Source organism: Ascaphus truei, chromosome 3 (genome assembly GCF_040206685.1).
Source record: "Ascaphus truei isolate aAscTru1 chromosome 3, aAscTru1.hap1, whole genome shotgun sequence".
In the NCBI taxonomy this organism is placed as follows: domain Eukaryota; kingdom Metazoa; phylum Chordata; class Amphibia; order Anura; family Ascaphidae; genus Ascaphus; species Ascaphus truei.
In genome coordinates, this window is record NC_134485.1 from 413904742 (window position 1) to 413976830 (window position 72089).

Sequence of the window (72089 nt, forward strand, 5' to 3'; positions counted from 1 at the left end):
TGCATCCAGATACCAGCATCTTGAGGGAGGACGTCCAATTCCCGGTGCCTGTATCCCGTTATGCCTGCCGAGTGGTAACATGTCCCTAACATGTCTTGCTATTAACCCTTCTTTTTGATGTACGTGCAATACTCACCTTTATTTTTTATAAAACTATTTAAATATACTACACTATGGTTTTTTTGCACAAGTGAACCGTGCCTCACTCGTTTTCCCCTCCCACATAACTTACACATCACAACACCCGGGGGGGAGAGCCCACCTGACAACAAGAGAGTCCTGTGTCAATCCGGAACCCGAGGACAGCCCCCATTGTGCTGACCACCAGATGTGGATGGGTTAATGTTAACCTAAAAAGAAACCTAATCCCTGCAACTGCTCACACTGGGCCGTGTGAGTACAGTATTATACACATATATATATATTTGTATCCCCTTTCACCACATCAATTATCCAATACTGCTGGGAGAGAGACATTTCGCCCTGTGAAAGTTACCAATCATTGTGTTTACTTACACATGGCCGTGTAAGTATTTATGTGTATCTAATTAATCCACCACTGCATGTAACTAATCAAGACTTCTAACAACTTTTCAAAGTCATTTTATATGCCTATCTAATCCCTTGCTCCCCCATTGCCTGTTTGTTTTTAGACCGCTACCTCCGCCATACCGCCACCAGCTACCCCTGAACATCCTACCCCGGGGTTGGATGTGGAGGATATAGTGGACTCCCTCGTGGAAACACCGAAGAGGGGACCCACTCTAAGGCTGAGAAAGGCCCCCGCAGGGAAGGGCAGGGGTCTTGAGTTTTTCAGTCAAAGGAGCTCGGGGAGTTGGGGCTCAGTGAGGAGTCCTCTGGCACCGCGGAGGCGGTGGACTCTTTGACCCCCGTTATCCCTGCTCAGGAGCTAGATGGTTTCCTGGAGGATACCCTCTGCAAACACGGAACCACGAAGGTGCAGTTGGCCCTTGGAAGGTGGAAGGATGCCTCGGTCATTCTCCACTCTCTCTTAGCATACATCAGGGCTAACCACAAGGCCAAAATCTCTGGGCCTATCCATCTTCGTGTCCTGAAATTTCATAAATTGATGCGAGACCACATAAAGGCTTCTCGGGGTGTAGCACCCTGAGCGCCTGTGGAAAGCACAAGAAAAACTCCTGATTACCAATGGCTTTGAGTATCGGTACACTTAATGTGAATGGCTGTAAGGACGGGTTTCGCAGGTTCCAGGTACTCTCCTTTTTACAGAAGGGAAAGTATTCTGTGGGTTTCCTGCAGGAAACCCATACCACTCCAGAGGCTGAAGCCAGCTGGCATCTGGAGTGGCGAGGCAGTGTCTTCTTCAGCCACCTCACTTCATCATCTAGTGGGGTGGTGGCCCTGTTCTCTGAGTCCTTTCAACCAGAGCTACTGCTTGCCAAAACCGTTGTTCCAGGTCACCTGTTACATCTCAGGGTCCGGCACGAGGATTACACGTTTAATTTTTTGAATGTGTATGCTCTTGCCACCGGACCCCTGAGAAGGCAGGGCTTCGTCAGAATGTCTGAATACCTGGAGACAGTCGACGCGGACGAACACGTGGTGCTCGGGGGTGATTTTAACTACACCCTCGAGGCTCTGAAAGACCGGAATGGTCCGGAGCCACACCCGTGTTCTGCGTCGGCCTTGCGGGAGGTCATCACCCGCTACTCCTTGGTAGACGTCTGGCGAGAACAACATCCCGAGGCATCCACTGAGTTCACCCATGTTAGGGTGTTTAGGGGTGAACGTATGTCCTGGTCCCGGATCGACAGGCTGTATATATCCAGCCACAGCCTGTCGCGAGCCCAGTCCAGTACCATTAGGCTGGCGCCGTTTTCGGACCACAATTATGCGTCCGTGACGGTGGCGCTACTACCAGCAGCGCCCTCGGCCGCCTATTGGCACTTCAACAATACGTTGTTGGAGGATAAGGGGTTTGCGACGTCGGTCCGAGACTTTTGGATGGCCTGGAGAGGTTGCAGATCAGACTTTGCCACGTTAGAGCAGTGGTGGGACGTGGGCAAGGTTCATCTGCGCCTCGTTTGTCAGGAGTACACCAAAGGTGCCAGCAGGCGGCGTGATGCTGAGATCGAGGCCCTTAGGGAAGAGGTGCTCGATCTCGAGAAGCGGCTGTCTGTGGCAGGAGACCAATACCTGCAGTGTGCGTACGTGGAGAGGAAGTGCGCTCTCCGGGACTTGGAAAATCGGAGAGCTCGGGGGGCGTATGTGCGATCCCGCATCCACTTCCTTCGGGAGATGGGTCGCGGGTCGCGCCTCTTCTACACGCTGGAGAAAAAGAGGGGAAACCGTAAACATATCACCTGCTTGCTAGCAGAAGACGGTACCCCTCTGACTGACCCGGAGAGCATCCGGGACAGAACCCGGAGGTTCTACGTAGATCTTTTCTCTCCGGAGTCCATCCAGCCAGACGCATGTAGGGTCTTATGGGAGGGGCTTCCCACGGTCGGCGAGGGTGGAAGGGAGCAGCTTGAGTTACCTTTGACTCTGGCCGAGCTCTCTGAAGCCCTCAGTCTCATGTCCCGCGGAAAAACGCCGGGGCTAGACGGGCTGACTGTGGAGTTCTTCCGGTTTTTCTGGGAGATGCTGGGACCTGATTTCACCGAGGTCCTGGCCGAAGCCCTGGAGACCGGTGAGATGCCCCTTTCGTGTCGGCGGGCAATACTGTCTTTGCTGCCGAAGAAGGGGGATCTCCGCCAGATCTCTAACTGGTGACCGGTCTCATTGCTCAACACGGACTATAAGATCGTAGCCAAAGCGCTCTCGCTGAGGCTCAAGTCCGTGTTGGCAGAGGTGATTCACCCCGACAAGTCCTATACTATCCCGGGCCGGAGCATTCACGATAACATCTTTCTGGTCCGGGACCTGCTACATCACGCGCAGAGGACTGGTCTGTCACTCGCCCTCCTGTCCCTAGATCAGGAGAAGGCGTTTGACAGGGTGGATCACCGTTACCTCATGCAGACCCTGCGGGAGTTTGGCTTTGGCCCACAATTTGTGGGCTTTCTCCAGATGCTGTACGCCTCTGCAGAGTGTCTGGTAAAAATTAATTGGTCCCTGACGGCACCTTTTGTGTTTGGTCGGGGAGTACGTCAAGGGTGCCCCCTGTCTGGGCAACTGTACGCGCTAGCCATTGAGCCCTTCCTCTTCCTACTGAGGAGGAGGCTCACTGGGCTGGTGCTGCGGAGCCCGACATGCGGGTAGTCCTGTCGGCCTATGCCGATGACGTGCTCCTCGTGGCCCAGGACCTAGATGATCTAGAGCGGGCGCAAGCGTGCCAAGAGGTCTACACAGCGGCCTCTTCTGCTCGGATCAACTGGTCCAAGTGCTCAGGCATTTTGGTGGGTCCCTTACAGGTGGACTCTTTGCCCCCCATGTTTCGTAATATCTTGTGGGGGAGCGATACTCTCAAATATCTGGGAGTCTACCTGTCTGCTGCGGAGAACCCGGCCCCAGAAAACTTCAGTGATCTTGAAGAACGAGTCATTGCTCGTCTGGGGTCGTGGGTGTATCTGTCGTGAATGCTTTCCCTCAGGGGAAGGACCTTGGTGATAAATCAGCTAGTGGCCAGCCAGCTATGGCACCGGCTGTTAGCCATGGGTCCGACCCCTGAATTTCTCAACAAGATCCAGAGGAAGTTGATGGATTTTCTCTGGATGGGGAAGCATTGGGTCTCTGCGGGAGTTGCGTGCCTCCCTTTGGAGGAGGGTGGACAGGGAGTGGTGTGTGTCCGCTCTCAGATTCACACTTTCCGCCTCCAATACCTGCAGAGATACCTATTCGCAGATCCGTCTCCGCAGTGGTGCCAGTTGGCGACCAGTTTCTTTCGCCAGCTGCGCAATATGAGGTATGACCGGCAACTGTTTATCATCAGGCCCGAGGGGTTAGGTAGAAACCTCTCGGTGCTGCCGGCATACTACCGGGACTTAATAAAGGCCTGGAAACTGGTCTCCGCGACCAGGAAAGGACAGGCGGTGGGGGTTGATTTCCTCGCCGAGCCCCTGCTGTATAATCCGGCAGTGGGGGCTCGGATGTTGGATTCACCCTTTATTTGCCGCCGGCTAATCCTGGCGCAGGTGACCAGAGTCGGGGATCTCCTGGACTACGAGCAGCGGGACTGGGTAAGGGCAGAGGCGCTCGCGCCCCGTATGGGTCTGCTTACTGCCCGCGTCCCTCTTCGTTTGATCCGGGAGATTAAAGATGCCATCCACCCCGACTCACGCACCTTCATCGAGGGGGTATTGCAGACCGGAGAGCCTTGTCAACCTATCAACCTAAGCTCTCCGGATCTTTGCGTGGAACCAAATGTCAGGAATCGGCATTCTCCTCGCTCCCCACACAGAGCACTCCCTCCCCGCAGGGAGCCCCTGGACACACAAAACAATCCTGCCTTACCGGCCTCCACGGCTCCTCGCCCCTGCCGCCGTCGCGGGATCACTCCCCTCGGCGATTCCTCTGCTCAGCGCCGGGCGCGCCCACGCCTTCCTGCACACACACCTGCACCATCCACTGGCTCGGTTCACACGCGTACGCGAGTTACGGAGCACGCTCAGTCTGCAAACTCTTATTCCCGTCCCCCGGACCTCAGGCTCCGCCCCCGCACACTGCACGGGCATACTCAGGTTACTAACAAGACTCACCTGGCCTGTTATGCCTGCACCAATCTACAGTGTCTCCCTGTAGCTCTTCCTGTCCCGCCTCCGTTCCTAATTGGACCTTCCTGCTTTATCTAGCTCCTCTCTGCTCTCAGTCTTTGCTCGACATAGTCTCTGTATGGAAGTACTTCTGGATTCTCTCAGTGTTTTCACAGGTTCTGACGCAGCTCGTACGACTACCCCCTCTGGCTCTCAATCTCGACACTCCTTGGACAACGCTCACTCTGGTAACCCCTTGAACACGGCTTGGACTACGACCTATCTCCACTCTCCACTCCGACTAGGCATCATTCACTCTATCTCTACAACCGGTACCGGCAAGTATTGTCTACCTTACTACACCTGGCCTGGCAACGCTTCATACCACACTCCGGACACGCTCCCTTTGCTGCAGGTGCGTGTATTACCACTTCCCCCTTTAGCTCAGGGGACGGGTCTGGTCTGCGGGCAGCACCGGCGTAACATTAAAGCCACGGCAACCCCCTCGGGCTCCTCTCCCCCAACCTCAGCAGGTTGGGGGACATGTCCCCGGCATGTTTTCGCGGCATGCCGAGGAAAGCCCTGTACTCTCTCGTGCTCCATATAGTGAACTACCTTGCCCTTGTCGCCCGCCCCGATACCATTTGGAGGCGGGTATTTCCTGCGAACGAGGGTGATCTGGTTCCCCGCCCCGCCGGAGATTTGAGCTGGAAAATCCTCCATGGTGCACTGAGCACGAGAGAATACTTGGCAAACTTCACGGACTCCCCCGCCACCTGTCCCTTCTGTGGCGAGCGGGAGTCCGTGTATCATATTTATTTAAGCTGCGCCAGACTGCAGCCTCTCTTATCCATCTTGAGGAGCCTTATCCTGCGGTTCTGGCTGCACTTTTCCCCCCATCTCTTTATTTTTGGGTGCCCAGTGTCCCGGGACAATAAACCTAGGGATCTCCTCGTCAACCTGCTCCTGGCATTGGCTAAGGTAGCCATTTGTAAAACCAGGAAGTAGTGTTTGGAGGGGGGGGTCCGAACGAACATCGTGGTCATGTTCCGGGCGCTAGTGCACTCCCGTATTCGAGCAGAGTACACGTACGCCGAGTCCACTGGGACGGTTTCAGAGTTTGCCTCCCGGTGGGCGTCAGGCGGGGTGCTCTGCTCGGTATCCCCCATCATGGGTTCTTTTGAATTAACCCTTCTGTTTTAAGTGCACTTTTTACAGTGCACTTGTTGGTTTCATTTATATATTTGTTTGGCTGGTTTTTCTTTGTTCTACTTGGCAACAAGTAGAATAGCTGTTCAACTGAATTGGCCGGCTTCGCCGGCCAATCAGTTTTAAACCAGATCAAAATAGACCCACTTCTCGCTCTACTCCTCCCCTCTCTGTCATTGGTGCACCTTCCTTTATAATCCCTGTCTGTCCACCTCTTCCTCGCTCTGCATAGTTCCTGTTTCCCTGTGTGTAGCTGACCTATGCTGTGCTCCCTCTGTGCTCCTGTGATTACCTGCTCCTGTGTTACTTTGGATTTCCCTGGCTTTGACCCCTGCTTAACCTGGACTACTCTGCTCTCTGGTATCCCTTTGAACCCTGCTAAGCATACGACTCCGCTGACCTCTGGCTTCCTAGGACCTGGCTTGCCCTCTGACGACTCTACCCTCTGGATCCCTGAACATTGGCAAACGGACACGACTACTCTCATGGACATTCCCCAAGCGTTGCAAGTATACTCTAACAACTCTTCCAACAGGCCCAGCAACATTATACCACACTCCGGGCTTGCTCCCACTGCTGTGGGTGTGTGGTATCATACCGTTCCCACCTCATTACTGGGGTCTAGCTTGGTCTGCGGGCATACAGGCGTGACACATAGGGACTGCATATAGTGCCGAGTGACTTGGGGACTACATACAGTGCAGAGTTACTTAGGGACTGCATATAGCGCAGAGTTACTTAGGGACTGAATATAGCGCAGAGTGACTCAGGGACTGCATATAGCGCAGAGTTACTTAAGGACTGCATATAGCAGAGTGACTTGGTGACTGCATATAGTGCAGAGTGACTTTTTGGATAGAGGATATAGCAAAAGGTGTATAAAAAAAGCTTTTCTAAAATCTAAAGCTGCAAATGTGACGAATTGCTAATCACACCAGTGAATAGAGGGGCTAGTGAATCTAATCTGAATGTCCACCTACCACCTACAGTGGAATCAAGTCCGCTCTATTTTACAGAAACATTGGTCTGCATTGCAAATAGATGAGGATCTCCCGAAATCAATTGGACCTAAAGTAAATATGACTGCGAGATGGTCATTAAATTTGCATGACAAATTGGCACAAAGCCATTTCAAGTAAAAGTAAGATTAAGATGACAAAAAATGTTGGATCTTATCCCTGTGGTGCATGCAAGGGTTGTAGATGCATCAAAGCTAGTGAATCGTTCTGGGATAGCTCCCTCAATAACGAATGCAGCCCCTGGCTATGTATATATATTTCTGACCTAGTATTGTAAATCCTGGTAATGGCAGGAAGTGCTAGGGTTAATCCCGTCACATGGTATAGCATGTGAGTTGTCTCCTAGGAGAGACACTTTGTTTCTGTTGTAGTCCCTGTCTGCCTGGGAGGATACTAGCTGGGTCACATGTATAGTGTGTGATGACTTCGATGTTAGCTAAGCCTGCCCAGATATTGGGATAGAGGGATTCACCCCTCCCCAGGTATAAAAGTTAGGGTTCCTCTCTTGTGAGTCTGTTCCAGTCCTAGCTTTGGGCTAGTGAAGTCGGCCTTGCCCCTTAAGGACTCGGACATGGTCAGCGCACCGTGCTGAGGCGCGCTGCTGCTCGGCAGTGAGCCCCTGCAGCCGCAATGACAGCGGCTTTAGCAGGGGCTCGCTTACGCTTACGCAAGCGTGCGGAAGCGTAAGTCTTATCAAAATTTTAAATTCAAGCTCTCAAGGGAGCGCAGGGCCGGTCACGTGAGCGGTACACCCAATGAGGGCGAACCAGCTCCGTGACGTCACAGCCCCCGCCCCCCCAACGGCGCGCGGTCTAAGGCCAGGGAAAGCACCTGCTTTCCCTCAGCCTCAGCTCGCCTCCGTCCGGCTCCATTCACCCTGGACGCAGCCTAAGGGGTGAGGCTGTTTAGACTAGCCTAGGGGCCTTAAGCCCCTGGGATGCGTAGTTCTGTCCTGCCCAGGGAGGCTGGTTCGCCTTCATTGGCTAAACCGCCGCCGTGACGTGGCAAACGGCGAGCCAAAAAGCTTGTCTTTTGGCAAAGTTGGTCGCGCATCGCGCTTTGTAGATGAGAAAAATAACCTGGCGCTGGTGAATAAGTGACATGAATATAAACAACAAAAATAGTGCAGCTCTAACCCAATATGACAGAACAACCTCGGTGACCTAGTGGTCAAATGTGATAAGAAAAGGGAGCGCAGAGTAAATGAAGTGATACATGTATGGATAAATAAACCAAAAGGATTTTATTGCCTTAAACTTTACGTATATTGTATGTTGTTCCCCTTCCTTTTGTTGTTTTTTAGTATTTCATCTCCCTTGTTCCCTTTCCTCCCCTCCTCTCCCTCTGTACTGTTTTTCTCCACGAGATGTACTCTCCAGACCCTATGCCAGGGCTGATCATGTAGCTGCTATTACATTCAACACATTGATTCTCTTGTTGACAGATTTTGTCTGTGTTCCTTTATTGTGTGCTGGGGACCCCTGTATATATTACTGACCTGCTTGGGGGTTAGAGGTTACCCCTTGTTCCCGTGCACCATACCATTTACTTTTCATACGGATTTGGTTGTGGAGTGCTACCTAGCACACATACTTTTGTCAACAGGATTTGATGTTTTGATAGTTCAGTTCTTCTTGTATGGCAGTCACGGATCTCACTTCAGGGTCTCCCAAGATGAAAAAGAAGAGAGGAAACTCCAATGGTGTAGAAAGTATGAACAGATTTACGTACCATGTGAAAAAAGAACAATTTCACTTACATTTTGTACATAAGTTAACAGGCAGGGGTCTTGTCAGGAGGCCCTGGTCCCAGCCGCAATAGTAAGAGTCTTTTTTCCTTCCTCGTGCATGTCAGGAAGCCGGGGAGTGCCGGCACACTCATCCGGTATTGTGACAGGCTCCAAACACAGCGCATTTCGCCCCATAGGCAGCAGTGACTGTGGCCGGCCCCATAGAGGGACGTATCTTGCGCGCGCAGCGGGGATGAGGCCTTAGGCCGAGCTCACACTGCTTGCTACGACCGTTCGCTTCTGTGCACGCCTCCTCCGCCGCACACTCCTGCAGCCCAGCGATCCATGCGCTAGCTGCAGGAGTCGGGGCCGATTGGGAGCGTGGCCACAGCGTCACGGAGCTGGTTCGCCCTTATTGGCTGAACCAGTTCACGTGATGCGACTGCAGCCCGAAATGTTAATTTGGGTTGTGGCGGCAAAATGTCGCAGCGCCAACGCTGTACTTTGCCACCACAAGTCGTTTCTAGTGTGAAAACCTTCATACACTAGCATCACAGAGTGCCGAACGTGCGTGCGCACGTCACTTAGCAGGCACAGTGAGTGGGGCCTTAGAATTTGTCCATAGTAGGATGCGCTAGCTTTCGCGCTCCTCCTCCTCCCCGGTGTCGTGCTTGCAAAACAAACCTGTTTGTATTGCGAAGCGCCACTCTCCCTGTAGAGCATGTGCGCGCGCACTATGCACTACTACATTGCCGTCCTAGTGTGTTTCGGCGCGAGCTACGTAGCTCGCAGCATAGCTTGTACTATGGACGAAGCCTAATAGTTGCTGATGCTAAAGATCAGGGAGACTGACTTCAAATCAGTGACACGTCTCCTGGTAACTTCACCCTTTTTGTAGTTATTTGTTATTTATATGATTGTTGCGTGTATTACTACTGTGAAGCGTAATGTACATTAATGGCGCTATATAAATAAAGACATACATACCCTAGATCAGTGGTTCTCAACTCTAATCCTCAAGAACCCCCATAACACAGGAACTGTTTCGGGGGTTCTTGAGGATTGGAGTTGAGAACCACTGCCCTAGATCATGCATGCCAAAATCTCACTCATTCATTCAGGGTTGTTGGGAACAGGTGACGCCCTGTGAAAGAGGTGAGAATAAGTACATCTGAATTGTTCCCCCTTTCCTAATAACCAATACATACACTTCTCCCTCACTGCTTCTTATATACAGTAAAGCCAGGTCCATAGTGCCTTCGTCCGTGCGGAGGCGTGCGTGGCCGTGATGTCACACGCTTGAAGCGGGTGCGTTTTGCGGCCATGGTACGCCCGCCGTCCGTGGGCGTGTCTAGGGGGCATGCTAGTGACGTCCCAGAGCTGGTCATTGGGCGAACCGCTCACGTGATAGGCCTGTTGCGCCAAGAAATCAATTTGAACTGATTTGTTGCGCAACGCTCGCCCTCCCCCATGCGCCGGCATGGACGCGAAGACTGCCTTAAGGCAGATTGTTCGCTCAGCGTGCGGACACGTCCGCACAGTCTGTGGTACCATGGCCCCAGCCTAAGAAGTGATAAAGATATAAAAGTTGTTACCAGGGAGACTGAGAGAGAATGAGGAAGACCTCCTTATCTCCCACAGCCATGCATTGATAAGAGGTATCCACATTGCATATGTATGTGTGATACACACACACTCCCCTCACCAGGGGAACATGTCAGCATTCACCCCTGAACTCAGCCACATGCAGCTGCTGCTGTATCTCTTCTACCCTCACCACGTGCATCTCTATGGTTGTAATGCTGCATCAACGCTTCAGAGAACCATAGAGTTGGTAGTTGGGACAGAGCGGCGCCCACCGCGCTGCGGCGATTCCTCCCGCGGCGCATTGTGGGCGGCAGGCGCTGACTCCTCCGGGCCACGCACAGCAGTGTGGAGCCGCCGCGGCCTCTCTGTCCCCCGGGTTCCTTGCTCTGCCTCTCGGTGCCACCCCCCCACCCCCCTGTGTGGGGAGGAGGGGAGAGATCAGCCCGTGTCCCGGTACCCGTACCCCCCCCCCCCCCCCCACCTCTCACCGGTTATTGGAGGCGAAAGATGCCGAACTTCTGTGCGGCCCCGAACTGCACCCGAAAGAGCACGCAGTCCGACCTGGCCTTCTTCAGGTTCCCCCGGGACCCGGGCAGGTGAGGGGGTGCGGTGTATGGGGGTGCTGTGTATGTGGGCCGGTAAGGGGGTGCGGTGTATGCGGGCAGGCGAGGGGGCGCTGTGTATGCGGGAGGACCCGGGCAGGTGAGGGGGTGCGGTGTATGCATGACCCTGGTAGGTGGGGGGGGTGTGTGTGTGGTGTGTGCATGACCCTGGCAGGTGAGGGGGTGCGGGGTATGCAGGACCCGGGCAGGTGAGGGGGTGCGGTATATGCGGGACCCGGGCAGGTGAGGGTGCGTGGGGTATGCGGGCAGGTGAGGGTGCATGGGGTATGCGGGCAGGTGCGGGGTATGCGGGCAGATGAGGGGGCGCTGTGTATGCGGGACCCTGGCAGGTGAGGGGGCGCGGTGTATGCGGGACCCTGGCAGGTGAGGGGGCGCGGTTTATGCGGGACCCTGGCAGGTGAGGGGGCGCTGTGTATGCGGGACCCGGGCAGGTGAGGGGGCGCTGTGTATGCGGGACCCTGGCAGGTGAGGGGGCGCTGTGTATGCGGGACCCTGGCAGGTGAGGGGGCGCTGTGTATGCGGGACCCTGGCAGGTGAGGGGGCGCTGTGTATGCGGGACCCGGGCAGGTGAGGGGGCGCTGTGTATGCGGGACCCGGGCAGGTGAGGGGGCGCTGTGTATGCGGGACCCGGGCAGGTGAGGGGGCGCTGTGTATGCGGGACCCGGGCAGGTGAGGGGGCGCTGTGTATGCGGGACCCGGGCAGGTGAGGGGGCGCTGTGTATGCGGGACTCGGGCAGGTGAGAGGGCGCTGTGTATGCGGGACCCGGGCAGGTGAGGGGGCGCTGTGTATGCGGGACCCGGGCAGGTGAGGGGGCGCTGTGTATGCGGGACCCGGGCAGGTGAGGGGGTGCGGTATATGCGGGACCCGGGCAGGTGAGGGTGCGTGGGGTATGCGGGCAGGTGAGGGTGCATGGGGTATGCGGGCAGGTGCGGGGTATGCGGGCAGATGAGGGGGCGCTGTGTATGCGGGACCCTGGCAGGTGAGGGGGCGCGGTGTATGCGGGACCCTGGCAGGTGAGGGGGCGCGGTTTATGCGGGACCCTGGCAGGTGAGGGGGCGCTGTGTATGCGGGACCCGGGCAGGTGAGGGGGCGCTGTGTATGCGGGACCCTGGCAGGTGAGGGGGCGCTGTGTATGCGGGACCCTGGCAGGTGAGGGGGCGCTGTGTATGCGGGACCCTGGCAGGTGAGGGGGCGCTGTGTATGCGGGACCCGGGCAGGTGAGGGGGCGCTGTGTATGCGGGACCCGGGCAGGTGAGGGGGCGCTGTGTATGCGGGACCCGGGCAGGTGAGGGGGCGCTGTGTATGCGGGACCCGGGCAGGTGAGGGGGCGCTGTGTATGTGGGACCCGGGCAGGTGAGGGGGCGCTGTGTATGCGGGACTCGGGCAGGTGAGAGGGCGCTGTGTATGCGGGACCCGGGCAGGTGAGGGGGCGCTGTGTATGCGGGACCCGGGCAGGTGAGGGGGCGCTGTGTATGCGGGACCCGGGCAGGTGAGGGGGCGCTGTGTATGCGGGACCCGGGCAGGTGAGGGGGCATGGGGTATTCGGGCAGGTGAGGGGGCGCGGGGTATTCGGGCAGGTGAGGGGGCGCGGGGTACTCGGGCAGGTGAGGGGGCGCGGGGTATTCGGGCAGGTGAGGGGACGCGGGGTATTCGGGCAGGTGAGAGGGCGCGGGGTGAGGGGGCGCGGGGGGAGGCGGGCAGGTGAGGGGGCGCGGGGTATGCGGGAGGCGGGCAGGTGAGGTGGCGCGGGGTATGCGGGAGGCGGGCAGGTGAGGGGGCGTGGGGTGTGAGGGTACCAGGAATTCAGGAGAACTTTAGACCATGTTCACAAATGAGTGTCGTTTAGTGAATATGGGCCGGTGTGTGCTGTGTAAGGGAGCCTGAGAGTTAATGTACCTGGGTATAGGGGAAACCTGGTGCTTTAATGTTGTTATGGTTTTGTAGATGGGTGTACGGTACCCAGGTATGGATGCCATGGTACCTAGGTAGAGTGTGGCTGTGGGAAGCCATGGTACCTGGGTAGAGTGTGGCCGTGGCCTCCCTGGTACCTGGGTAGAGTGTGGCCGTGACCTCCCTGGTACCTGGGTAGAGTGTGGCCGTGGCCTCCCTGGTACCTGGGTAGAGTGTGGCCGTGGCCTCCCTGGTACCTGGGTAGAGTGTGGCCATGGCCTCCCTGGTACCTGGGTAGAGTGTGGCCGTGGCCTCCCTGGTACCTGGGTAGAGTGTGGCCGTGGCCTCCCTGGTACCTGGGTAGAGTGTGGCCGTGGCCTCCCTGGTACCTGGGTAGAGTGTGGCCTCCCTGGTACCTGGGTAGAGTGTGGCAGTGGCCTCCCTGGTACCTGGGTAGTGTGGCCGTGGCCTCCCTGGTACCTGGGTAGAGTGTGGCCGTGGCCTCCCTGGTACCTGGGTAGAGTGTGGCTGTGGCCTCCCTGGTACCTGGGTAGAGTGTGGCCGTGGCCTCCCTGGTACCTGGGTAGAGTGTGGCCGTGGCCTCCCTGGTACCTGGGTAGAGTGTGGCAGTGGCCTCCCTGGTACCTGGGTAGAGTGTGGCAGTGGCCTCCCTGGTACTTGGGTAGAGTGTGGCCGTGGCCTCCCTGGTACTTGGGTAGAGTGTGGCTGTGGCCTCCCTGGTACTTGGGTAGAGTGTGGCTGTGGCCTCCCTGGTACCTGGGTAGAGCGTGGCTGTGGCCTCCCTGGTACCTGGGTAGAACGTGGCTGGTGCCTCCCTGGTACCTGGGTAGAGTGTGGCCGTGGCCTCCCTGGTACCTGGGTAGAGTGTGGCCGTGGCCTCCCTGGTACCTGGGTAGAGTGTGGCCGTGGCCTCCCTGGTACCTGGGTAGAGTGTGGCAGTGGCCTCCCTGGTACCTGGGTAGAGTGTGGCAGTGGCCTCCCTGGTACTTGGGTAGAGTGTGGCTGTGGCCTCTCTGGTACTTGGGTAGAGTGTGGCTGTGGCCTCCCTGGTACCTGGGTAGAGCGTGGCTGTGGCCTCCCTGGTACCTGGGTAGAACGTGGCTGGTGCCTCCCTGGTACCTGGGTAAAGTGTGGCTGGTGCCTCCCTGGTACCTGGGTAGAGCGTGGCTGGTGCCTCCCTGGTACCTGGGTAGAGCGTGGCTGGTGCCTCCCTGGTACCTGGGTAGAGCGTGGCTGGTGCCTCCCTGGTACCTGGGTAGAGCGTGGCTGGTGCCTCCCTGGTACCTGGGTAGAGCGTGGCTGGTGCCTCCCTGGTACCTGGGTAGAGCGTGGCTGTGGCCTCCCTGGTACCTGGGTAGAGCGTGGCTGTGGCCTCCCTGGTACCTGGGTAGAGCGTGGCTGTGGCCTCCCTGGTACCTGGGCAGAGCGTGGCTGTGGCCTCCCTGGTACCTGGGTAGAGCGCGGCAGTGGAAGCTTAGAAGTGTGTGGTGCTGATGGATAGGAAGACTACAATGAGCACAAAATTGGGTGGTCCTGGTAAAAGTATCAAACAATGCTAAAATGTTACAGGATTTGAAACACTAATACTTGTATTACTTTGCTTATAAGCATTAAAAAATAACTTTTAGCCATGTCTTGGCAGATCTAGCCAACACATTAGATATTGTTTATGAGACAAACATTGAAGTTGTATATATTTGGAATTCATGTACAGAACTTTTATAACTTCACAGGTTTCATTCTTCATACTCAGCGTGGTTTTACAAGCCCCCTCCCCTCATAGTTGGAGACCTGTTTTTTTTTTTTTTTTTAATTTTTATTATTTGAAGAGAATATAACTAATATTTATCAATTCCTAATGTTGGTCTCCACCAATATCACTAGTAGAATTTTGATCTACATTATTTTTCATAATCTAGGCCGAAATAGTACAGTATCAAAATATGCAATATACAGGCATACCCCGCATTAACGTACGCAATGGGACCGGGGCATGTATGTAAAGCGAAAATGTACTTAAAGTGAAGCACCACCTTTTTCCCACTTATCGATGCATGTTCTGTACTGCTATCGTCATATACGTGCATAACTGATGTAAATAACACATTTGTAACAGGCTCTATAGTCTCCCCGCTTGCGCACAGCTTCGGTACAGGTAGGGAGCCGGTATTGCTGTTCAGGACGTGCTGACAGGCGCATGCGTGAGCTGCCGTTTGCCTATTGAGCGAGATGATGTACTTACTCGCGAGTGTACTTAAAGTGAGTGTCCTTAAACCGGGGTATGCCTGTACTGCTTTTGTTAAGAGATTACTAAGGGGCTTTTATGTAACAGAGGACAATATACAGGATCAGCTTTAAAGATGTGGTGATCATGACCGTTTAAAAGGTGGCAGTATATACGCTTCCAATAACGATCTTCTGGCCTTCTTCCTGAACTGCCCCCACCAAAAAACAATCGCATCAATGCAAAAACATGAATATGGCAATGCATTACAATTATTTTTGTTCAATCTTCAGTTACCAAAAAGCGAACAATTAAACTAAACATAGCAGAGGTAAAAGCCAGCATACCTGCTCCAGACATGTCAGAATGTTTAAGACTTTAAAAATAGATATTACAATGTAAGAGGACCTGCAAAAATATAAATCACAATTTCTCAAGCTGAAGTACTACAAGTTTTATAAAGGAATTGATGATAACTTTTTGTAACTTAACAGTATCTGGTGTTTAACAATACAATGCTGATATTGATTTGAACCACTACAGCCTTTCAGCTCCTCTACATAGGACCTTCCGATAATAACCAATACATTGGCATGTGGCAGGTCAGTAGTCCATACCAAGCACTCGTCCCCCCACAGTTACATATGTATTCTTTAATACATCTTTGCACAAATTGCATTTGTAAAGATTTGTTGTTTTGGTCTCCATATACTACTACTACTGATGATCATGGGACTTGTAGCAAGCTGATTTTAAGTTTTCACACTCTATTTGGGCTGTACATATGATTGCCAGGTAGCTTCTCCAAAAATACTGGATACAATGGTGAAAGGTGAGACACGCTCGAGAGACCCCCCCCCCCACACACACAGACACGTACTGTACACACCTCTCTGCTTCATGCCCTTTCCGTCACTCCTTGGTCCCACCCCCAGGCTCCTGACACATCATGATTGGCTGCTGCCGAGTAATGCAGCCAATCAGGGTGGAGGAAACTGCCCAGCCGCCTAACAGCAGCCATGCTGCCCCCTCCCACACCCCAAGTTGGTCAGGTCACTATGTCCAGAGAGGTAATATCGGACACATACATGTCCAGTCTTACCTCTCATTTTTTTGCTGGACAGTGTCCAAATACAGGTTCAAAACAGGACACCTGACACCCCTAGCTGTACACTTACTAGATTAGGTCTGAGCACCACAAGTTGATGACCCCAGATATAGATCGATGTTTCTCAACCCTCTCCTTAGTGCCACAGACAAAGAAGATTTTAAGGATAACCAATAAGCTTACAGATACTTTATTTAAACGTGGATGTGTGTGGGTGGCTGGTTATTCCCAAGAGGTGGCCTGGCTAGAGTTAAGAGGCGTGGGTTGAGAAATACTGGTATTAATGGTCTCTCTCTACACTGCTGCTCACTGTTTTTTTTATAGCACAAAAACCACATATGGAAAAATAAACATAGCTAGCACACAACCTAACTAGCTGTCTGCTGTGTCCCTGCTACCAACATTCAATTAATAATGTAGTTAAAAAATAAAAAAAATAAAGAACTACAAATGAAAAATATTTTGGTTTCACGGGTTTGTGTTGTAGCTTTGGGCCTGATTCGGAATTTTTTTTTTTAATGTATTTATTTTTACACTAGATGTCAGAAGTGGGTTGAGAACTGTCGACGGTCTGATTTAGAGGATAAAACCCCAGATCAGCTGAACAAGCACTACAGGTTATGTGCCCAACACTTTGAGGATTCCATGATCTGTAGAAGTGTAAGTACCTTCTCCTTCCTTTTTTCTTTCTTTATTGCACATACTAGTAACAGATACCAGGTCTAATAATAATATTCTTGTCCGAGACCTTTCCATGTACTCACAAATGCTCTTTAAAATTACGGTTATCACTCGCCATAACTTAATTGTGTACCCGGTATGTTGCCACGACTAGCTTCACAATGCAAGGCCAGCAACCAACCTCAAACTAACACAAGGTGGAAACACAAAGGTGGAAACAGCTCTGGCCATGCACTTCTTTTCCTCGGGCTTTGCTGTTTTAATAAGCTTAATGTGGGTCCATGTTCAAGTGGCTAAGCAAAAAGAGGCACGCCGTGGCCGCTAACAGGTGCTAAGCTTTAGCATGTCTTTTTTGAATGGGCGATGTGGTGTTCTAATGCATAGCACCCTTAAGTGAATATTGGCCGGTGAGTGCTCATTTGCATGTCATTACCCAGAGTCCCTGGCTTCTTTGGAAGCAGTGTATGCTTTGTGATTATGGGGAAAAGTCGGTTTGGGGACCTGTCTTAGGCTGCGTCCATAGAGGGGGGAGCAGTACTGAACCGCGCTGACGCCAGCGGGCGTGATCGGGAGGCGGGGCAGTGACGTCGCTGGGCCAATAGCCCGCGACGCACTTACGTCAACGTCACGTGACGTCACGTGACGTTGACGCTGCTTCGCTCTGATTGGATGTTTTCAGCCGACAGCACGCTGAAAAACAGCCTGACTGTCCGCTGAAAAATCCAACTCCTCAGCACGCCTGCGAACGCTCGCGTGAGCCCCCTCTCAAGACATCCTCATTGAGGATGCCGGAGCTCAGCGCGGTGCGTCCGCACGGCTCAGCGCGGCCTGTCCTTCTATGGACGCAGCCTTGGATATGAATGTGCTTACAATTGTTACACCTCTGTGAATAAAGACTACAGTAATGATGAACAATTTCACTAAGCAGAATGATCATGGCAGGTTTAATTTTAACCGGAGAGCAGCTCGCTCATAACAAAAATCGAATGGGACAGGTGTCTGTTTAGTCAGTTGCTCATATAGCGGCTCAAGTACATTTTAAACAAAAATAGAACTAACACAACCCTGACCTTGGGTATGATTGTCCAATGGAATTGTTTAAATGCAGATTTTACAATTAATGCTAATATAATTTAGTATCTCCTTCCACTCTGTGTCTCCTTCCACTCTGTGTTAACTTGTATCCAAGTAGTGAATACCTTGTGTATATGACAATGTCTTCATTATTTTATTGATATAGCCACAGCTGGTGTTTTCTTTTATTTTTTCCATGTAACATCAAATTGTAGGCCTTGAGACTTCCTCTGTCCCGTCCGGTCTTTTAAAGAACTTCAGCAGTTGTTTTTGCACTGTGCTCAAGAATATTTCATTAGTGTTAGCTTGAGTGGCATATGTTTGAGCCACTATAGGTTTTAATCCTGGTGTGTTCAATTTTCAAAATCCCAGGTATTGGAATTGTAGCTGTCGGCTTATATTTGTTGACCAGCATGGCTAAAACGCGAATTCGGAGAGAAAATTTAACTGGACTGACATGATGACAAATTATGGCAGATTTAGTTCCAACACTTATAACTGAGTCGGTGACGTGTTTTTCCATTCAAGTAGTGGTGTAATTAACGTAGGACCACAACTCAACCCAACTTGATGTTACGTAGCTCTTCGTTTGATTAGAGACCTAAGACCATGCATCCAAGAACAATACTATGACATATAAATGATCCACCTTTTTATTTATTTGGCCATTTTATTCACCTGCCTAATTGTTTTTGCGGGGCATTTTACTACAGATTTTTATTTTTTAAATTAGTCCTTTAAAACATTACAAATTGTAAGCAAGTGTTTGATGCCTTGGCCAAAGTCAAGTGATACAAAACATGCAACCCAACTTTATCATGGGTACTTAAGTTTGTTTGTAAACAACCTACTGTATTTTACAATGAAGGAATGTGTTGTATAGTGCTCTAAGAAACAACTGTAATAGCAAAGTAGAATATTGCTTGGAGTAAGGCAACCCTTGTATGAATAATGTCTATAAGGATGTAACCTGGTTTTGGAAATGATCCCACTCAGCACAGTAGTAAGGATAAATCATTTGCACATGCCGGTGACCAGTAGAATAAACATCCTATTTGCTTGAAGATATAAGGGGTTAAACTGGAACAGACTCACTTGAATATAGTGCAGTAATCGTCCTGGTTGTAGATCCAGTAGCCCAGGGTTGAATGTGCCTCCGTCGGTGAGTAGACATCAGAGGGAAAAATGGAGCACCATGTCCAGCAATAAAAGAAAAACAGCCAACAGGAAGCGTTCCCATATACAAGCTAATTTAATGGATACAGGTTAAATACAACACACACCAACGCGTTTCGGACTATAGATAGTCCTTTATCAAGGTTATCACCTGTTGGCTGTTTTTCTTTTATTGCTGGACATGGTGCTCCGTTTTTCCCATTTTTCCCGTTTTTCCCTCTACTGTATTTTACATACAAAAAAAATGTGATCTGGGATACTTATTCAGTTACAGCAATAATGACTTTTGTACATGTGACACTGTATATTTTTTATTGAAGTGAAACTTCCTTAGTGGCACCTCATTCGTGATGGGGCAAAAAAGAATTGTGGAGACAGAAATGAAACGGATGTGACGTCAGTGCTGGCAGTTGAGGCCGGGCTGTGTTCTGGCTCAGCCCGACCCCAACACTGACATCAAACCCGCTCCACAAATCAGATGCGGCGGCGGCGCCGCTCCTAATCACCCCCCCCCGAGCCCCACACCCCGTGACATATGCGGCGGCGATAGCCGCCGCTCCTAACGGCCGCTGCCATGCCGCGCAGCCTCTCTCCTCCCTACCTCCGCTTTCCTGCGTCCCGCAGACTGAGCGCCGCCGGGGTCGAGGAGAGGAGCCCAGGGATCATGGAGGGTAACCGCCGCCGCAGCTCCTAACGAGCTCTGCTCCCCTCACCCGCTGACATGCGGCGGCGGCGGCAGCCCTCAAAATTTAATTGCCGCCACTCCTGCTGACCTCCCCCGGCCGAGGCATGGAACGGGGGGGGAGGGGGGGTAGAGTGAGCTGCGTTCTCCACAGCACCATCAGAAGGGGATCGCTGCAGCGCTCCCCTCGAAGCCAGCTCCCGCTGACGATGACGCGCTGCCCCCCTTCCCCGCCGACACTGCCTCTGCCCACGCAGCACTTCCGGAGGGGGGGGCCTTTATTAAGGTGTGTGCCCGGTGCGGCCGCGTCTCGCTGGGGGGTGGGGGGGGGGAGGAGAGACTCAGGCAGAGCCGCCGCGGGTCCGCAGCTCTGCCTGTCTGTGAGAGGGGGGGGGGGGAGGAGAGACTAAGGCAGAGCCGCTGCGGGTCCGCAGCTCTGCCTGTCTGTGAGGGGAGTAGGAGACTCAGGCAGAGCCGCCGCGGGTCCGCAGCTCTGCCTGACTGTGAGGGGGGGGGGTGTGAGGGGAGGAGGAGAGTCTCAGGCAGAGCCGCCGCGGGTCCGCAGCTCTGCCTGCCTTTGAGGGGGGGGGAGTCAGGAGAGAGGGGGCAGGACACAGAAAGAGAGACACACATACAGTGACAGACACACACACATACATATATACACACACACACACACACACACTGACTGACACACATACACACACACACACACACACACACACTGACTGACACACACACACACACACACACACACACACACACACACACACTGACTGACACATACACACACACACTGACTGTGAATAGGTTAGGGGGATGTGTGAGGTGCAGGGGGGCTGCGCATACGTCACACGGTCACACACACATGGCCACGCACAGTCACACACGCACACAGTCAGTCGCGCGCACAGTCAGTCGCGCGCACAGTCAGTCGCGCGCACAGTCAGTCGCGCGCACAGTCAGTCGCGCGCACAGTCAGTCGCGCGCACAGTCAGTCGCGCGCACAGTCAGTCGCACGCACTGTCGGTCGCGCGCACGCACTGTCGGTCGCGCGCACGCACTGTCGGTCGCGCGCACGCACTGTCGGACGCGCGCACGCACTGTCGGACGCGCGCACGCACTGTCGGTCGCGCGCACGCACTGTCGGACGCGCGCACGCACTGTCGGACGCGCGCACGCACTGTCGGTCGCGCACACGCACTGTCACACGCGCAGTCACACGCACTGTCAGACGCGCAGTCACACGCACTGTCAGACGCGCAGTCACACGCACTGTCAGACGCACAGTCAGACGCACAGTCAGACGCACAGTCAGACGCACAGTCAGACGCACAGTCACACGCACTGTCACACGCACAGTCACACGCACTGTCAGACGCACAGTCACACGCACTGTCACACGCACTGTCAGACGCACTGTCACACGCACTGTCAGACGCACAGTCACACGCACAGTCACACGCACTGTCAGACGCACTGTCAGACGCACAGTCACACGCACAGTCACACGCACAGTCACACGCACAGTCACACGCACAGTCACACAGTCACACGCACAGTCACACAGTCACACGCACAGTCACACGCACAGTCACACGCACAGTCACACGCACAGTCACACGCACAGTCACACAGTCACACGCACAGTCACACGCACAGTCACACAGTCACACGCACAGTCACACAGTCACACGCACAGTCACACAGTCACACGCACAGTCACACAGTCACACGCACAGTCACACAGTCACACGCACAGTCACACAGTCACACGCACAGTCACACAGTCACACGCACAGTCACACAGTCACACGCACAGTCACACAGTCACACGCACAGTCACACAGTCACACGCACAGTCACACGCACAGTCACACAGTCACACAGTTACACGCACAGTCACACAGTCACACGCACAGTCACACAGTCACACGCACAGTCACACAGTCACACGCACAGTCACACAGTCACACGCAGTCACACAGTCACACGCACAGTCACGCGCACACACACACAGTCACGCACACACACACACACACACACACACACACACGAGGAATTCACGCTTAGTGCAAATACAAGGGATGTGTACGCATGTTCTAAGTCAAATTTATTTGCGTTTTGTCAATGAAATTGTATTTTGATTTTTAATTAAAACATCACCAATACAAATACAATTTCTGTGACATAAGTCAAAGACGTTTCACTTACTATGCGCGTGCACAGCACACACAGCTTTTTTTTATAAAACACAACACTGTTTAAATAATGAGCATTTCTACAGATCTTCATAGCAATGTATCTAATGGAAAATAAGTTATTTGGTAAAAAAAAGCTGCAGTTCAAGCTGTCGTTAAAAAAAACAAAACAAAAAAAACCCCTTCAATATGTGCATCAATACAATCTGCACACTGACAAGTGATTAGCTAAGTTGCCGGTCGATCCGTTCTCCTGTAATCGATCGCTGAATGCATCATGGGTCCTCTTCTGCTGCACTAACAGACAAAGTTCTGTGAGGAAGATCATGTGACCAGGCAGGCACTAGATTCAATTGGTTCACTGCTAGAGAGGGCAGGGCTCAAAAAGGTGATGCTGTTTCAGAAGGGGATATGACTTTGTGAATGGTTGCTACAAAAATGCTTGTTACATTAGGCCACGATTATAGTAGGGGCGCGCGCCCCTGTCACCCGAGCGATGGGTGCACTGCGATGGGGAGGCATGGCGGACACGTCACCAGGCTGGTTCGCCCTCACTGGCTGAACCGCTCGTGATGCAGCCGCCACGAGAAAAAAAAAAGCAATCATTTGTCGTTTGAAAAATCTGCCGCGCAGTCGCTCTGCATCACGCCCGTGCGCACTATGGCCGGCCCGATACGGCTGCTGCAATTTGTTTGCGCAGGGTGCAAAATCACATGCGCTGTCGCGCCCACTATAATCGCAGACTTAGAATACATTAAAAAGTCTTTTACATTTAAAATTTTTATTTTTTTTGAAATGCTACAAGTATTTTCTCATAGTATAGAACTGATTAATTAACAAAAAAACACATGTGGGATATTGCTTGAACTGCAGCTTTAAGCAACCAGAAGTTGTTGTGTTTGTTGTTTGTTTTTAGTTGTTTTGATTCTCTCCACAGGCTTGCGACTGCTACCCAATATACACAGTATTAAAAACGGAGATGCACTGTACTTGGGAATATATAAAAAGCCTGTGACCTGTATTAATGTGTACGTGTATCATTCTTTTTAGAGCCCGTATAGGACAGTCCTGAGAGAAAATGCCATCCCAACTATATTTGACCTCACAAGTCATCTGGGCAACCCCGGCAGGCGTAGGAAGAGGATAAAAGAACTGGTATGTTTTTATGTTTCCTTTTATATAACGGTAACAAAGAACATAATCTTACTGCTTTGCACCTGCAGAAAATGTCATGCCAAAATGTCTTTAGTTAACTGGCTTTATTAACTTGCTGGAACAGATTTAACAGACGCTTCAAATCAAAAGAGCATGGACTTTACGTTAACGCTTTGTGTAGTTTTGGAGCTAGTAGCTGCTTATACAGGACAGTATATATTATCGTCCGTTCCTCTAGAACAGGGGTGGCAAAAGCCAGTCTTCAAGGGGGCACCAACAGGTCAGGTTTTCAGGATACCCCTACTTCAGCACAGGTGGCTCAATCTTCCACTGAGCCACTGATAGAGACTTGCTGAAGCAAGGATAGCCTGAAAACCTGACCTGTTGGTGGCCCTTGAGGAGTGGAGTTGGCCACCCTGAACTAGCAGTTAGGGGTGCCAATGTGGCTGGTGTGGTATCTCGACGCTTTGCCGCTGAAATGGTTATTGTCGGAAGGAGAGAGAAATTCTATCTGATATTCCGATTAAAAGTAATGACATATTATGACAATGAGAACTTGGGCCAAAGTTGTCCAGACATTGTAATGTTTGTCTTCATACTTGACTCATGGCTGTATTTTTTCCCCCTTTCCTGTTCTTTTGCAGGAAGCAATATTTGGAAGCAAAGCTTGATTAAACATATTTTATTTATATCATTGTACATACGAAAGAAGGTTGACTTTTTGTTGCCTTTTATTTTTCAATGCCTCTGTTCAGCTATCTTGTCATTTAAGCTCGACCTCTGTTCCACCACCCATGTTTGCAGTCACTGTTTTTTCTTCTAGGCAATGTACTTACATTTCCATACGCCACAATTAACAACCTTTAATGAAGAATTTAATAATGTAATTGAGTTCCTTAAATCTACTTGTGCTGAAAGCAAATAGCTACTTTTATTTCTGTAAATTAATTACAAATTGCAATTCTTAGGGACCTCTGAATTGGAGTGTTTTGTTAAATAGTTTTTCTTTACCATAGCCCACCTTGTTTTTCTTATATAAGGAGTCAATAAAGATAAGGAGGGTCATCTGTGGCATCAGACAAGAGTATATCGAGAGGAAAGCAACCCCCCTAACCAGCTCTGTTAGTATACATGGTGATCTAACTTACACAATAATAATGTTAAATTATTTGTGGGTGTTGGTTAAGAAGAAGAAAAATAAAAGGCATAAAACATTTCAGATTTAGCCCCTTAAACATATAATTTCCTTTCTGTCCATCTGGCAGTACCATGGGTAGTAATCTCCACCTCCTGAGGTACGACAGGATGAAACTTGCCCTATAAAGGGCACCTCCTCTTTTTACCTGTGCAGTGTTTTTTGTCCTGTCCTACCTGGGGGTAGGAGCTTGCACAGAGATTATTATAATTTTTATGCGGCTCCCTAAGGCCAGTTCCCCAGTGGCCGCTACGGAGCGTGCTATGGCGTGCACGCCACACAGCACAGCCCTCTATGGGGCATGCCCCAGTGGGAGTGTGTGGGCACACAAAGTGCTGTGACACGTACGCTGGCAGGGAATACAAGAATTTTGTCTTCCCGTGCCACGGTCATGTGTTCGGCACGCACCAATGGAAGGCCAGATATGCCCCACCATGGCCCCGCCCCCCGCGCTCCCTTAGAGCTCACCTACAAACCATTGATCACGGCTGTAGTCTGTGCACGTGCCGCCAGGTGCGCAGGGAGCACTGGGGCAGTAGTCTTAGCGGGGCCTCCTGCTTCAGGTCAAGCCAAGGTGAGGCTGGTTCTCCTTTACAGGGCGACAGATGTTACTTGCCTCTCTGGGGGCTGGTGCCATCTTTCAGCAAGGACCCACTGCAACACTGCGTGTTGTAGCCAACCAACTGGGGGGGGCGTGGGGGCGTGGGGGGAGGCAAAGCATCGCGTCAGATGCTGGTAATGCCTTGCGAGTCTGCAGAGCCCTCCTGGACCAAGATGCCCCCTGTGTGCTGTCAGAAGGGAGGACGGGCAGGAAGATGTCACTTCTGGTTGTCGACTTCACTTTCTCAAGTCAAGTTGCATTTGAGAAAGGCCAGTATGCCGAAATGTTGTGTGTTCCAATAGCACAATAAATATTCTAATTGAATGAAAAATCCACAGTGCCCTTGTCCATCTATTACATTAGATACATTGGTTTATTCGCCGGTCTTTTCTGTGACTAGGGGCACCGGTAACTGTATCACAATGTTTTTTTTTTTTTTTTTTGTGCAGCAAACATCCTGAATTTTTACTTCTGGTTGTAGTACACCACATGACCAGCAGAATTTTATAAACACAGGCAGACAAGTGATGATAGAGGAGACATGCTGGAGACACAGAAATGCAGAAAAATAGATTCTGAGCATATTAACCTATAACTACTGTGATGGCAAGTAATGGAAGGGAGATGATTCAGAGGGAAAAAATCTTCTGAATCGGGTAAGACTGGGGGAGGGGGATTACTGTTTCTTATGGTATATTATGTATCCTACAGATGTCGGCTCTTCACAATGCAGCACCTGAAAGCCCATCAGGAACCCGGTGCATGGGGATGTTAGACCCAAGAAAGTGACTGCAAAGTCCAAACATTTAATTTTTGCAGGATGTGGATAACCTCTACCTGACAAGTATAAGAAAAAAACAATGCAATGCCTGTGTAAAGAAACTTACAATGGAAGAAAATCCCATCCAGATCCAGGGCTTTCTGGAATAGTTTCAGTCAGCAATGCAGGAAACATTTGATAGTTTTAAAACCACAAATATACAAATAGCATCAGAAACTTTGATGCAAAGAGAAGAACCTATGACATCTTATGAACCGAGAGATTATCAGAGGCGTTACTCAGCCTCCTCCCTGGAATTAAACTGGGAAGCCTCCGCAGGTACAGAATTTCCAGTGTATTCTTCTGAAGGTGAAGTAAGCTTAAAACTTGCAAACTTTGCAACAGAAAATATTGACCATCTGGTTAAAGCAGTAATGGAAATAGAAGTAGAAGAGCCAATGAGATAACAAGACAGTATACAGTACACATGGGTTCACAAAGAAAGTGTAGAATGTTTCCAGCATATACAGCAATCAAAAAGCTCATGAATGGAAGTATCCGGCAAGGAACCATCCTTGTCAAGAAAATATAACCAGATGTATCCCTTTGACTCGGGGGATTCCAAGACTCTGGATAATCCTACAAAAGTAGATATACCTGTAGCAAGGCTATCCAGAAGATCGGCCATTCCTTTAGATGACGGTTCAAGCCTACGAAATCCTATAGATGAGTGGAGGGTGCGTTAAGAAGAATTTTTGGAACAGCTTATGTGCTCTATGCAAACCAAATGTAGAATCGTCATTCATTACAAGATGATTAAGAGCCTGGATTACACAAGTAGGAGGCGGCTTAACAACCAAGGTCTCGAGATCAAATCCTCAAGCTATTCCCTTTGATTCATCTGGTCATAGACTACTTATGCGATGCATTTATGGGACCCAACCACTTAACAGCTGTGAGTGGCCCTAGAGGCAGTGCCATGGACAAGATTGCGCATGCGTCCACTTCAGGCAGAAGTCTTAAGGGAGTGGGACTGAGATGCAAGATCACTAGAGAAGCACTTCTTGCTGGCTACAGACCAGGACTTCACTGAGGTGGAGGCAACAGAGAAGCAATCTGCTAGCAGGATGTCCTCCCTTGGAAAATCCAGCATGGACAGTGCTCACCACAGGCACCAGTCAATTCGGATGGGGAGCAAACTGGCAGAAGCACATGAGTCAAGGGCAATGGCATCATGCATCATTCAAGATTTAGTCAAGATGCATTCAAGCAATGAGGATACTGTCAAGGGCAGAAAGCAACTCGCTATATCAGCAGTGCTCATCAGTAAAGAAAATATCTTGGCAAACTTCCTCAGCCATCAGGAAAATTTGCAAGGCAAGTAGTCTCTCCATCAGGAAGTTGTGGTTTTTTTTTTTTTTCTGACGTAGTTCGCAAATCGAGGTGACCCGAAATCGATCTGATGGCAAGGAGGAGAAATCCAAAAGTAAACAGATCCTGTTCCCTCTACTGGAAAGACTGCTCAGAACATCCAGACGCAATGAAGCTGAAGTGGGATTTCGGGCTGGCTGATATATATTTCCTCCAGTTCCGCTTTTATTCAGAGACCGCAAAAAGATTTAGCAGGACCATGCGATGGTGGTGATCATTTCATATTGGCCCAGAAGGGCTTGGTTCACAGACATGTTAGATCTATCAGCAGAGCCATGCTGGATATTACCAAACAGGAAGGACATTCTTTTTCAAAGTCCAGTACACCACCCCAACATAGAAAAACTGAGTGACATCCTGGAAGCTGAAAGGTGAGTAATGAAGTGTAGACGGACGTTCACAGAGGTACACAATTGGAGGCTTTTATAAGGTGAAATTATAATAAGGCTTTATTGTGCCTTTCCTTTTCATCAGGAAATCATCCAAACACAGGGGGGGGGGAACAAGGCTTCTATTCACTTGGGAGTATTTCTAGTGAAATCCTATGCAATTAATTCACATCTCCCTTAGTAAAGCATGTCTCGCAGCCCCAAAACATATAGCATGAAATAAGCAGATATAAGCAGTCTCTTAATAATGAAAGTCTTATCTGTTAGCTGCTGTAGAGTAAACTTCTCTGCTCTCCTGGAACCGCACCCGTGCGTGCACAGAAAATCAGCATCCAGGTTTAGAAGTCTTATTTGGTGTCTTGCAATCAGCTATGCTGGGCAGAGCTCAAGACCGGTCAGCTCCAGAGATGTGTTCTCTTGGTCAGTCTCTCCTGGGAGACTCAAGAACACTGCTCTGTCTCTCCAAAGGTCAGCTCTCATTCAGAGCTAAGGAGTCACTTCCTGTCTCAACAGACAGGCTTTTGTAAGCAATCAGGCAGGTGGTGTTTATTAATTGACTACCAGCAGTTAACCACCACACTGCTAGATTAAAGGCACATTACTTGAACAGGGATTACTCCCCTGTTACAAGAAGCAACAGGGATTCTTCACCACTGATGGAGACCTTGTTACTGTCCTGTAAAAATGTGACCTCCAAAATGTACACAACTTTGTAAAAAGTTCTGTAAATGGTACAGAACAAAAGGCGGCAGTACAGAAAGTGCCCATTAACGTGATTCTAGATATATATTTTTTTTACAGGAGGGTTTCCAGAAAGGTCTAAAACCGACCACCCTTTAAACGTTCAGATCTCAGCAATCCGGATGCGCACAGGTCTCTGATAAAGATGTCGGAGCCATTCAGAACGTTAGGCCTAGAATCGGATCTAATTCCAGCATGTGATTTGAATCTGGTACCAAAAGTTCTGTGATACACCATGTGAACCCTTACAGGAAGCAGGCATGAGTAACTTGTCTTTAAAGATGTTTTTAATCACAGTGACGTCTGCTTGACGAGTCGGTTTGATACAAACTCTTTCAATAAAGGAGCCTTATATGGTAATTCATGAAGACAAAATAGTGCTGAGGACCATACTTTAGTTTCGTCCAAAGGTGTCATCTTTTTCACACAGCAGGAAATAATTTTACCTTCACTGTCTGCATACAAAAAATGTGAAGGAAAGGAACCTATATTCACTGGATGTGAGAATGTCTGAAATAACTGTAGGGAATTCAGGAAGTCAGAAAATCTGCTCATTTCGTTTTCATGGAAAACAAAGGAGCGAAGGCTCCCAAAAGAACTATTGCAAGATGGATTATACAGATACGCTAAGCGTATCAAAAATCCAACATGCAGATACTAACAGGCCTAAAAGCTCACTCTCTACAAGAGCAGTAGCAACATCCTGGGCAGAAAATACACAGATGTGTCAGCAGAACAGATCTGCAAAGGGGTTATATGGAAAAATATCCATGCTGTTACTAAACATACGTTGAATGTACAAGCATCCCAAGAAGCAGCCTTTGGTGGAAACGTTTTACAGGCTGTAATAAATTAATTAATTGCTTGTTTGGTTTCTCTCCCTCGCTATTGCTGTAATACAGGTGTGCGCAATCTTTCCCTGCTGCGCCCCCCTGTCTGCTTCCCTCCCTGCTCGCGCCCCCCCTCCCATACATTGTCTCCGGCTTTCGGCGTTATTTGACGCTGCGTTGCCATGGCGATGCGTCGCCGAAGACCAGGTAAGTAAAGTTGCAGAGGCCTCACGCGATCCCCCGGTATTCATTTAAAGGTTTAGGGGAAGAGCGCAGGGCCTCTGTAACCACCGCACGGAAAGGAAAGATAAAATGCACGGAAAGGAAAGATAAAATTACCTGCAATTTAATTTCCTTCAATTCCTTCCTTCCGTCCCTCAGGCAGCCAACGGCTTTCCTTTCCCTCCGTCCCTCGGGCAGCCTACAGTTTCCCTCAGATTATGGTTTATATTGTACAGCATGTTGAAGGGATCCTGTGCCTGAAAAATCTATTTACCTAAGCATGTATTACTGATACAAACAACAAATGACTTCTGGCGCCCCAATGTTAATTAAATGTCCAGAAAACAAGGATAGGCAAATATGGATCAAACCATGTATTGGAGTTCAGTCAGGTAGATCCGGATAAGCTATAAAACACAGAATAACACGTCGCTCACCAAACACAAACAGACAACTACTTGGTGCATAGGGGAAGGGATAGCACAAAAACACATATAAATGATTTTTTTCACAAAAAGCCCCTAATAGCTGCACTCAAAATAGGTCACACTAGGAGTGGTAGTGTAGACACATTGAAAGCTAATTATAGCCTAATCCATAGGTAGGGTCAACCGCTAAGGTCACACAAGAGTGCACAAAAATAATAGTTTTATTAAACCAATTAAAACCCGACGAAAAACACTTATAAAATTCATAAAACCCCATACGTTAGGTGGAGGCAGTTGTGGGGTACTTATCTTTTTATAGTGCCCCTGTGGTATAACCATCTAGTGTACTGTAGTAATCCCACATGTACTATACACAAGGCTGTGCAAATAGTAAATCACAGTGTAGAGTCTATGGCAGGTGATATCAGCCAAAACACTTATAACCACAAATTCGGGTAAAGACTGTGAGACAAGGTGAGTATACAACCTGATCGCATCCGTGATGTGGACCGCTGCTGCCCAGAAAGGTAACCGGAGCGAACTCTGCCTGCCTCCAAACCCCACAGCGTGACCGTCAACGTAATGACGTCACGTGACCGGATACGGATAAGCCTCTGATCTCGCACTTAAATTTTAGCTAAAAAAAAAAAAAAACTTAAAACGGGCAAGGTGACGTCTCGTCTGTATTTTCGTATAAGGTGCCACGGGAGTGTTCATTTTTCTCTTATGTTAATGAAAAGGGTTACTTTTTTCCATGGACATATATATTTTTGTTTAGAAAAGCGACAGTGTGTTCACAGGCACCTGACCTCAGCTTATGGTTTGACAGATCTGCTGTACTAGCTTTTTTTTCTTGTTTTACCCCCATTTGTAACATCCTTTTTATAAAACTTTTTACGCAAGCGTGTAATCTGTACACATTTAGTGGCCATTACAATATTTGGCTATGCCTCTATCAGGGTAAAGAGCGGCGAAGCAAGCTGTCCACCAGCCAGGCCAGAACAATGTGCGGTGCGCAGAACTATTAACACAGGTTTGAAGCATAAAGGTTCCAACATAAAGTGCCCTCGAAGTATCCTTCATATATAATGCTTGTATAGGTAGGTAAAAAACACTAGTCTAGAAAACTTCACAATCCACATCAGTAGAGGTAAACGCATCTAGTGTCCAGAAATAACCGTGTATAAATTAACCATACCTTTCTTCAGCCACCTGGGGGAAAGAGTTATGGCAGGTCCATACTGCCGCGGAGCGCTATCACCTTGCCTTAAGGCATTGATCGCGCCCATAGACCGTGCTGCCGCAAGCAGGAGGGGGCGCACATTGCGCAAGAAATCAGTTGAAACTGATTTCTTGGCGCGACAGGCAGGTCACGTGAGCGGTTCGCCCAATGAGGACGGAAACCGCACCCATTTCACGCGGATGATGTCACAGTCTTCACATGCCTCTGCGCGGCGAAGGCCTTAGCCTTATGCTGTGTAATCACAGGAGGACTCACTGGAATGGTGCAGCGTCCAAACTTCAATCCATGGGTTCTGGTGTACTGCGTGTGCAATCTGATTGAGATAGAACTACAGTAGATAATATGAGATGAAAAAAAGCACAGCTCTACAAAAATGGTTACTGGAGAATAAAAAATGGTTACTGGAGAATAAAAAAATGTATTTATTGGATCACATTAAAAACGGAGGCATGGAGCTCGCCACCGTCGCGTTTTAATCCCGAAGGCGCTTTATCAAGGTTTTGATAAAGCGCTACGGCGTGAAACATGTTGGTGGCGGGCTGCATGCCCCCGTTTTTAATGTGATCCAATAAATTTAATTTCTTGTCCACTAGCCAGGCTGGAAGGTTAAAATGGCTCGTGCCTCAGGGGTGGACAATTCCAGTCTTCAAGGGGCCACCTAATGGTCCGGTTTTAATAATATCCCTGCGTCGGCACAGGTGGCTCAGTCATAGTCAGCCACTTGTGCTGAAGTGGGGATATCCTAAAAACCTGACTTGTTGGTGGCCCTTGAGGACTGGAGTAGCTCACCCCTGCTCTCGCATCAGGGCTTGCTATGGTGGTCAGTTGAAAAGCTGCCATCATCACTTTTTATATGTAAGCTGTAAATTGACCCACATTCCTTTTGTTGCAGAGGATGAGCAGATTTTTTTGTAGACTGATATGTATAGTTGTCTTTGTTTTGTGTAGAGTGAAGAGGAAATAAGAACGCTCAAAGAAAGAAAACGTAAGTAGTTTGCAAAATGTTACATTGGTCTTATGAGTACTCCACACGTTGGATGATTCAAAGTGGTAATATTGGCAGCTATACAATGTTTTAGTCAAGTCATTCAAACACCTTTTGATAAGATGGTACTGTATTTCCATTGATGTTAGTAGCTCACAATGTACACTCGTAGAACCACTCCTGTCCCATATCCATTCAACTTGTGTGAGAGAACTTTGATCCATAAATACAACCAGCAGAGAACTTGTATTTTCTATTAAACTAACAAGTGGTTGTACAGTATCAAGATTATGCCATTATTGGTCAGCGTAATACTGTTCCTGACCATTCTCTTACTTGCTTTATTATTTGACAACTGAATAAACACAAGGTTAAATTATGTAGAAATAAGAACTGGAATTATATTTTGCAATGATATCTAAAAGTGCTGTGTAAAATGTGAATACAACTTGGGTAGCCCCCTCAGTGTTTTGAAATTTCTAAGTTATGTGATTAAATCCTACAAGAGCTGGTGGGGATCTGTTTTCATATTAATTTGTCAGAAGAACGAATACATTTATTTATATAGCTATAGAGACACATAGACACACATATTTCACTGACCACTCATCAGTGTTGTACTTATACTTATTTTTAAAATGGATGCATAAAAATGCTTCATCTTACATTTTTGTACAGTATTTCTAATAAACCTTACTGTATGGAACTTGATAAACCACCAATTAGCTATGGCACGCCTGTTCTTTAAATGCTAACTTTTTTTTAACTCTTTTTTAGTTGATACTGCGGTACAAGAACAAGCCAACCACAAAACTAATAACAGTGACGTTCAAACACAAGAACCCGAAGAGGAACAAGTTGACGAAAACTCACATCTAACACCAGAGGAGAAGGAAAACCAAGACTATTTAAAATCCTTGTTTGAAATTTTGATCTTGATGGGGAAGCAAAACATTCCTTTGGAAGGTCACAAAGAGGAATTACCGGAAGGGATTTTTACCCCTGATAACTTCCAAGCCTTGCTTGAATACAGGATCAATTCCGGTGACGAGGTCCTAAGAAAACGTTTCGAGATGACGGCAGTGAACGTGGAATACTGTTCCAGAACGCAACAGAAACAAATGCTAGACATTTGCGAGAGCTGCATAAGGGAGGAGATGGTTCGCGAAGTACGTGAAGCTCAGTTTTTCTCCATAATCACGGATGATGCCGTCGATTTAGCTGGCGAGGAACACATGCCTGTTTTTGTTAGGTTTATCGATGAAACCAACAATCTTCGAGAAGAGTTTCTGGGATTTCTGCCATGTGAAGCTGATGCTGAAATGTTGGCAGTCAATTTTCACGCAACTATTACAGAGAAATGGGGCCTAAATATGGAATACTGTCGCGGCCAAGCTTATGTCACGTCAGGCGGGCTGTCTTCAAAAATGAAGGTTGTAGCGTCACGATTGCTAGAAAAATACCCACAAGCGGTATATACTCTCTCTTCATCATGTGCCTTGAATATATGGTTGGCAAAATCAACCCCCGTCACTGGAGTTTCTGTTCTGTTGGGTACACTGGAAGATACTTATTTGTTTTTTAAGACATTGCCACAATTGCAAATTGAGTTTGAAGATACCATCTCTCTCCTGTTTCATGATAATGAGGAAAAGGGCATTGAATTTAAGGAAGCAATCCGATCTGAGTGGATAAACCGGCATGATACTTTTGAGATTATAGTGAACCTTCTTGAGTCATTCGTTCTCTCCTTGGATAAAATAGCCAGCGACACCTCTTTTAGGTGCAACACAGAGATAAGCAGCCATGCATTTGTACTCTCCAGTGCCTTGACTGATTTTGACTTCATTGTTACCGTTGTGATATTGAAAAATGCTCTCTCATTCACTAGAGCTTTTGGGAAGAATTTACAAGGCCTGACATCCGATCTCTTCTCTGCAGCCAATAGCTTGACGGCAGTGCTCCACACTTTGAATGAGGTTATGGAAAACATTGAAGTTTACCACGAGTTTTGGTTTGAAGAAGCTACAAATCTGGCCGCCAAACTTGATGTCCCAATTAAACTTCCAGGAAGATTCCGTAGAATGCAGCACGCCAATCTGCAACCTGATTTAACGTCAGAAAGTTTTTACAAAGAAGCCCTTAGCATACCAACTATTCAACATATAATTCAAGGGCTGAAGGATATACTTTCAGAACAGCACTTGAAAGCCCTTAAATGCTTATCCTTGGTTCCCTCTGTGATGGGCCAGCTGAAATTCGGTACCAGTGAAGAACGTCACACTGACCTGTACAAATCTGATCTTCCTAATCCAGATACTCTCTCTGCAGAACTTCATTGTTGGCGTGTCAAATGGAAGCACAGAAGTAAAGATGTGGAGCTTCCATCAAACATATATGAGGCTCTCCATTTGTCTGACATAAAGTTCTTCCCCAATGTTTATGCACTTCTGAAAATTTTGTGCATACTACCCATGATTAAAGTTGAGAACGAAAAATTTGAACTTGGCCGAAAGCGGGTGAAGGCGTACTTGGGGAATACATCCAAGGTACAGCGGTCAAATCAGCTGGCATTGTTAAACATAAGTTATGACTCAAAACATGACTTGGACTTAATGGTGGACACGTACATTAAAATGTATGCAGATAAGGTTGAACTCCAAGAAGTTGCTCCCAATCCCGAACTAGCTGAAGAAGCTTGATCTTTAGCATTCTATTATTGCCCATTCATTTGTACTAAAATGAAAGTGTTCAGCTAGTTTATTTTGTATCTGCAATTAAGACTTAAGTCTTCAATACATGGAATCCATTTTAATATGCAATATTATAAGGAATTCTTGCATCCAGTATTTACTGTAGATTAAGTTCAATGCAGTATGTCTCCTGAATCTGTAGGTCTACATTTACACCGTTGCTTTCAATCTGGTTGTTTTTGGAAGAAACAAATCCTTACTATGAATATATACTTGGCAATAGTTGACCCTTCAGTACCAAAGCGTCCTCCCACCTCCGTAGCCATGGTCTCTAGCACTTGCGACCACGTGATTCCTCCCCTGAGAAGTCACACAGTTGCTTCTGTTAATGTAACTGGAAAGGGAAGGTCCTCACCTTCTGCTTGATACAAGGTCCGATTTTATTGCAAACGCCTCCGTAGAGCAAGCAAATCCCAATAATGTACAATATACGTCATAAAGACCCCTGTGGGGCCACCCTTCATGACGTAGGTTGTACGTCTATAAGGCACTGAAAGGGTTGGCATTATTTATAAGAAAGTATGCTTGTCTATTTTGTACATGGGAATTAATTGAAATATGCTAGGGAAAATGTGTACATAACTTTTACGAAGTGAACATGGGAGTTCGTTCATCAAACTGTCGGGACACTCACGCAACGACCAATCAAATCAATGGGTGTTTATAGTGCGACTTCAATGTATGTTTAGTCCCGACCGACACTGTCGCAGTTTAATGAGTAACCCCCATGGAGTTCATTACCTGTTGAAAAACCACTTGTTTACTAATAGTGTTTATATTCTTATAGTTTAGTCAGATAGTTACTAATATCTTAACGGTGTGATTTTTCTGTTTCTTGATTGACTGGAGTTAAATTTGCAGTGCCGGTTGCAACTAGTATAAGATGTATAAAAGTAATTTTTTTTTTGGTTTGTATTTTTATACTGAAATTGAGATTTTTTTGTATAATTTAAAAAAAAATAAAGTATGCATTTTTGTAATAGTTGGATTATTTTATTAAGACAAAAATAATTTCTTATCACATTGCCTTGAATTCGGCATCAGATGACAAATCTTGATAGATAGGAGTGACTGTTAAAACAATTGTAAACAATGATGGGATTGTGAGGACTGTCATAAGTGTTGTCTTGAAATTGTTTAAGTAAATTAAACTATGAAATATGACCAAAGGACCATACTTGAAGTAGCTGCTGGCTCTGTATTTTATTTGACTGCTGTATATTATGTTTTACATGTTTGTTATTTTTTAAATGGGTGACCCACATTCTTACTAATCAATGCATCATTTTCTGCAGCATCCGTGTAACACAAATAGTGTTGACCTTACAACTTCTAAGGCAGGCCTGCCCAACTCGTAAAGTGAGAAGGGCCGAACTGCTCCAAGGAAAAAAAAATTGGGCCGCACGGGTTAAATCATCATCATCTCTCCGCCAGCACCTCTCATCATTATCATCCTCATATCTCCCCCAGAACCCCTCAATATCAACCTTTACGATACTCCCCATCTATCTCTCATACCCCCATCTCTCCCCCTCACCCACACAATACCCCCCTCCACATCAAACACACAATACCCCCCTCCACATCAAACCCACAATACACCCTCCACATCCCCCAGCCTATTCCATGTCAGCAGCCCCCCCCCAAGTTAGCATCCCATATCAGCATCCCCCCATGTCTCTTCCCTCAATATGACACACTCTCCCCCCCCTGCAACTCGCATCACACCCTCCCCCTGCAACTCACATCACTCTCCCCCCCCTGCAACTCACATCACTCCCCCCCTGCACCTCACGTCAGCAGCCCCCGCCCTCACATGTCAGCAGCCCACCCCCCCTCACATGTCAGCAGCCCACCCCCCCACCAGCCCGTTTTTCACACCCACCCCCCCACCAGCCCGTTTTTCACACCCACCCCCCACCAGCCCATTTTTCACACCCACCCCCCCACCAGCCCGTTTTTCACACCCACCCCCCACCAGCCCATTTTTCACACCCACCAGCCCGTTTTTCACACCCACCCCCCCACCAGCCCGTTTTTCACACCCACCCCCCCACCAGCCCGTTTTTCTCACACACACACACACACACCTCTCTGAGATCAGCACATCCTCTCCTCCCCGGTAATAAGCCCCGCCCCCGGCATGCTCTGACCTCCAACCCGCCCCCCGGCATCCTGCTATTGAAAAAGAAATACTCACGGCTGCCGCATCCTCCTCATCCTCCTCATCCTCCTCATCCTCCTCATGCTGCTGCTGCCCCGCGCACCCCCGGGCCATATGTTGTGCAGGCCTGTTCTAAGGCCTCGGGCATGGTTAGCGCTTATGCGCTGACCCGTGCGGAGGCGCGCTCTCACTTACCAGTAAGCCCCTGCAGCTGCAATGAGAGCGCCTTTAGTAGGGGCTCGCGCACGCTTTCGCAAGCGTGCGAAAGCGTAGGTCTTATCCAAATTTTAGATTTTGCGCTCATGGGAGCGCAGGGCCGGTCACGTGAGAGCTTCGCCCAATGAGGGCGAACCAGCTCCGTGACGTTACTGGCCCGCCCCCCGACATGCTCCCGGACGGCGCGCTAACCAAGGCCAGGGAAAGCACCCGCTTTCCCTCAGCCTCAGTGCGCCTCCGCACGGGCTGAGTCACCATGGACTCAGCCTAAAGCTGCAAGAATGTTTAGACAGGTTTTTTTTTTTTTTTTTTAAACGGAAGATATTCTGGGTACGTGTGAAAAATATGGAAATGAACCAAAGTGTTTTTTTCCCCCCTTGGATTTTCAATATTGCACAATGCATATATTACAGATGTGCACATTTTGTCAGATTCTAGGTACAGACATGCAAATAAACAGAGTCTTTGCTATGCATCCTTTTTGTTTTTCTTAACTTCTATATTTGTCATCTTAAGCATTATCCGTTTCCTAATCTACTGGTTAGAGTTGAAACTGGTGAATTGAGCAATGTTTTTCTCCCTGTTTAATATTTGTAGCATAAGTGTTTTGTTTTTTTAAGGAAAGTACTGTGTTGATGGACCACTTCTGTTGCAGAATAATTTAGATTTTTCAGACACGGGTATGATACATTAGATCAATCCATAAAGTATAATTTATCTAGTGTGCACTGATCACAAGTGGCAAAAGAAACTGTCAATTTCACAAACAATTCTCTAAGAATATATTTGATTGCCACGCGTTATGGAGCTAATGTGTATGCGGGTAACTGGCACTAATGGAGATCTGCTGTAGTCATTATCGTCCTGCCCACCGTTATCGATAAAAACTTTCATGTATATCAATGTTTTTCAACAGGGGTTCCTAGGAATACTTGGGTTCACCAAATACACAAGAGTTTACACTGCATCTGATCTCAGACGCGAGTCTGGGGTTCCTTACAATGCATCTGATCTCAGTCGCGCTAGTAGAGAGAGTTGGAGTTCCTTAGAATTCCACAATCTAATTCTAGAGTTCCTTAACCAAAAAAAGTGTATAAAAAAAACAAATTCTCACTGCTAGAAATAATTGCTACAATAGGATAATTTAATAATTACAGTGTCCTTTGACAACAGCGATTTTTACTTCTTGGATTAAGGAGGGTATATCCATGCATTGCAGTTGGATGTCTTGCAGGCTCCAGTGGCACCAAAGGGGTAAGCTGTAAATACAACCCTAACATCAATAAATATATTTAAGATTATAAAGTCTATATTTTAATGTCACCTTCGTTGCCCAATTAGCCAGCTAGGTATGATCAACCCAGTGCTTTCTCGCTCCTGAGGGATTAATGTAGTACTCGCACTCCAAGAGCACTCTACTGTATGCATCCTTTTCATACCAGAGAGGCTAATTGCATGGCATTGCCTTACAACTTTATTTACATATAAGAGGGCCCTTAATCTAGTATTATACACGGGGAATGCAAATTTAATTCTCTCTCCAGAAAAAGCTGGGATTTTAGGGTATGACTGGAAGTTGCATTAAGACTAAACGCTGCAGTATTTAAAGATAACGTTGCGTTACCTTTAAATAACATTGTTACTCCAAAGCCAATGAGCTGAAAAGCGGACAATATTTTTACATATTTCCTTCATGAAGTGTTATCGACGGTTCCTATTTTACGTAGCTTCACATTGCTTGCCCTGATTTTAACAGCGCTAGGTGAATCGACCTCGGACTTTCACAGTCTTATTAAGGGGCAATCATTCCTTTGACTTGAATAGCTGGATCTGTGAGACTGCACTAAGAATGAGAGTATCAGACTTTAATGAATAGGACCATAAAAGCTCCTTTGACCAACAATAATCTGCCCAGAATTTATTTTCCCTGAACTTTTAAATAACAAAATGTATGAATATCAACCCTATGTTAGTCACACTTTGGTGATTTCCAACCTGTAGTTTAATAACGTACGCCACTAAGTTGTTTGATACAGCAATCATTGGGTAAATCCATGTACAAATGGTAAACAGATGCTGAACTCCAGTCCTAGAGGGCCACCAACAGGTCAGGTTTTCAGGATACCCCAGCTTCAGCACAGCTGCTGATTGAGCCACCCGATGCTGAAAACCTGACCTGTTGGTAGCTTTTGAGGACTAGTCGGCTACCCCTGCTGCCCACTGAGAGTCTTGATTGCTGTAGATTACAGGGACAGTCCCGTGTATCGGATGAGAAAATGTTTTTTAAACATCTTGGTCAAATTCACAAAAATATTCAATCACTCCTGAAAGTAACACTTACAAACCAGTATCTTGTGACAAAGGAATGTTGCTTTTCTCCAGGAACACAGGATTCAAGCATGTCGGCTATATCAGTTTTCCTTTTGTTCATTTTGGGCAGGATTAATTAAAATTCTGCTTGCTCTAGAATCGGCTTGCGGAACCTGTGTGAAACGTGAATGGCTGTTGCTTTCTATTGCAAAGCAGTTTTTGGTGATCCTATCAATATTTACTAAATTTGCAAAGACTTTAGTCACTTGTACCAGGACATCAGATCTAAGAGGGGTGTAAATGGTTTTCCTTCAATTTCTAATTTCGTAAACATTTGTTAGCTCCCATAATGTATTTCATTTTTGCCAGATTCCCATGATATAGCTTGCAAAAATAATAGCACCCGTGCGTGAAACGCGTTGGAGGAACTGGCAGTATTCTACCGCCATGATTTATTTTTTTTAACAATCTTTTTCCTTTATTGGAGAATTGCAGCATGGTTACAGAAAGAAATAACATTGTAGAATTGGCAATGAAGTCATAGGCACATGACTGCAGGTGTTACAGGTTAATACAATAAACCATTTTCTTTTTTCCTTTTTGAAGGTAGGTTGAAGAGAAGACAGAGGAAGGGGGATAGGTGGGAATGACACAGAAAAGATGGGCCAGGAGGGGGGAATGGGAGGGAGGGGGGAACTTATGGAATGAGAGTTTTGGGGAACACCTATCCCGCTCACCCTGCGGGGGGGGGGGGGCAGTTTTGGGCTAGGACCTGTACTAGGGAAGGGGCTCCAGCGCCAGGCCATGGTTCCTATGTGTTGTAGAATTGGGGCATCTTTTGTTTTAACATGGCTGTGAGCCTTTCCATGCTCATAACTGTTTATTCTGCTAATGACTGTTCTTTTGGAAGGTGCTTTTACTTGTTTCCAAGCCACTGCAACTGAGCACCTAGCGGCTGTCAGGATAGCGGAGATGAGCCTGGAATGTGGGGCTAGTGGTTTTCCCAACACATAGGTCAGAGGGTCCAAAAGGACCTCTATTCCTAGGGTCTCATAAAGGAGTCTTTGAACAAATGTGGGCCATGTCTCCCTTTTGACCACATCCCCTCCAGCACAAGTCTGTAGTGCCGGGGAAGATCTGGCTCAGTCTGCTCGGGGTCAGGTACCACTGGAATAGGATTTTATAGATACTTTTTTTATGGTACAGATCGAGGTTTTGGTAGCTGATTCCCAGATGTCCTCTGTCCATTTATGGGTTAAGGTCAGCGTTCCATTTTTGCATGTAGGAGTGGGATGGGGGGGGGGGAGGGTCAACTCCAATGCTCTAAATCTCGGAAATCAATCCTCTCTGGTATTCGCCTTTGAGGCAGAGAGACTCAAATTTGGTCAGGGGGGGAAATTTACAGTTTTGGGAAAGAGCTCGAAGGAAATGCCTAATTTGTAAAAATGTAAAAAGATGGAGGCCGGGCGAGGGGTACTTAGCTTGGAGCTCCTGGAAGGACAGAACTTCCTCCTTCAGCAAGTCTGCAACCATCCTAATATTTAGGTCCTGAAATTGACCAAATTGTTTACGGGAGCACCCAGGCGGGAATTCTGGGTTTCCGAAAATGGGGGTGAGTTGTTAGGGGGATTATGATAGGCCATACTTCCCTTTGTTTTTAAGCCAGACAGACCATTAACGTCATGATTTTTAATCAATAAAACCTTTTTTTGTATGGTCACCTCGTCCAGCTTTGCCCCCTTCGGTTGTGCACCGGGTTTTCCTTCGTGAAACCTTTTGTTTGCTGACTCCTACCTGCGAGCACACCGTGCTGCTGTTCATGCTTGCGTTGGGCTTCAACTACACAATACTTCCATGTTCAACAGAGTCACTTGCTCTCGAGTTCACCATGCTGAAGCAGTGGGTGCCTGTCCTAAAACCGTGACTGTTCTAAAAACCGTGAGTGTTTAGACAACGTTTTTTGTGCTTAATTGCCAAGCCAGTTGTCCGGTATTCCTTACTATCTCTAAGGGCATATATTGCTTCTTTTTCTATTTGTTATTCATTCCCCCTCCCCCTCCGTGGGTATAGGGGTGCTAGTGACTTTATTACACACAAATTGGACAGGCCCCACAACTAAATGCACATCAGAAGGAACCACAGCACTACAGCATTTCCTTTAAAAAGTTTCTGGAGCACCGGATTGGTGGACTAGTTTCCAGTTCACTACCAAACTATACTGGTTACATTTATATGGTTTGATTTGATATTAATTCTAGTTATGGTTATCCTTATGTTTAGTTTGTGTTTGTTATACAGTTATAGTAGTTTTAATAGTTGTGGTCAGATTGCTGTAGATAACGTGAGTTCGTTTTAGCTAGTGCGTTAGTTTTAGTTACTTTATAGTAAAAGTTTAGTATCAGGGCTGCAGATGACAGGGAAAAACCAGGGCAACTTCCTTGATCCTCTGGCTGGGTTTGCTGCCGTTCTGCAAGGCCTGTTAACCCCTTGTTCCCTGCTCCACAAACCTGCGTAATTTGAGGCAAACCTTTTGCTTGTTTTATTTTTACGCCAATTTGTTATAAAGCCCCCCTCCTATTCATATAACAGTGGATGGAGTGAGGTGGATTGTGTTAGGGGTGCTCCTGCACCCAGCTTTAGGAGAAAAATGGGAATGACAGCCATGATCCATCTGTGTCGAGTACTGCCACTAGTCAGACCACCACCCGCATTAGGGAAAGTAGTGGGACGGGGCACCTTCACACACTGCCCCGAAGCCCACCATGTAGTACTGTCTTTAGTTTGCTATGGCTATTAATCGAGGATCAGGAGGGGAAACTGACGCTAGAGGAGGTGGTCACGGGTGACCAGGACAATTACACCGGGATCGCAAGCACCAGACTAAGGAGTTAAATAAAACAAGTTTATTTTCACCGGAATCAACAGGTCACAATATTAGGTTGAAGGCACAAACTCGTCAAAACAGGGGTTAGGAAGGGGGATCATAGTTTCCAGGTGCTGGGCACCGCTTCAATAGGCTTACCCAGGTGAGCCAACTCTTACGGTCTTTGGTACCTCGATACCGCTGGGGATGCTATTTGGAGAATAGCAAGTTCAAACTTCCCCCTTGTCTACTCGACCAAGCCTTGTTTAGGTGTAAAATATTTGAAAAAGAATGAATGATATATTGTATGAGAAAGCTGTTGGTTGCTGAGACGAGAACTGATATTAGAAGAGGTGAGGTGTCACACAGAATACAACAGATGGGACACAAAGGGTCGGCGAACTCAGCAGTCAACCATCCTACTGATAGTCAGTCCCACTTACTGTCTCTCTTCCCTGGGCCTTACAGTAGTACAGTACTACTGTACCACCTCCTCGGCCATGGTAAATTTACATTAAGAATTGCAAAATGAATGCGCGAAGCCAGAGTGGATGAAGCTTAGTTTTCTAGCTCCGTTCGCACCGGCATAATTATTAATAAAAAGCGGCACATCAAGTGACCCCACAAGCAGCATATCGGCACAATCATTGATCGGATTACCCAGGGATGCCGACAAAGGCAAAATCTAAGCAAAAGGACCCCTTGGTCACTACCTATTTTAATTTTAAAAAAAACAGCAGCGGGAAACGACCCCGAACCCCCTGCACCAGCGATGTAGACAGACGCCGAAGCTGACAGACCTGCACCGAGAGCGGATGACCAAGAGCTGGTCACCAGAAAGGACCTCAGAGAATTCTGCACAGAAATGAAGCAGTTATTCCGCAGAGAACTGTGGAATCTGAGGAGGGATCTAAACAGGCTGAGGGAGAGGACCGGGACATTGGAAACCAAGATGGACGCCAACACGAGGGCACTCCAACAGACAAATAAAGTGGTTGCCCAACTGCAGGAAAAAATCCGCGACATCATAGACAAACAAGAAGATGCGGAGAATCGCGATAGACGTAACAATGTCCGCATTCGGGGGGTCCCAGAGGCTGTGAACGACCCTGAGTAATATGTGCAGAAGTGGCTGGAACACCTCCTGCCAGACAAAGCAGCCCAGGACTTACATCTAGACAGGTGCCACAGAGCCCTGCGCTCGAAGCCACAGGCAGGAGACCCCCCACGCGACATAATTGTCCGCTTCCATTATTACAAAATAAAGGACTCTGTCGGATAGCCAGGGAATCGAGAACCATGGAGTTTGAGGGTATCGAACTCCAGATCTACCAGGATCTTTCCCCAGCTACCCTTTCAAGAAGACGCAACCTGGGACCGGTGACAAACATCTTACAGGACAGGGGTGTCGGATATAGGTGGCTGTTTCCGTTCGCCCTCCTGGTAGTCAAAAACGGAGTGGCAAATACCCTGTGGAGGGTGGAAGACGGAGATGGCTTCCTCAAAAAGCTGGGTCTGCAACAAAAAAACCCCAGCCCTGGTCCCTCTCAGCCTCCTCATCTGGAATCAGAAGCAGGTCCGGCACTGGCGACGTCCTGGAGCAGAGTGGGAGCCGAGACTGATGAAACCACGTGAGGATCTGAGTCCTCCGCAGCTCAACAGGACCAATTAGGCAGTAAAAGGGAACCGTACCCCATTCCCCTCTCCATGTTAAAATGGCCGGCCATAGAAGTACCTGCATTGCCCCCCCCTGGTGGTCTTCTCCGGGAACTGCAGCAACGTGATGTCAGCAGCCATCTTCTGGGACCAGCGGTGAGTCTGAGAGCGGGAAAGCAGGCTGAAGGTGCGAAGAGCGAGGAGGAGGCACCACAGACCTGCGCACAGCCCAGCATCACAGCGGAGGCACCCCAACAACCAGGCACGTCCGCCCCGCAAGGGACTTCCGGGTCACGGAACACTTCCGGAGGGCAGGTTGCAGCCGGAGCCACAGCCAACAAGACTGATCCAGGACTGAGGGAGCGGTACACGGGGCCATCGGGGGGGAGGGAAAGGGGGGGAGACCGAGGGCAAGCGGGAAAGGGCAGGGAGCAGGCGAGGAGTTATCTATACCCCGCGCATCCTCTACAGCAGCGGTGCGCAATCTGTGGGGCGCGACCCCCAGGGGGGGCGCGAGACTGCCGACGGGGGGCGCGGGGTTTACAGAGGCCCCGCGCGCTTCCCGAAGGCACTTAAATTAAGTGCCGGGGGAGCTGCAGGGCCTCTGTAAACCATACTTACCCGTGGCTCCGGCGGCTTCCTCCCGGCGTCGCCATGGCAACGCGGCGTCAAACTGACGCTGCGGGGTCATGTGACGTCACGTTGCTATGGCAACGTGACGTCATTACGCCGGGGCGCGGGTAAGTTGGGGTTGGGGGGGGCGCGGGAGCGAGGGGACAGCCGTCAGGGGGGCGCAGGGAAAAAAGTTTGCGCCCCCCTGCTCTACAGGTTTCAGGAGGAATGAGGGCAATCCCTTAGTTAAGCACCAGGGTCAACAGGAAAGAGGGATCCCACAATCAGCCCCCCATAAGCGCAACTACAGACAAGCTACATTAACTAAGGTGCTCCCGTGCGCCCCCGGCTCCAGGCCAAATAGACCAGGGCAGCGTTCACAGTTGTTTAAAGCAGATAGTGCCCCCGGTAGTCAGCGGGAGATAGCCACAGCACTCGTCTGGGGTACAGTACCTATCAACGGAAGGGGGAGAGATTAGTCTCTGCAGAGACTCTGGAACAGTCAGAAAGACTCAAAGTTCTCAGGGGGGAGGGGGGTAGGGATAGGGGTACCATGTACTTAAGAGGGTCTGGTTCATGTTAGGTTAACCAAAATGGTTCAAGTTACAGTAGATCGTTACAGTTGAATGTTATGTTTTTGCTATAGGGTCACTATGGCATCACAGCAGTCAGCTGGCGGCGTGTCAGGGTGCTCGGGGACGTCCTCGAGGAGGTCCTGCAACACTGGACACCTCCCCGTCCGGGCCGCTGGCCCCCACCCCACACTGCACCCTTAGAAGAGGAGGGGGGGTGAACGTGTGTCCCCTGTACAGACACAAACAAGAAGCACCAACTGTGGGGGCGGCGTGCCTCCGGTCGGGAGGGGGTCTCCGGGCACCGGGACGCGTCCGCGGAGCCGAAGTTAAGATAAGTTTGACAATACACCCAGTTTACTCAATTTATAATAAAGACTGATATTGTGTGCCACAATACACCGCATTTCATGTACATGGAACACTGCCGGTGCGGACCACCCCTGGTAGTTCGCCAGCGCTCAGGAGGTCTCTCATGGAAGTAGTCCATGGGAGCTGTTTAGCCCTACGGAGGACAGGCCCGCAAACGCTGGAGCACCCCCTATTCGGGAACCAGATGGCTGTCCGACAAGTAGGGCAAGAGAGCCGACTGGATCTGCCCAGACAAGGCTCTTCTTTTTTTATGCCCTTTTTTGCCCCTGCTCACCCTCCCCCCCCGCCCCCACCTCTCCCTTTCCCTGGGACGCGGGCTACTCTCAAGCAGAGGCTATGTGAAACCTCGCTACAGACGCTTATCACAACCCACATACACAAAGCCATACGGCTCAGATACAGACCACTTAATTATAGTATCAGCATAAGACGTAGCCCCTCTATAGATCCAAGTGAATGGCTCTGAATGTTTTATCTAACAACGTAAAAGGGTTTAACAACCCTACGAAAAGGAAAGTGGCATTCACAGATTTTAAAAAGAAACAGGTCGATATTCTCCTAGTCCAGGAAACCCATTTTAGCCGCAGCAGTTCACCCAAATACAATTTGCACAATTCTACTTAGCGTCAGCTGGGGAAAAAAAAAGAGGGGTCGGGGTTATCTTTCATAACAGGGTTCCATTCACTTTAGAAACAATCAAGAGAGATAGCGAAGGCAGATACTTGATCGTAGTGGGAACCATACAAGAACAATCAATAACGTTAGCCTCGATATATGCTCCCTGCGAACAAAGTCACGACTTCTTTAGGGGAATTTTTCCAGAAACTACACCAGGTGGCCAAAGGACATATAATACTAGCAGGAGACTTCAACCTAACACTAAACCCAAAACTAGACATGTCGGGTATTGCCAGAAACTGTCGGAAGAAGGTGATAGACAACCTAAAAGCAGGCCTTAAAAAAACCCAGTTAGTTGACATCTGGAGGGAACTCCACCCCACTGAAAAAAACTATACTTTCTACTCCCACCCTCATGATGCTTCAGCAGAATTGACTACTTCATATCTAGTAGACTGGTCGCCCAAGCGGAGATCCATGACATTTCATGGTCGGACCACGTGCCAATAGAGCTGAGGTGCAACCAAATTTGCTCTGATAGGCCTGGCGCAAACTGGAAGTTAAATGAGTCACTCCTTAAAATCCCAGACATCTGTGGCTCAGTCGGAAAGGAGATTGATCAATTCTTTGCGACTAACTATGGTTCGGTGAGCTCGGATCTCACCCTCTGGGAGGCCCATAAGGCAACCATAAGGGGCACGCTAATTGGCATTGCAGCCCGTAGAAAGAGAGAGTGCAATAATAAGATCGCAGCCCTCCAAGCCAAGCGACATTCTCTTACGTCAAGGCATAAACAGAAACGTGACCCAGGGGTCTTATTGGAGATAAAGAATACCAAAATTGAACTCAATTTGCTGATGGTCTCTCAGGCTGACAAATCCCTAAATTGGTCACGGAGGAAATTCTATGAAAAGGCTAACAGGCCAGATACCATGCTAGCGCGTAAACTACATACCAGACAGCCCAACTATAATATACAGGTGGTCCGCCTGAAAGATGGCACCTCCACATCTAACCCAAAAAGCATAGTCGAGAAATTTAAATCATTCTACGAAAATTTATATAATGGGGCACATAATCCCAAAACTACAAGGGCCATGGAAGATTTTCTAGCAAGGTCCAACCTGACGAGGCTGAGTGAGCTGGATAGGGAGGTGCTAGAGGCTGATTTCACATTGGAAGAACTTACCCAGGTCATCACAGACCTCAAGCCCTCAAAGGCCCCGGGGCCTGATGTTTTTTCGGGGCAGTACTACAAGAAGTTCACCAAGAACTTAGCCCCATGGCTGCTCCGAATGTATAAGGCTGTGTTAGCAGGAGCCCCGTTCCCGAAACAGATACTCCAGGCGTCGATCTCAGTAATTTATAACCCAGGGAACAATCCGCAGGACTGAAAAAGCTATAGACCAATCTCCCTAATCAACACGGATGTTAAAATCTACGCCAAACTACTGGCCAATAGATTAAGTCATATCCTGCCCAGACTCATTCATCCAGATCAAGTCGGTTTTATTATGGGTAGACAAGCTGCGGACAACACCCGACGAATCATTGATCTGCTAGAAATAGCCAATAATCAGAAATTAAACGTTATGATGTTGAGCCTGGATGCAGAAAAAGCGTTTGACAGGATTGACTGGCCCTACCTAAAACAGACGCTTGGAGCATTTAGCTTTGGTGAAAAGGTGAGTGAGGCGATATTGTCGCTCTACTCTGGCCCCGCTGCCAGGGTCCTCCATCAGGGTTTCCCTTCAAATTTATTCCAAATTAAAAGCGGCACACGACAGGGGTGCCCACTATCTCCCCTGTTATTCGCCCTATGTATGGAACCACTGGCAGCGCAGATCAGTAACAACCCAGATATCTCAGGAATTACAGTACATGCACAATCCCACAAGGTTGTAGGTCAGTCAAGGGGAGGCAGACTACAGTAATGTTTATAGTACACCGGTATTTATAAAGCTATCGGAAATAGATACTCGGGTACCGTATGATCGTCAACAGAAATATAATTTAATGCCGTCACTTCACATGGGAACACGACATTCCCCACTAAGCGCTGGTGTGTGTCAGTGTCTTCATGTGTGCACCCAATCCTGGGTATAAAGGCTTGTGTAATGGTGCCGGCACACCGTTAGAGCTATTATTTACTATAATAGTGTGTCAGGCCTGTACTTTGCAAATGCTTCGGTACCCCTTTACTTGTCTTTCGGTGAGGATCCCCTCTTTTGCATCGTCTGTCTCCTGATGCTGTGCAGATGTGTCTCCACTAGGCTTCCGCTCTGACAATCGACCTGCAAGGCTCCTTGTAGTCAGCGTCCGCTAACTCGTGCAGATTGCGGCCTGGCTCTTAACCACCATCGGTCAGTTCTGCGATTCCTCAGCATCCAGCAGCTCTGCCCCTGTGTGCTCTGCCAGGGCCTCTTAAAGATCTCCATTAGTCCCGCCTGTCTAAGTCCAATCTCATTGGCTGAGGCCCTGTCCATCGCAAGTCGCATCCTCCAGCCCCAGAAGTGGCTCCCTGGTGCAGTACAGCATGCTGGGAGTTGTAGTTCTCCTATTGCAGGCAAGGGGCTGTGTATGTGTGACAGCTGCATACAGTACATCTTACAAGGGGTTACTGTAGTATAATGTAGTTTGGAACACAGATATTCGAAGCAGGGTAACATTTTATTTGCTTTACAGATAGGATGTTGTAGAATATATAAACTACAATAGGCTATATAAAGTATACATCTGAAACATCCGTTTCTGACAATGTATGTGGATGCAGATCCTTGTATGTAGGAATTAAGTATGAGATTTTAAATACAGTCACTTGAGTTTTTATTTTCTTTCCACTTTTTTATTGTTAATGTAAAGGAAAGAAAATTCCAGAAGGTAGATGGGGTCCTAGCTAAGAAATGTTCTCAAATGTTATGTTGAAATCAAATTACTTCAGTTTTTCTATTGCAAAAAAAAATTAGGCAAATGACACTAATTAAAAAAATGTATCTAAATGTGACGTTGAGCTACTCATTATGGTTCAACAACTACTTGCCAAATTAAAGTTGGGCTGTTTTTCTGCAATCGTGTGCTTTTTTGAAGTTTAAATTGTTAATATGGGGTGGTTACAGAATCAAGTTTGAGGCTTTCCAAGTTTTTTTTCTGTTTCTCTAAAATAAGATTTATAGGTCATTACTTTTATTTGAGAAGTGTTGGCACCTGGTTTACTAGACCTACTTGGGAGTTCTAACTGCAAAGAAAATTGTCTTTTGTGAACTGCGATGAATCTCATACTACTTTTCCAGATGCCAGGAAGCGTAGTATTTCAATTGGGCTGAAGGAGCGGCTCAGCGAGTAAAGACACTGACTGGCACTGAACCTGGTTCAATTCCTCGGCTCCTTGTGACCTTAGGCAAGTCACTTTTATCTCCCTGTGCCTCAGGCACCAAAAAACATAGATTGTAAGCTCAATGGGGCAGGGATTGTCTGCAAAATGTCTCTGTAAAACTAGCAGCGCTATACAAGAACAAACAATTATTCATTAAAACTTCACCGACCAACAAAATAATCTCTTAAACTAAAAGGTAAATGAAGATTATGAATGTAAATACAGTTTAGAGCGTCTTTAGGAACTCTGCCCTATGTTCTTTTAATCAATAAAACATTCTAAAGAAGACCTTCGTGTCCTGTGATGCACTGGTGGGCTGTGCTCCGGTTCTCTTCATTGTTCCAGATTTTCACCCCTCACCTGGATGAACGCCACTGTGGATACGCTGCTTTAAACTCTTACCTGTATACCAATTGAGACCTCCTCCTCGTCACACCCAGCTACCTATCCGGTGTCAGAGGCAAGCGGTTACTTACGAGCCGCACTGGGGCTGCGTCTGTTCAGTGACGGAGTCTTTGTTCTGGGGGCCTGTTTACTCCCTTCTACTACACAGAGAGATTAGCCCTGGCTGTGGCTGCTGTGATCCACCGCGGGGATTCCCCTTCTTCTGACGCCGCGTTGCCCGTCATCGGAGGTTGCTGGTGGAGGAGTTCCCGGTTCTCAGAGTTTACCAAGATATTCAATCATCTACTCCACAATCACTCTACTTACCTGTGAGTAATCTTACAACGACGGGATCGTGCTGCATGTGGCAGCCAGTCGGTAATAAGCTCTTTATTCATTGCCTTTTTCACTTATGACTTTCCTGTGTACCATCTCAACTGGCGATTGGTCACTGGCAGACACACACAGTGTGTCTATTATAACACTTAAAGCTATTTATTTACAGCGTATCCCCAGCCACACACCTCTAATATTTTTTGGAGCACTGGACTGTTTGGACTGCTTCATGGTCTGAATTTCCATATAGAGCATTTTTCAGATTGCTGTTTTGGTGAGGATAATTTTTATAAGCTTCACTAAGACGTGAAGTCTCCATGCAAGCTTTCCTGATTGCTCACAGTTCTGGTAAAATGATACATATGCACTTAGACACTTCTATTTCCATTTTCAACCTAGTGCATTGTAGTGATGACAGCGTAGATAAATTGGCAAAATGATTACAGAATTGGTTTAATAACATTTCCAGAACCCGATTTGATGGTAAAAACATTCCTATGAGTAGTCATCGTTGAGCTATGTGCATTGGTTGAAGCTTGTTACATCAGATTGAATTTCACAGGCTAGCCAAAGAGAGCTTCTATCATCTAGCACAAGTCATTGCAGGTGGTCTAAAGTCTTTTTGCAATGGTTTTGGTGAATTCCTTTTAGATTGTAGCAGTTGAACATCTGGTATTTACAATAATGCACAATAAATGTTCAATTTTAACATTCCATTCAAGATGATTTATTGCACTGTATGAGTTGATGCTGAAGAACTGTCTGTTTTCTATTTGAAAGGACTTTCTTGCATCAGTTCTTAGTCTTTTCATTGATAGAATGTGTCATGTTCTTGGTCTGAGTATTATGTGTCCAACTTGCGTGCGTGTAGTGTTGTTTTGGTGCATCTGTATGGTGTTGCAGTCACGTAAGTGAAAGCCACTTTGTCACAGCTGATAAATGGAAGTGGATAAGGATAATACACTGTTTCGGTGCCCAATGAAGTAGCAACCCCATCATAGGGTCTGACACTGCAAGGGCCTGATGACATAGGGACTTTATAACATTTAACATTTGGGTTGCATATTGATACTCTGACATCCAAAACCTATGCCAAACTAGGTGTACTTTATAGGAACAAATTCTCCCTAAACGCGCTGGTCAGAAAGCGCATCGCACAGCAGATGCTTATACCAATTATAGACTGAGGACACAGTCTTTGGTAAAGCATCCCAAATTCACGTTGGCAAGCTAGACACCTAGAACTCAATATGCTGCTCTGTCCTACAATGTAACTACAACACACACCACATGCTCCAAGAACTAGATTGGCCATCCCTTGAGTCTAGACGCAAAGTCAATTTTCCTGGCTTTCAAATACTTTCTGAACAAGCTACCCGGTTATATGAACAAGCTCCTCGTTCCTACCACATGCAGCATTTATCATCTGAGATCTGACTCCAAAAGACTGTTCACGGTCCCAAGGTTCAACAAAGAATCCGGTTACTCCTTCTGTTACTGTGTATCTCACAATTGGAACAACCTACCACAGACTCTCAAAGCTGCCTCCAGTTTAAGTAATTTCAAGATTTGAGCTGTCACATTTTAATCTTGTCTGTAACTGTTATATACGCCTGTAAATCTCTGTTCATTTAATGTAACCATGTATTGTCATCATCACTCTGTGCCCAGGACATACTTGAAAACGAGGTGTAACTCTCAATGTATTACTTCCTGGTAAAACATATTAAATATCATCATGGGCTTTCTGCTTGCCTGTTGTCCTGTGGTGAGCTGAACTTTATTTGGCCCGAAACACACCAGAAGAAAATGTTTCCCTAATGTTTGTCTCATCACTGACGTTATCGCGATGTGCTGTTCGACTGGTGCCACCTCAGGATGAGATGTACTAGGGTATCATGAAATGTTGGATTAGCCATCAAATGTATAATGTATTACACATTTGTTTATTTTTTAATATTAATATAGCTATGTAGATTAGATGTACATTTTTAAAAGTGTGTGTGTGTGAGATTTCCCCTCCCCCTCTTTTACTTCAGTTACGACTTCACTTTCTGGATTGTTCTGCAAGGTAGCCTCTGATACTGTCATGTTATTAAAGTCAAGCAAACCGTACTAGTCATATAATGCAAACAAGCTTAGACAATGGGGAAGCACAAAGTGATATATTGTGATTATCACATTTTTTGTGTGCAGTCTTAACATTGGAAATGCATTGTGGTTTAGAAATAATCTGCAACATAAACCAGAAAGGGAGAATCCAACTGAAATGAGAGGTAAAAAACAAACCTACTTTGGTATTTTATTTTAAACCCTTACCTCAATTTTAATAACTATCCACAGGCAATCTAGAACAAAAGAAAGCCACAACACTAAAAGATCAGTTGCAAAATCCCAGACACACTTGTCTGTCCCAATAATTTTTTAACACCATCAGCCTTTACCACTATAGTTGAGCGAACTGGTAGAGAGAGAAGACGACTTTCAATTTAGTAGTGTCTTCAGTTGTAAATACAGCTGCAAGCGTGGCTCCCAATTTTCGTATTTATGAATACTTTACAACACGATTATTGGTATCTTAAATACTTTATTGTACAATGCATACAATTGTACATTATTTCTAACGCGATCCGCTTATAGCGCGATCTGATTTTTTGGACCTCAAGCACAGAGTTATAAGGGGGTTGAGCTGTACAGTATATCCCCTCAAACAAATTAGAGAACCATGCCTGTGCTGAAAAAGAAGCAGGTATCCAGCTGGGAGATATGCTAATGACAATGCAAAGTTGTCCCATCCCACACTTCCTGAAAGGATTTCCCTACCAGCTATATAGAGTTGATAAGCCTAAGGCTGCGTCCATAGATGGACCAGCCGTGCTGAGGCGTGCGGACGCTCCGCGCTGAGCCCCTGCATCCTCAATGAGGATGCCTTGAGAGGGGGCTCACGCGAGCGTCCGCAGGCGTGCGGGGGCGTTGGAGGTTTCAGCCGAGCGTCAAGCTGTTTTTCAGCGCGCTGTCGGCTGAAAACCTCCAATCACAGCAGCGTCAACGTCACGGCGCCGTGACGTCATCGCCGTGACATTGACGTCAGTGCATCGCGGGCAATTGGCCCAGCGACGTCACTGCCCTGCCTCCAACTACCTCCCCCCGGCTCCCTCTGCGCACGCTGGCTCGCCTGCAAGTGCGTGCAATCGCGCTGACTGAAGCAGGCGAGCCTCAGCGTTAGCGCGCCTCCGCTCTCCCCACACGTCTATGGCCCGGGCCTAAGGCAGCGGTGTGCAAAGTGGGGGGCGCTGGATTTTTTTTGGGGGGGGCGCGGGCAGTTGCAGAGGACCTGCTCTCTTATATGTCACTTATGTTTGACCCGACTTAACAGGGTCAATTCCACAGACTGCTACCAATAGAAGCAAAGCGCACCCTATAAATAGCTAGGTCAGGCATTGAGGAGCAGACTCCTCCCCCTGATGAAGCGCGTGAATCGCGCGAAACATATGTCGGGTTAGTCTGACGTCACTGACGAGCGGCGGCACATGTGGCTGATGCGGTCTGATACCTGCTAAACACACGGCTTGTATAATTCTTTTTCCCTCTCTGCTGCTGGGGTTCGCCGAAACCCTTACCCACACTTACGGTTGTACCGGTGACTCATTCTGTTCATCCTGTCAATGCAATACGCACGAGCACCTCCTGCATAGATACCTTTGTTGCAGGATTCACTGCTATACACTAGCAGTTTATTACCAGTTGTTATACAGCAGTTATTTTTGGGTTTAGACAAGTCGTACCTGTTTACGTTGTGTTACCTTGCATTGTCTAGTTTATCCTTACATAGGCATTTGCATTGTGTGGCTACTATACTGTGTTTACAGGGGTATATGTATACATGTGTAACTTGAGTCCCAGCAGGCCACTGGCAACTATATTTCAGGTGTTGTTTCCCTGACATTTATTAGCCTATATATTGCAACAGTGTTGCCTTTGTGCGATTGTTACAATCAGGTGCTGTCTAAACAGACATTTCCTATACAGTCTATTTACCTGTGTTAATGAAGGTTATTGTACAACACTGTATACGCTAGCAACATTTGTGGACCTTGATTAGCAATATATTGCATGTAGCAACTCTAGATCGAACAGCAACACCCTGTATGTTGCAACTCAAACCGCAGAGCCTTTGTGACCGCAGGAGGGGGAAGGTAATCTTCTGACTGCAGAATCAAAGCAGTTATTCATCAGAATTTCCTCTATTCCCCACTCCACCGCTCCCACATGGGGATTTTAAACAACATTTTTAAACCTTATTTTTACTATTGAGTGTGATTATTAGATGTATTAAAGAATTTTTTTGTTTTTCCGTCGGTTCCATACCCTGACAGGGAATAGTGCGCAGCCTTTGGTTATCAGGAGCTATGTATCACTTTATAGGTTGAGTGCAGACTAGTGGGGTGCTTTACTCAATTCTTTTTGAGTTCTCTTGGTGACCTGCTCTCTTCCCCAAGGCATTTAATGCCAGGGGATCGCGTGAGCCCTCTGCAACTCACTTACCGGGATTCAGAAGAGTTGCTGTGATGCGTCGCCATGGCTACCCAGCGTCAATTAACGCAGCGGTGTCATGCAGAGTGACGTCACCCACCCATCTCCATGGCAATGGGGTCATGTGACCCCACAGCATCATTTGACGCCGCCAATCAAGTTAAGGGGGCGCGAGTGTGTGGGGGAGCAGGCAGGGGGGCGCAGCTCCAAATGTTTGCACTCCCCTGGCCTAAGGCACCAACTTAATGACCAACAAAACTAGAACCCGCAACCATTGCTTTCTAGGCAGCAGCTCTAGCTGTGTGAGATAAACCAGCACGTTAGCTAGCAGTGCACCACTGTCTACTACTAGCATATCTCCAAGGGATATCTATTTTGTTGTTTGTAACCTTGAAAGGACTTCAAGCACAATGTAATAATATGTACTGAGGGCTATGAGTTACTGAGGCCAGGTGAGGTTAAATAAAAAACAGATTTCCTGATGCACACAAGTAAAAACAAGGTGATGCAGAGAGAAAGTAATCTAACAAAGTAAGCTGGTGACTTGAGTTAGTACTTTTAATCATATAAAGGATAAAGACAGTGGGCCATATTTACTAAGCAGTGTTCTGGCATAAGGCACCTTTGGTGCTTGAATACATTACAGACTATTCAAATAAATGGACTGTGAAGTGTCTTCCCGCAATAGAATGTGTCTCATGGCAGAAGACTGGCTATTCGATATGGTTCTGTATCCCAGAAGAGGGTAAAGTGCTTTGTACAGGTATGAGCACTCAATGAGTAGAGCTCAAAACTAAGTACACTGTGACAGTGGTGCTATCCATCAGCTGGTTTTGCTCACACTGCTAGAGCTGTTTTCCTGAATAAGAGGTTGTGACTTTTGATCCTGTTGAGTCTGACCCAATATCTCATAAGGTGCCTTTGACTTGTCAATCCAATAACACTTTGTGCGCTGTGGAAAGCCAGGGGAATCAGTCCCTGCAGTTTCTAGACTTTTATTTATTTTAAAATAAAGTATGCGTCAGGCAGATGGCACAGCGAATATTTTTGTCCCTCTTCTGTTATACCGTAGCAACCTTTTGTGCATATCCGTCAAGTAGCACCAAAATGAGATTGAGCCAACTGTGCTGAAGCAGGATTATCCTGAAAACCTGACCTGTTGGTGTCCCTTGAGGACTGGAGTTGGCCACACCGGATCTATTACAACATTCCTTTCAGTTTAGTTCACTTCTACATATGCATTTGTAGCCTAAATTGTAACGCATGCAGTTTGATGGTTTGAAAATCTTAATCTAAAAAACCCCAGAAGATATCATGTATATGAAATATATATTCTATTTACCCAGCTGCCTGCTTGATTTATTCTTGACAAATTATAATTTTGCTATTTGAGCGTTCTCCCCTAATTGGTAAAGTCCGACTGATGCCAATTACTAAAAATCTGACCCACATGCAGAAACACCTGCACCATGATCCCCATGAATGTTCTTGTTTGAGACACTGACATTGATATTATTGACACAGTAAGAGACCATTATGCTTCTTATGTTCCTTCTCATGCAACAACCCCCATGAGGTTGGTAGGTTTTGTACTTTATTTCCCAACTGGGGTGAACTTTTTATAATCGACCAGCAAAATGCTTTGTAAGAATACTCCTGAGGAAGACCGCTTGTACGCCTTCACTATCTCTCATGTTGCAACAGTTTTTTTTAATGCACAGCTCATATAGAACAATAAGACATTGTTACAGGTATAGGGCAAATTAGGACACAGCACAAATTAATGCATTAAAAAACCCCACCTTGGTGCCGTGTTAGAAATATATGTACATGCAGTTTATTTGTACTTCGAATGAAAAGCCTTGATTAAAGTAACATAATACAGCATAGCATTCAAAAATGAAGTACTGTGAACAAAAGAGACTAATGTTTAACCCCACTGGGGAAAAAAAGCCTTAAGATGCTCTGTCCCTCAAAATCTAAATTGCTGTTCATAAAATAAGTCATTGAAACAGTCCAGTGATTGACAGAAACAAAGCACTTTCTTTTGAGAAAGGGACTATAGAGGTACTCACGGGATACCTGTTAGCATGGGCGTCTGTTAGCGTACTCTGGCTGTGTGTGATGAACAGCAGCGAAGAAAAAGTAACGGTGCACAGCACAGTGAAACACTGAGGGCTGGAACTAGCAGCAGTATAGATACAGTTGTGTGAAAAAGAAAGTACACCCTCTTTGAATTCCACGGTTTTACATATGAGGACATAATAACAATCACCTGTTCCTTAGCAGGTCTTAAAATTAGGTAAATACAACCTCGGATGAGCAACAACACATGACATATTACACCGTGTCATGATTTATTTAACAAAAAAAAAAAGCCAAAATGGAGAAGCTATGTGTGAAAAACTAAGTACACCCTTACTGCTTCCATAGGAATTAAGATGCTAAGTAGCAGACAGGTGCTGCTAATCAAATGCCCTTGATTAATTGATCATCAGCAAGTGTGACCACCTCTATAAAAGCCGAAGTTTTTGCAGTTTGCTGGTGTGGAGCATTCCGGTATGTGTTAACACAAGGAGAAAAGACATCAGCAATGATCTTAGAGAAGCAATTGTTGCTGCCCATCAATCTGGGAAGGGTTATAAGGCCATTTCCAAACAATGTAAAGTCCATCATTCTACAGTGAGAAAGATTATTCAAAAGTGGAAAAAATTCAAGACAGTTGCCAATCTTCCCAGGAGTGGACGTCCCAGCAAATTCACCCAAAGGTCAGACTGTGCAATGCTCAGAGAAATTGCAAAATACCCAAGAGTTACATCTCAGACTCTACAGGCCTCAGTTAGCATGTTAAATGTTAAAGTTCATGACAGTACAATTAGAAAAAGCCTGAACAAGTATGCTTTGTTTGGAAGGATTGCCAGGAGAAAGCTTCTCTCTAAAAAAAACATGGCAGCAAGGCTTAGGTTTGCAAAGTTGCATCTGAACAAACCACAAGACTTCTGGAACAATGTCCTATGGACAGACGAGAGCAAAGTGGAGATGTTTGGCCATAATGCATAGCGCCACGTTTGGTGAAAACCAAACACAACATATCAGCACAAACACCTCATACCAACTGTCAAGCACTGTGGCGGAGGGGTGATGATTTGGGCTTGTTTTGCAGCCACAGGACCTGGGAACGTTGCAGTCATTGAATCGACCATGAACTCCTCTGTATACCAAAGTATTCTAGAATCAAATGTGAGGCCATCTGTCCGACAGCTAAAGCTTGGCTGAAATTGGGTCATGCAACAGGACAATGACCCCAAGCACACCAGCAAATCTACAACAGAATGGCTGAAAAAGAAAAGAATCAAGGTGTTGCAATGGCCCAGTCAAAGTCCAGACCTCAACCCGATTGAAATGCTGTGGCTGGACCTTAAGAGAGCTATGCATAAACAAATGCCCACAAACCTCAATGAACTGAATCAACGTTGTAAAGAAGAGTGGGCCAAAATTCCTCCACAATGATGTGAGAGACTGATAAAGTCATACAGAAAACGATTACTTCAAGATATTGCTGCTAAAGGTGGTTCTACAAGCTATTGAATCATAAGGTATACTTAGTTTATCACACATGGCTTCTCCATTTTGGCTTTATTTTTGTTAAATAAATCATGACATGGTGTAATATGACATGTGTTGTTGTTCATCTGAGGTTCTATTTACCTCATTTTAAGACCTGCTAAGGAACAGATGATTGTTATTATGTCCTGATATGTAAATACAAAGAATTCAAAGTGGGTGTACTTTCTTTTTCACACAGCTGTATACATACAGTTCAACAAGAAAGTCTCTTATCTGTTTCTGTTGTACACTAGCTGTAGGAGAAGGCCTCTCTCTTCTCCTGGGTCAGCATCCTTGTGTGCTATGGCACTCTCTGTGTCCAGTTATAGAGGTCTTGTCCCCTTGTCTTGCTGTCAGCATACAGTCCTTCTGTGTGCATCAAGACATCATATTTTCCTCTAGTCAGCCCAGTTGTGTGCTAAGGAAAATCTCTGCAGTCTTCCTTCTCCTTGTATGTTAGCCCAAATGTGAGCTAAGGAATATCTCTCCTGTTTCTCACATCAGGCTTTTGAAAAAGTATTAATCACCCAGGTGGTATCTGGTTGATTGCCTATGTGCAATTAACCAGCACACTGCTGGATTTAGAGGCAGTTTCTCTCAAACAATGATAAGCCCCTGTTACATATAGATATAGGATAAAGTATCTGTTGTTTAAATTTAGCATAGGCATGTCTTTTTTCAACCTCATCTATTATGTAACTATGTACAAATGGAGCCTCTTGTATGTCTAACCTGCCGTAAAAGATGTGCTGGTGAAATGCGGACCACAAGTTGAGCATTCGCGGCACAGTGCTTGGCAATTGAGAATGGCCCATCAGCATTAACACAGCAGAGGGTCCCTGATTCTGAATGGCACTCCATCTGTGTGAGTCCTACCAGGCTGCATCAGTCTGAAAGAGCTGCACAGTGAGAGTAGAGAGAATTGGTCACTCTCTCGCACCTCTAACAGGTGATCATGCAGATTTTATTTTATTTTACTAACACAGTATGAAGCTGGGGGTCTCTGGAGCTGAACACATTAATTTCAGCCTTGGGTACCCCCTGCCATTAGTCTGGTCATGGGGATTCCGCGAGCAGGCGGTTTTCAGGACCGTGCCATTGGCGAATTCCGTGCCGACTATGCGACAAACCATCTGGCTACATCTGTAAGTCATCCAATCTATAACCTAAGGAGTAATGCAAGAGACCCTGTTAGGTGCATATTTACATGAGCATTATTGTTCTTTCACAGAGAGAAATGTGCAACAGATTGAAAACAATCTAAATTATATTGTGCATCATCATTGGTGTGGTTTTGACATGTACAGTATGCATATTTTTATTTATATACTGTAGGACCACCCATGTACTTTGCACTTTACAAAAGACACAAGGCACACCAGGAAATTACAACACAAAAACGGCAACAAACATAAGATCAGATAATAGGAAACAAAATCCCTTTCCCAGAGAGCTTAGAATCCAAGTACATTAGGTGACTTACAGAGACAGCTGATGAAGAAATAAGTGCAGTAGATGGCAGTGATTGGCCATGGGGGTTGGTAAGCACGACTGTTGGTGTGGGGCAGTAGCCATGACTTCAGGCTATTGAAATGCTTAATTTTAAAAGGGGTGTTTTTAGATTTGACTATAAAGCTGGGGACTCAGGTGCTTGGCTTATATACCGAGTGTGAGAGAGTTCCATGGGTAAGGGGCAGTGAAGTAAAAAGGGTTTAAGGCGAGAGAAAGCAGTAGAGGTGGAAGGGATTGAAAGGAGACAGTTATGAGCAGGGTACAGGAGATGAGCAAAGATGTAACGAGAGATCAAAGCTGATATGTAGGGAGAAGCAGACAAATGGAGAGCCTCGAATGTATAAACGAGAACTTTGCAGGTGATCCAGAACTAGGAAACTGGGAGAGGGATTTAAGGAGGAGATAAACAGTCACTATTCTGGGAGTAAAGGAAATGAGTTGAACGGCATAATTCTAGATAGATTGCTAAGGGGAAAGTTGAGAGGCAGGGGAACCTGTTAGTAGTCAGTTGCAATAATCCAGACAACATGAGATGTAAGCTGTAATTCTTCATAAAGTGTTTGTAAAATTCCCTTAGAGTGTAATTCAGTAAAACATGGCAACCATAAGTGCACAGTACTGACCATTGTGGTAATTGTGTTAAAAGTTTAACATTGTACAGTAACCGCACTCACATTTAGTGAAATACTCCCCTACAGTATACAGTAAGTTCATTCTCTGCTGCTATTTTAGAGGGACATTCGTGTCTGAGCCAGAACATGCAAATAAAGTCAAGTGTACGCGTGCCAATTACTTCTAAATGATCATTTTAACATGGTGGTGCTTTCTCTGGTGTCCATAATTCAATATATAAACACCTTTTTAGAATGTTATTCCTGTCTAGCAGCTTTACATCCATCCTTGAAACATTTTGACAGGGCTTATCACCCACAGCTGCGCCGGAACTGTGATTGGTTATGGCCAATCTCTATGTCATAAGTAAAACATTTCCTTGCTGTGTTCTCGTGCGCCTTTCATGTCACCGCAGATAATTTTTTCCGTCCAAAGTAAAATAAAGCGAATCATAAAACAAGTTTGATGGTAATTGTATGATGTTTAATCAGGGGGGGAAAAAAAAAAGTAAATGGAAGGAGCTTTATATGACAACCTCAAGCTGAATAATCTGTTTTCCTTGTCTGACTGTATTAACTCTACTTTTGTACCGTGTTGATATGAGAAATGAAGGAAATAAGCTGTGTTAGCAGATGACTCACAGGAAGAGGAGCTTTGATCAGCGTTTATTTCACGTGGCTCTTAACAATGAAACATTGTTCCGTCTTCATCACAACGTTGTGAGAATACATGGGAGGTGGTTTTCATCTATCACATGTTTCCTTGACTTTCATCCTTTTGAATACTTGGTTGTTGGATGCAGAACCCAAAGGATAAGTTGACCTTGGAATTGCTCACCCTCTGTAACGGAATCGGACGTATGGTTGGCGGCCATCTTGCCGCAACCACATCGCCGCCGTTGTTTGGCCACCGAAGGACTGTTTGCCACAGCCGCTGGACACTGCTGCCGGGCGTTTCGCCAATAAGGTAAATTAACTTAAGGGGTTTTAGCGGTTAGGGTAGGGGGTTAAGAGTAAGGGTTTTAGGGTAAGGAGTTCGTTTAGAAGGGTAGGGAATTAGGGTAAGGGTTAGGATTTAGGGTAGGGAATTAGGGTAAGAGGTTAGGTTTTTAGGGTAGGGAATTAGGGTAAGGGGTTAGGTTTTTAGGGTAGGGAATTAGGGTAAGGGGTTAGGTTTTTAGGGTAGGGAATCGGGAATTAGGGCAAGGCATTAGGTTTTTAGAGTATGGGGTTGGGTTTCTTGGGTAGGGGATTAGGGTAAGGGGTAAGGTTTTTAGGGTATGGGGTTAGGTTTTTAGGGTAGGCGATTAGGGTAAGGGGTTATGTTTTTAGGGTAGGGAATAGGGAACTAGGGTAAAGCATTAGGTTTTTAGAGTATGGGGTTGGGTTTCTAGGGTAGGAGATTAGGGTAAGGGATAAGGTTTTTAGGGTATGGGGTTAGGTTTTTAGGGTAGGCGATTAGGGTAAGGGGTTATGTTTTTAGGGTAGGGAATAGGGAACTAGGGTAAAGCATTAGGTTTTTAGAGTATGGGGTTGGGTTTTTAGGGTAGGGAATTAGGGTAAGGGGTTGAAATTTTTAGTGTCAGAGGTAGCGTTACTAGAGTTAAGATTAGGGTAAGCGGTAAGGTTAGGAGCTTATCTTGGCGGCAAAGCAAGCGGCAGCGAGATGTTGTTGCGGCGACTTGGTTGTGGCAAAATGGTCACGACCAAATGTCCTAGACCGCTCTCTAATACCCATGAAGCAGAGACTTGTGAGGTTTTGAACGCTACATCAGAACAGTGCTCTGCCTCTCTTTTTCATCATTAAAAATGGGCAAAAACATATGGTAAATAAAGTAAACACCTTTCATTACATTACACCTTCTGTAGCATTGTAAAGTTTCCCAACACGTGTTGCGTTAAATAGCCTGAAAGCTAACTTGAGGTATAATATACAGTAAACAGGGGTCGACAAATGCACTCGCCCGGTTACACGACGCCACGTGACGTCACCATGTCCCGTTGTCATTTGACGCCGCGCGGCCATTTTAACTGGAGCTGCAGGAGGGAAAGATGAATTTGCAGGGGAGAAGACAGAGAAGGCCGGACCACGCAGTCGGACCCCGCCTCAGGTAAGTGTCGTGAGGGAGTGTTTTGGGGGGCGACTGACTGTTTTTGGGGGGGGGGGGAGGGGCGAGTGGATTTTTGCCCAGTTTGTCGGGCCCTGAATATAAATATAATGAAATACCGAAGAACCACAGAATGTGGAATACTGTGCACACAGTATAGCTCTTGTTAGTAGCAAGTTATCAGATGACACACAGCAGGAGAAAGTTCTCACGTGCTTCCAGAGTTGCAATGAGCACAATCGAGTGGAGTTATCAGGAGATTTTGAATGGGAAGCTGTGGTGGTTTAAAGGATGAAAAGTGGTGATAGCCTAATCAAAGAAAATTATCTTAACTAAAATAGATAATTCCGAGTTAAATGAAGGAATGGGGTTAAAAAGCATATATCTGTTCACAGTTAGAATTTCATCTCCATTCATATTCATTGTATCATCCCTATATGGAGTTTCTTATTGATACCGAAAAAAAGGTGCAAAAACTCAGCTCACCTATGTTTCCCCACCAAAAAAAAGTCTGATGGCATCTATTGGTGTTTTTGAAAATATATTTCAACATCAATATTTTTTCAAAAAAAAACTAAAACTTCTCAGTAATTTCACAATAAGACAATGTAGTAACAAAGGAGGGAGAGGGAGTAAGGAGTATGATCCATTTTATTGGACCAACAAGTAGTTATGTTATAAGATTTCAAACCTCTCCGTGTCCTTCATCGGGTCCTACCTGATAGATTTTAAAGCTTGTGTAGCCCCCCTGCTATTTTCCCTAGCCTGGCACATAAGTCCTGGTAATAGCAGGCAATGCTAGAGTTAGGCCCCTGTTATGTATACAAGTTAGGGCAGCTGCTGGCAGTGTTAGGGTTAACCAGCTTGCACATGGCCCTGCATGTGAGTAGTCTCATGCACCAGTTACAATATTGCAACTTCAGGCACATGTAGGGTTGCCATGTGGCTTGTCCAAAAATACTGGACACATTGGTAAAAGATGTGAGACCCCACACCCAATACATATAAAAAATATACCCCCCCATACATATAAAAAATACCCCCATGACTCCCAATACATATAAAAAAAATACACCCCCACCCCCAATACATATAAAAAGTACCCACCCCACACTAATACATATAAATAAATACACCCCCACCCACCCACTACATATAAAAAATACCCCAACCCCCCCAATACATATAAAAATATATCCCCACCCCAATACATATAAAAATACCCCAACCCCCCAATACATATAAAAATACCCCAACCCCCCCAATACATATAAAAATACATCCTCATCCCCAATACCTATAAAAACATATTTATACTTGCCTTGGGGATGGTCTCAGGTCGGGGCCGGTGGCTGTGGGATGGGGGGGTGCGGTGTCTTAGGGTGGGCCGGTGGCTGCGGGGGGAGGGGGAGGTGGGTGGCTGTGGGATGAGGGGGGGGTGATGACTGCAGGGGGACCGGCGACAGGTTACAGCAGTTGCCGCCGGCCCCGGCTCTCCCCCGCTGCAAGCTTCTCACTCACTGTCTGTCCCACGCCGAGGTATCTGACGCTGACGTCACGTGCGCTGGACCTCCCTCTCACGCTGGCACACACCAGAAGCCCAGCTGACTTCCGGCACTGACGTCAGAGAGACCCGGCGCGCGTCAGCAGCAGACACCTCGGCGTGGGACAGATTGAGAGTGAGAAGCCTGCAGCGGGGGAGAGTCGGGCCGACGGCAACTGCTGTGACCATACAGTACATGTCTGGTATTACCTTTCATTTTATACAGGACACAGGGGCAAAATACCTGGCAAACCTAGGCACATGATAGTCTGGTGAGGCATGAGCCACCGTTAGGAAAGTTCTAGTAAGGCATGTGGGGTGACTGGTTAGCAACATCCAGTTTTGCCCAGAGACTGGGGGCAAAATGTATACACCCCCTGGGTATATAAGGTGGGGACCCACCCTAGGGAGTTGAGTTCAGATCCTGTTCTGGGTCAGTGAGTTCTAGGTGCTAGGTGCAGGAACAGAGGTTCGCTTGCCCAATCTATAGCCCAGATTTAAGTAGGGGTCTGGAGCCGAGCTTACTCCATTCCTATGCAGGGTTAAGTTGGGTTCTGGTAGGAACTGCAGGCAAAGGGGGAACTGCTGCCTGAGAGAGATGCTGAAAACCAGTAATGGGTATGCTGTTGTCTACTGTTCAATAAAGCAAGCATCTGTTAAAAGTTCCTGGCGCCATGTTCTACATTATTCTACTCCTCACTACAAGCCTGGCCTGGATTCACCAGGGAAGCCCTGGGACCAGAGTAAAACTGACTGAGCTACGCTACACTGAAGCAGGTAGAACCCCTGTCGCAGTGCAAAAGAGACTGATGCATGTACACCCTATCTCATGCAGCCGGGGGGGATAGGGGTGTTACACTTGTAACATCAACTACTTGCTGGTCCAATAAAAGGCATCATACCCCCTACTCCCTCTCCCTCCTTTCTTACTACATGGAAAAAGGGACCAACACGGTTACCCACCTTCTTTGCCTACAACAAGACAAGTAATCGGGATGTATAACAAATGATTCGTTCACTTGTATTTATTAAGCCGTTCATTGGCTTTGAACTCAGCTGCGGATTGTGAAACTCAGACATTTTTGACTTGACTTAAACAGAAGACATAACAATACAAATCACTGGGTTTTTAAAATAAAATTTCCAAACACTGTATGGGGGATATTTTCGTGGCTGGGAGTTTGTCCTTGTGAAACCGCACGATTGACATGGTTATAAGTAGTGGATTTAAAGTAGCCAAAAAGCTGTATTCTGTATTATACATTGCATCGTTTAAACGCCGTCTATAAAAGTGACAAAGCGCACGGTATAACAGGCAAATGCCCAGATTGTACGTGCTTTTGAAGTGGAATGACCTGAAGGGGTGTTAACTCCATCCCCAGTCTGACTTATGGGTTCTGCTCTGTCAGCCAAACCCATATTGCAGGTCCTGAAGAAACCAAGAAGGGTGAAACGCGTAGAGTGAAGGTGATTCACAGCCACTACGCCAACCGGAACTCCCCAACCTAGCTGACATCACATCCGCATCTGCTGGAACGCAGTCATGAGACGCACGCTGAGGAGAAGGGAAGCTAAAAGCCTAAAGACACCGGAGGCGAGATCGATTGTGTATCTAAATGCTTTTATATAGCATACATCATGTGAGTGTATTGTAATACTATTACCATTATAATACAGTTTTTATTCAGATCGCACTATGTTTGGTTCTCTGTGTTTAACCATTTAAGGAACTTACCTTTACATCACGGTTGAAGTTAATCCTTCCTCATCGAAGAGAACTACTTAAAGATACCTTTATGTACACTGAATCATCCTCACATTTGTGAGTATAATATTCCTAGACCTTAAGAAGACCACCTACCTGTTATATGACAATATTGCACCTTCAGTTATATCTTTTGTTTCCACATGTTTGCGCTTCCCTTTGATAGTCACGTCTGGATGGAACTCGCAATATCAATCTCGCCACTATGAAGAAGGTGAGAGAGAAAAGTGTGAGTAGTAAGAAGCGGTTTTGCCTCTCACACTTAACAGAGCTGCTAGAATTCAGATAGTTGTCCAAAAATACGAGTTTGAGCCTTTTAGTTAATTTTGCCCGGATTTGCAGAGCCAGAGTGAAGCTGCCTCTAAAAAAGCCTTTTCCGCATAGATTGGACATGAGGAAACATGCCAATCTGATCGGAAAGGAATCTTTCCCCACAGCGTTACAGAACTTGTAGCTACTAGAATATCCCCCTATGGGCCTTGTTATAATCAGCTATTTAAGTTTTGCCAAAATTATTGCACCCGCTGATGTGCTTCTGCGGGTTAAATAATGCAGAATCCCCGCCTCCTTCTTCAGCACAACGGATTAAAAACAGTGGCCACAGCTCCCGCTATCGCACTGTGTATGTCCCGCTGCAGCGCTCCACGTTTAACGTTTCAGATACTTCCTCACTAGATCCAAAGATATGTATTCTTAGATTCTAATCAGCAATACAGAGTCGGTTTTTTTTTGTTTTTTTTTATCCCGGTCACTTGTTTTATTGTGTAATCTTTCAGAAGTCTTCTGCTTTAGAAAAAGTCCCTTCAGCACTGGAAGAGTTCATTTTCTCAGTGGCACTTAAAAATGGTGGCTTTTTCTGAGTTGTCCATGAACTGCGGTCCCTCCCAACTGTGTTTATGCCTTGCTTTTATTAGGGAGGTGGTAAGTTAATAAGTGTTACATTTGTGTCCACACTTTTGCTGCTGCTTATGGTAAAAGACTCCATCTCTATGGCTCCTGTTCAATAAGCGGTGAAACAGTCTTCCCTGTGCTGGAGAAAAGCTCTGTTCCATTCATTCCAAGTCCAACATGGCTACTGGAACGTTAAGCTGTCTGCACCAAAAACCTACTTATTCTGCGGTAGCATACCATTCCCTCGTTCAGATTCCTTACATTGTCGAGGAATGAAAGAAGGATAGGAAAAAAAAAGTTAGTTGCATTTCAAAGTGCATACTGTATCTTGGAAGTCTGATATACAGATGAAGGAGGCTGTTACCCCCTTTGGGTGTGGTATGGCGGGATATATTCTGCACAAAAACTGCCACACAGTCCTATGAAAATTCTGTGATATTGTGTTATAATGTTGTGTTTACTGGGGGAACAATGTCACACATCTTGTACAGACAAAAATAGCAACAATCAAAGAGCCAATCCAAGCGGACGATTTATTTTCTGCATTGTTTTTATTTCTTAACATGAAGCAGGGGGTCTCTGGAGCTGAGTCCCATTCATTTCAGCTCTGGTGACCCCCTGCTTCCGGGGATACTTACCTCTGTAGGGGATGCTGGTAGCAGCTCTGCTCGGCTAGCAGGCATCACGTAATGGCCGCTTTTCAAAGCTCCCGCATGCTGCGGGCCAATAGGAAGCCGTGATGTCATCCAGTGCAGTTTCCTATTGGCCTGCGGGAGCTTTAAAAATCAGAGAGCTACCGGCACCCCTTTCAGTGGTAAGAATCTTTGGAAGCAGGGGGTACACAGAGCTGAAATGAATGGAGATTAGCTCTGGAATTCCCCTGCTTTAATACTATATTAAAAAAATAAAAATCCGCAAAATATATCGCCCGCTTGGATTGCTCATTAAAGAGCAGTTTGAATTATTATTAGTATTATTAGTGCAGTTAGTATTGTTAAAGCTGTACGTGTAGGAGGTATTCAAATGGAAAGTTAAAATAGAATGATTGAGAGTCTTAATTTCTTCACTGGAATCATGTGAGAATCGCAGTTGGGTTCTAGAACATTGGAGCATTTGAAGGGAGTAATATGGACAGTCACCACCACTAATATATACATCTATACATCTGTGCTGCTGTGTAAAAACCCTAAGTGAAGAAGAAAAAGAAAACAGGAATATCGTTTGTGGACAAATAATACCCTTAAAAATAAGTCTCTTTTTCCCACTGCAAGTTAATGGGAGTTTTAGAAATCTGCTGCGTTTTCATTCCAAATCTCCCTGAACGAAGCTTTCATATGTTGGCCAACATGTTAGTGAGTAATCATGAAATGGGATACACCACCCAAACTTCCCCAGCATTTCTGAAATTCATGTTAGGACTAAATAAATGTGAATTGACTAGTGAACAAGGTGTGCGGAGAGAAACTGAAGTTAACAATACTTTTGAAAAGAGCTGCCCTTTGGGCAATATGTGAGCAAAATGTAATGTTAGAAAGAAATAATGTGTTCACTCATGCTAAATTAATTGATTTTAGATTTAAAATATGTAGCCCTGATCCCCTCCCCCCTCCTCTGGGAGATTCTATTGTACGCTACCTGGTCTCTGTGTGTATGGTGCTGAGCCATACCTGTTGTTCAGGAGAACTGAGTAGTGGGGTATTCAGTCTTGATGGTTCCCAGGCATAAGCCTGGGGTGGCCAGCTCATCCATGCAATGGGAGAGACTTCCTGCCCTTGCTCTCTCTTCCAGCTCTAGAGCAAGACTCTCGCAACTAACTTTTAGACACTCCTCTTCATCAGGAAGCAGGGGCGGGCTCATGGACTGCACCTATCCCTGATAGGCTGCATGCAGGCTATGAGTCATCCCCACACTCCTGTCCATCCATCAAAGTGGAGCACAGGGGGGTCAATGGCCCATAGATTAACCTGTTACTGCCCTGAACTTACTAGGGGCTTACATAACAGATACCCTATGGGGGAAAGAGCGGTATTATGGGACATACCATGTTACAAATAATAAAAACAAAACATCATGTGCAACTTACTAGAATAAAAGTGATAAGTATGTGATAAAAGTGTATATATGTAACCTGGCATTGGGATTACAATGGCTTTAAGGGGTTAACTGTGTGAGCCCACACAGAGTAAAGCCCCTCCCCATCACATGGGGCTGGGATGATTCAGCAGTAGTTAAATCCCGCCCCTTTCTGCCTGGATTCATTGACTTCAGAATGGGATATATATATATATAGGGGGGGGGGGGGAGAGAAGCTTCTGGAATGGAGATCCCTGGAGGAGACCCAGAGGAGGGATTGCACTGTAAATAGTATGTGTTTAGTGTAAAGATAGGATGAGGATCCCCTTTTTATTGTTTAATAGTTAGGGAAAGTGTCCCAGTTAGATAGTGACCTTAGGAATGGCTTCTTGCTACTGTCTGCATTTTTATAGTGGCAGCCTATGCATGGAGGGGGATCCACGGAGCATTGCCTCATGGGATAGTAGTCCTGGCCCCATCGGAGGGTCCGTAGCTGTCCCTGCTCCAGATCACCACGAGGTGGCATGCCGTGCCTGTGAGAGGGACACTGATCACCGACAGAGAGATTAGCACAAGGCCCGACAGGGGCCCTAAAGAGATGAAGTTCTACCAAGGATATCCAGAAGAGGGCTTTGTTAGGTAACAAAAGGGGATCAAGCCCCAGTACCTCCCTAGTGGCTGAAATAGGTGCAGATAGGGAAGACTGGTTTCAGACAGTAAAAGAGAAAAGGTCGCAATGTTCATACCAATATGCATGTGAATTTTGATGTAACAATAAAGCTGCTGTTTGAATGAATAAAGTTCCTGACGCCCAGTCGCATGAATCCAGCACCCTGACAAGGTACCCATCTCTGAGTAAGCCAAGACAAAAAACATTGATGTAAAATCCTTAGGAGACGGGCAGGGAGGGTTACATATATAAAACCAACCTAATAAAGTGAAACCCATACACACAAAAGTAGATTCATATAATATAACCCCTCAAGCAATAACTAAATACTCGAACAGAAACGGAGCGGACATTTTTGTTTCTTTTTGACCAATGTGGATACTTTGAGTATCATTCGTAACATTTAGTATTAAATAAACAGATTGAGCAGGTATTTTTGAGTTCACAATGGCACACGATGATATCATCAAGAGGCATTATTTTAAGTCTGGATCGAGGATATTTAAACCTATGAGCCCCTGAGGAAGCTGGTCTCCAGTGAAACGCGTAGGGCGATATTGAGCACACCGATTGAGCTGTCCAGGAGGAGATAGAAGTGAGAGGATGGACCCGCCCCCAAAGCAAAACTGGAAGTTGCGCTCTTTGAGGAACCATGAGGGTGCTGTGCATGGGAGACACTGGGACGCCTCAGCTGTTTTAGCCTGCGGGCTCCGAATGCTTTCCATTATATGCCGTTTGTGAGTGCGCTGATTTTATCATTTGTATTATAAAATACTTTATAGAATTACACTGCAGTATGTCCCTGTACAATCTCTCTCATTTGAAAGCCATGTGACGAATACAAGCACCATATGGAACTTCACTATAAATACTACCAGTACCGCTACTTTCAAAAAGCTTGAAAGCGATTTTCACATTGTGAGTGAATACATTGTCTGACCACTGGGATACTTTAATTGGGTTTTAAACTTATTGCACTATTTGTTGTTTTTATTTCTTCCTTATATATTCATTGGGAGCTGCACTCCGTTTCTGTTCGAGATTTAATATAATGTACACATTTATTTCTTGTAGACTTTTTATTTAGGACTGCAATCTACTCCAAGTATGCGCAGCTAAACATCAGCAATGATACCAGATACCTTGTTGCTGATGCATTAGTAAAATATATCTTTGCCCTAATTTTACACTCGCTAGCGTCGACATACCAACTGGGCAGTGGTGATATAACAAAGATCAATCTTTGCATCTCTTGCTGTCTTCAAGGAAAAAAGTCGGTCAGAACTGACCTAGTTGTATTCAATCACGAAACTTGGGTCAAATATGTGATACCTGTCAAATAGGTTTCAGCCAATGTGTGCAGATACTATAGGCTAAAACAGCTTTCCAGTGATACTGCAGTTCTCCCGCACTCCCATAGGTTTAATGCAATGATCTATTTACTCTTTACTCCAAGAGAACATAGCATCTAGTGAATAAAAATGTTTTCCAACATTGGAGGGGTTGATGTGGGATGTATGTGCGCCCTAAGCTGTAAATGTGGCCTTCTGCATGTTAGGGCTACAGCCACAAAGCTAAATTAAATCAGGGCTTATAACATGACGTTACCGTACCTAAGTGAGATAACTTGATAAAGACCACTAGGTCGAAACGTTGTCATGTTTCTGGCTTAAAAAATTAGATTATTGACATCCGTTGTGCTTTGCATTGCCCATCTTCAGTTACCGTACCTAAAACAGGAATGGAGGTTATGTTCCCAGCGTTAACATTGTATCCTCAAAACAAATTATATGCAAAAACAAAGTCCGAACTACATCTCATTAGCATAGGCTGAAGATTACATTATTGTAGTCTAATGTTTTCGTCCAATAACCTGAGGTTAAGTCTGTATTAGTGTTACTCAGATCCACACTGTGAGTCTTTAGCTCTAGTTGGGAAAGAGACGAGAGGAAAATAACACCAGGAAATGATGTTAGTTACTGGGGTATCACACCTACAGTATCCAGACCCTTCGAAAGCCCTATTTCAGGGTCTGGGTGGCAGTAATGCTAAGTGTAGCTATGATTGTCGGTCCCTGTGTTAACCTCAATGGACTTTAGTGGCTATGCAATGTTAGACCTCATTTGCATGTCATTATCATTAACGCTCATTATAGTTAACGCTATGCTTTTTTTACGGGAGAAAACATGGCTCAAAATTATGTTGTTGTCCTTTAAAGATACAATGTTAGTTAATGTACCTTTAAGTTTGGATAATGACTTAATAGAGCTTTGTGGATGTGAATCAGATTGTGAATAGTAAATGTAATTTCAGGATTTATTTGAATTGTAAAAATTTTTTCATCTGCAAACACCAAATAAAGAAGTTGCATTTTCTTGTATTTAAACGTAGTATAAATGGCTAGAATCACTAAAGCATGTGCAGCACCCCGCTTAAAAGTTAGAAATCCCTGCATGCCAGTCCCGGTAGCTGCAGGTAGTAGGGTGAGCAAACTTTTTATGCCGAGCCCCCCCTTTTTATACATGAAATTTCTCGGGCCCCCCCTGCCTGATGTATTCAAAATCACATGAAAAAAAAACCTTTATTAAACGGTATACAATGTAAATACAAATATGTCTAAGGCTGCGCATATAGTGCCCGCGACGGCGACGTCACCAGTCGGCGCTA

General features: G+C 46.7%; 1 protein-coding gene across 3 annotated transcripts; it reads left to right on the forward strand.

Annotated features, from left to right (window-relative positions):
- The first annotated feature begins 10491 nt into the window (after positions 1-10491).
- On the forward strand, positions 10492-35614 carry THAP12 (THAP domain containing 12). Of its 3 annotated transcripts, XM_075592682.1 has the most exons (5): positions 10492-10816; positions 16627-16747; positions 22952-23056; positions 31845-31881; positions 32659-35614. In XM_075592682.1, the coding sequence occupies exons 1-5, from the start codon at positions 10728-10730 to the stop codon at positions 34581-34583; spliced, it is 2277 nt and encodes a 758-aa protein (XP_075448797.1). In that variant the 5' UTR covers positions 10492-10727; the 3' UTR covers positions 34584-35614. The 3 variants fall into 3 exon arrangements, with proteins under 3 accessions (XP_075448797.1, XP_075448798.1, XP_075448799.1); XM_075592683.1 differs by lacking the exons at positions 10492-10816; positions 16627-16747; positions 22952-23056 and adding exons at positions 25652-27414; positions 28234-28384; XM_075592684.1 differs by lacking the exons at positions 10492-10816; positions 16627-16747; positions 22952-23056 and adding an exon at positions 28404-28529.
- Positions 35615-72089: the final 36475 nt, after the last annotated feature.

What these genes read in the sequence shown, in the direction of transcription:
- THAP12 (XM_075592682.1), top strand. Translation starts at nt 10,728, where the DNA reads ATGCCGAACTTCTGTGCGGCCCCGAACTGCACCCGAAAGAGCACGCAG. An exon ending in ATTCCATGATCTGTAGAAGT is followed by an intron (nt 16,748 to 22,951) that starts GTAAGTACCTTC and finishes CATTCTTTTTAG; the next exon opens with AGCCCGTATAGGACAGTCCT. An exon ending in AACGCTCAAAGAAAGAAAAC is followed by an intron (nt 31,882 to 32,658) that starts GTAAGTAGTTTG and finishes ACTCTTTTTTAG; the next exon opens with TTGATACTGCGGTACAAGAA.